Below are 72,089 nucleotides of genomic sequence, written 5' to 3'. Positions count from 1 at the left end.
AGGGCCCCTAGATAAGTATGCAAAGTATGCAAAGACTTCAGAAATAGATTCTTTTCTTTACTGTTTACTAAAATACTGTGCTACCCAACATGTCTCCACATTTCCTTAATGACCATTAAAAAAAAAAATCAAAACTTTATCTCTTCTGTAAAGACGTTCTTCAAGCTTTAAAAGGTCACAACTTTGATATGTTCCTGACTAGTTCCCAATCCAGGATATTAAAGATTAGTCTGAGCATCAATTCTATTTCAGAATATCTCATTTAGATCTTTAAGGAAGCTATTGGGTCATTTCTACATAGATTTACTCCTCCTCCAAAGTAACAATTTTCAGATGGCCCACAAAAGGCTGAATCCTTATGATATCTCATATAATTTAAGCCAATTATCTGTATCTAGAGAAAGACATAGATCCATAGAAACTGTCTCTTTTTCTGGGTAATATAAACTTTGTGTGTGTGTGTGATATATAGAACAGTAGCTTACACCCCTATATCTAAGACTTGTTAGATACTGACCTTCCCCACTGTGCCTTACTACCATCATCACTCTAGTACTTTACCCCCATAAACCCAATCCATCTACATATAAATCTCCATATCCTCTTCATTATTCCACAAAGTATCCAAGTATTGGAATGCTTGTGAAATCCCACTTGTTTGGGGATGGCAGCTATAATATCATTACAACCCAACTCTGCTAACTCACTTTATACCACACACAGACTATCTCCAAATACCTGATGTGGAGTGCAAGGATGATTAAAATATAAATTTTATATGCCCATTTATTTTATTTCTAATTATACTCTCAGTAAATGATGTTAATATTTAATAGGAATGACTTTGCTAGTCAGTACTGCACCCAGTAAAACAGGAGCCCTTAGAATTTTATTGGTACTAAAGCAGTCAGCTGTGACACAGGATAACTCCAAGGGTAAAGGAAATCTGTAGCGTCCCTGAATTGAGGTTCCCCTCCATGATTTGGTGTTCAAAACAAAACAGCAATATCTCAAAGAGAAATAAATGTTTTGTAGTGAAAAGCTATTGAGATTGGGCAGCCCTAAAGGAGTCGGCAAAACAGATTCATCGAATGGGATCACACCAATTAAAAATGAGTTTTAAAAACATAAACCTAATGGAGGTCCAGGTAAATGAAAATACTTCTTCAGATGCTGATTGTGTCAGATATATAGGCACACCCTTTTTTAAGCAAGGCAAATCTGAAGTTATATGAAAAAATTCAGATTTCCACAATAGGCAAGTGAAAGGCTGATTACAAAATAGTTAACAATAGAATTTTTTTTAAAAGCTTGTTGGTATAGTTTAACTTTACTCACTTTACACAAATGTGATTTATGGATATTTTTTCAGTAATTTCGGAAATGAAGTATGCTTGCACAAGTTCCACTACCCCTTTCCCAAAGAAAGCCATATACATGGGTCTATGTATAGCAGTCATCTCAAAATGGTTCTTATAACAGTAAGTATAAGTATAAAGTTAAATAGCATACAATATTCTACAGCCTTTCTCTCTAAGGTTACTTTATACTTCATATAAATAGATACATAGAGATATCTATATTTAAATATTTTGTATATGTCTTGAAATATATATATATATATATATATATATATACACACACACACACATAAAATATGTACCTATTCATTTGTATATTGTCTTTCTCACATAACTGACTGTAAGCTCCCTGAGAGCAAAATATTTCTGCTTTTCTTTTGAATCTTTATGTCAGGCACATAACAATAATTCTCTTAAATTAGTCCAATTAATATTTTTATTTTTCCCCAGTTATATTCAAAACAGTTTTTAACATTTGTTTTTAAATTTTTGAATTTTTTCTTCTCTCTCTTATCCCTATCCCCAAGCCCCATTAAGAAAATACATGTGAAATTATGCAAAACATTTTCATAAGACATATATTTTCCTATGTGAAAGCAAACATAAATCTCTACTCCTACGCCCAAGAAAAAACCCTCAAGGGGGGAGGGGAGAGGCAGAGAGAAAGAGAGAGAGACAGAGACAAGAGACGGAGACAGAAAGAGGAGAGGAGATGAGAGCAGAGGAAAGGAGAAGAGAGCAGAGGAAAGGAGAAGAGAGCAGAGGAAAGGAGAAGAGAGCAGAGGAAAGGAGAAGAGAGCAGAGGAAAGGAGAAGAGAGCAGAGGAAAGGAGAAGAGAGCAGAGGAAAGGAGAGGAGAGCAGAGGAAAGGAGAGGAGAGCAGAGGAAAGGAGAGGAGAGGAGAGAATATGCTTCAATCTATATTCAGACACAATCAGTTCTTTCTCTGGGTATGGATAGCATTTTTCATCATAAGTCCTTCAGAGTAGTCGTGAATCAATATATTGCTGAGAATAGCAAAGTCATTCACAGCTCATCATCCTAGAACATTGCTATTACTTTGTGCACAGTACATTTAACTTTGCTTCAGTTTATGTAGTCACATAGCACAATTTGTTCAACCATTTCCCAACTGCTGGTCATCCCCTCAGTTTCCAATTTTTTGCCCTGAGAAGAGATCTAATATAAATTTTCTGAAAATATGGGACTTTTTCCTTTTTAAAAAATAACTTTTGAGATTCATACTTTGGGGCAGCTAATTGGTACAGTGGATAGAGCACCAGCCCTGAAGTCAGAAGTTCAAATCTAGCCTCAGACACTTAACACCTCCTAGATGTGTGACCTTGGGCAAGTCATTTAACCCCAACTGCCTCAGCCAAAAAAAAAAAATCTTTTGAGATTCATGCTTAGTAGTAGTATTGTTACATCAAAGGATATACAATATATAGTTTCCATTTAGTTAATTTTAATCTTTAGGGAATTATTTTTCTCAGTGAGGTTTTGTACTTCCTTTCTATTTGGCCAATTTTGCTTTTTAAAGACCTTCTCCTCATTAGCTTTTTTGTATTTTCTTTTGTATCACTCCCAATTCTCTTCCTAATTTTTCCTTTTGAGCGCTTCCATAGTTTGAAACCAATTCCTATTTTTCTTGGAAGCTTTGGATGGAGAATCTTTGAGTTTGTTATCTTCTTCTTCTGGATGTATGTTTTGATCTTCCTTCTCACTATAGTAACTTTCTATGGTCAGAAAATTTTTTCTGTTGTCTGCTCATTTTTCTAGCCTATTACTTGGCTTTTAATTCTTTATTAAAATAGTGCTCTGTTTCCAGGATGGAAGACTCATTGTCCCAATCTTTAAGGGTTTGATGCAGCTTCTTTCAGAAATCCTTCTAGGGACTGGACCACCAGCCTTCTTTTCAGTCCTGGAACTGTTAAGAATGTCGCCACCCCACTGTAGCTGTAAGATCTAGTATATTAAAGCAACAGAATATTTCTTCAATGTTAATAAAGAGACCTCCTGTGAGCTGAGGATTCAGGAAGCTGCCACCACCACCACTGCTCATGCCCACTCTTGGTTTCCTGATTTCACAAGGCCCTCTCACCTTCCTGACAAATCTTTCATGCAGATCTTCCAAGTTGTCTTTGGTGTTTCTGGGTTGAGAGGTCTAGAAACCTCCAGTGTTTCTACTGATTCAGAAGTCAGTAGGCTTATTTATGCTTTGCTGATATTGGGGCTAGAACTGAATCTGAGGCTGTGGGGATGCTGCCTGCCCTGGGACTACAGGCTAGACTACCACACTGGTGCCACAGACCTTTTCCATTGACCCTATAAGTTATCTTCATCTCGAAAATTGTTCTACTCTGTCTTTTTGTGAGTTCTGATGTTCTACAATTTGTTTTTGAGTCATTATTTAAAAGAAATTGGAGCAGTTTGGGGGAAAGGTTGGTGAGTTCCTGCCTTTACTCTTTAATTATTTAATGAATATTAATTGGTTGGTAGGCTGATTCATACTATATTTAGAAAATGCCAGAATCTTTAGACAAAATGAAAAATGCAATTTGATATTTAGCACTAAAAAGTATACATTAGAAATAGAAATAGCATTAAAATTAGAAATATAAATTATAAACAGAAACAAAAATAGCATTAAAATAAATTTAAATAAATATGTAGTAAGCATATAATAGATCATTTCTCTTATTAAAATGATAGTTATGTGTAAACTACTTGAATATAAGGTAGGAGCTGAATGTGGATCAAAACAGTATTTTCATTTTTTTGTTGTTTGCTTGAATTTTGTTTTCTTTCTCATTTTTTCCCTTTTTGATCTGATTTTTCTTGTATATCATGATAATTGTAGAAATATGTATGGAAGAATTGCATATGTTTAACATATATTGAATTACTTACCATCTGGGAAGGAGGTAGAGGAAATGGAGGAAGAAAAAAAGTTGGAACACCAGGTTTTGCAAGTGTGAATGTTGAAAACTCTTTATGCATATGTTTTGAAAATAAAAAGCTTTAAAAAAAAAAAAAGAAAAAGAAAAGGGGTCTCAAGTAGAAGAAGTTTAAGAAGCCCTGCTCTCCTCATAGTAGCATCTCTTTCCCAAGTAACTTTAAATTGTTTGATAGATGACAGATAGATACTATTAATTTATCTGTAGACATTTTCCCTCACTTTAGAATGTAAGCATTTTAGGGAAAGGACTATTTTCATTTTATCTTTGTATCACCAGAACCTACTACAATGGTCAGAAACATAGATGTTGTAATATGGGAACTACCTGACAGTGATTTCTGGAGATCCAATCCAGACCTGCAGAGTAGATCTCCTCATGTGAGAAGATGATACAAGGAGACTGAGAGGTAGTTGCTGTTCTCTAACCTCTCTGAGAAGTGTTGTCTGACCTCTCCCCTCTTCCCTCTGCCTCCAATTTATTTCATTCCCAGTCCACAAAAACCACCTGTATCATTAAAGGCTGCTTTGTAACGCCTTCAGATGTTCACAGCTGTAGAAGCTTTGGAGAAATGACCTGCCTCTTACAATGCACTTAGGCATGATCCTTAACACATAAATGATAATTAATAAATGCTGGTTGAATTGTATTTAATTGAACTTAACTGAACTGGCCTCCATTTCTTTATCTATAAATTTTTTACAGGGAACCTTATCCAATCTCTCTTCATTACAGTGTCTTCTTTCTGTTAATTATTTCCTATTTATCCTGCATATAGCTTGTTTTTCATTTTCTTTTGTTTATATCTTATCTCTCCTGTTACATCGTAAACCATTTGAGAGCCTGGACTGTCTTTTGCCCTTTTTTTTGTATTTCAGGTGCTTGACATATGCCTAGAACCTGGTAGGTACTTAACAAATGTCTATTGCTTAAATAACTAAACTATAAGAACTGAGATCAAACTCCCAGATACTTGTACTCTAAGCCAGGTAGACATCGATACTACAACATCTTAGATAATTATAAAAAGACTTTCAAAGATTCCTTAGACCTTTCTACATGGAAAAGTACCAATCCAAATCCAAAATACACATCTCAATTTAGGCAAATAATAGTAGGAATGACAAAATTGTCTTCCTTTTCCTCCAAACTCTGACTCATTCACCACATCTTCCTTCTTTTTCATCCATCCCAACTGAAAGAGAGCTTTTTACTCAACATACTTATAACCCTCTAGGCAAATACACTAGATGGCTTTTAAAATCTCTAATTCTATATCAATTTTAAAAATTTCCTGGACCTGTCTTTCACACTTATCTTCCCTTTCTTCAGTCATTTGTGAACATATATTGGCTCCCTTATTACAAAATAATCTTAAATCCATGCACATCCACGTATAATGCGTTATAGAAAAAAGATACCTAATATAAGTTTATTGAATTTAAATGTTGATTTTCCTTTTCAAATTTCAATTAATTGACCAATTAATAAATTAAGCAATGTGTCAATGGAGATTGTAGTAAATTAAGAAATGTAAATATAGTTAGCTATTGTTTATATATAAATATATGTAAACATGTAAATATGCATACACAATCTGTATGTTTGTATAAAGAGAATACCACACTTGAAGATTTGCAAAATACATACATCAGCTCATTTGATCCTCACAACAACATTATAAGGTAGGTTTTGTTTTTACAACTATTATGCAGATGGAGAACAAGGATTGACAGAGATTAAATGACTTGAATGTCTGTGAAGAGATTAGAATCCAGGTCTTCCCAACTTCTAGTCTAGAATACTATCTCCTATGGCATATTGCCCACTCTGTAATGAAGAATTTCATCTATTTAATGTATATATATATATATATATATTCTTGAGTTTATAGACTAATGGTAATTTAATGTTTTATTGTTAATATTTTAAAATCATATTTACATTGGCTAATATTAATTGGATTTCTTCTGTACCATTGCATCTTAGTAGGGAGATTTCTAGATTACTTCATATTTTAAAAATCATAGTCAAGAAAGTTTTGGGGTGTAATTAACTTAATAAACTCTCTTTTTTTTCCTATTTACCTCCTGCATCATAAAAAAGGTTTTTAAATAAAATGGAATCTTAAAACATCTCAAATCTTGTGTCCTGAAAGAGGAGAGTCATGTGTATCTTGAACTAATATATTAGAGTAAAAGAGAGGCGCTTCCCACCCTCCCTCTCCCCCTTCTTTATATTCAAATTTGTCCCTGCTTGACTTAGTGTTAGCATGAGAGGCACTAGGGAGAGTCACTGGAACAGAGCCCATGTTGCCCAGGTCTAACCCATACATGCGCAGCAGCTGTCCATGGTGACAAGTTTTTATTCCCTTGTATTATCAATCTAATACTTGCCACCAGCACTAAAACCACACATCGCTTTATGAAATGCCATAGAGTCCAAGCCAAATGGAGTACAGAATGGGAATGGAAAAGCCTTCAAAGACATTTTTATGAGTTTGGGATTCCAAAAACCTTCTGTTTTAGCAAGCCAGATCTCTTCCCTATGTTATTACCATTCCCCATGGATTTCTATTGTCCTCAGTAATGAAGACCTTAGTGCCTGATCACTAACACCAATTAGCTCCAGAGTCACATCAAACTTTCAAACGGAAAAGAGGACAAATGAAATCACTTTTTTTTCGTAGCAGTCTTTTTTTTTTTTTTTTTTAAGCATTGGTTAAAATGTAAAACTCCCTCCAAAATTAGCTTACACACTGATATAAATTGGTTTTCTTTGTGGTCTAAAATTGACTTGCAGTTCACTAGTTAGTCAGAAAATAGCTGGTGAAAAGCCCTGGCCTCAGAGCTTTTGGATTGTGAATTCCTTTCATCATGTAAACAAACGCATAAGATTTAAAGCTTTCCCATAATTGTTATGCTAACCTTGGAGCAAAACCTCTCCATTTGCATTTGAAGGAGCTAAATATTAGGCAGGAAAGAAAGTGCTCTTTTTAAAAGCATGAGAAAATGTTCCTTCTTTTAGGTCTTCTACCATCTGGGCAAGCTCTATTCTCGTGTTCTCTCTCTCTCTCTCTCTCTCTCTCTCTCTCTCTCTCTCTCTCTCTCTCTCTCTCTCTCTCTCTCTCCTCTCTCTCTCTCTCTCTCTCTCTCTCTCTCTCTCTCACACACACACACACCCCTCCCTCCCTCTGTGTGTCTCTCTCACCTCCCTCTTATTCCTTTCCCTCTCTTTCTAGAATTTCCCTCTTCTTCTGCATTTCTGACCCCTTCTCCTTCTTACTTCCCTCCTCTATATCTTTCCTTCTCAACCTCCCATCCCTCTCTAATTTTCTTGCTTCTCGGTCTACAGCCAAATTAAAAGAGAGAGAGAGAGAGAGAGAGAGAGAGAGAGAGAGAGAGAGAGAGAGAATAACTGTAATCTTACTGAGAAAGAATTTAAAAAATTTCTTCAAAACATGAATGGAGGGGGTTAAGAAGCAATGGAAAGATGTAGTGGGGGAAGGGGGTAATAAAGGGAATGAAGGGGAAAACGATAGCAAGGACACCAATAAAGATGTGGAGTAGTTTAATAACATAAAATGCATTTATGGTTTTCTTTTGATTTCCAAGAACAGATTCCAAAGCTAGGTTTCTTTACAGGCTCCACAAACTCCATGAATGATGAGGAGTTGATATATCCTCCTCGGTAATTTCTGAAGTTAAAAGGAAGGAGATGGGAGAGGGGAATAGGAATAAAAGGATCACAAACTTGTAGATTAAAAACTAGAACTGACTTAGAGGTCATCCTAATCCAATTCCTCATTTTATAGATAAGGAAACTGAGATTTAGAGAAGTCAAATGATTGCTTCAAGGTCATATAGGCTGTAGATATCAGACCCAAAATTCAAGCCTAGATCTTATGATGATAAACCCAGAGCTTTTTCCATTTTAAAATGAAAGGAAAGAAAGAGAAGAGAGGTGTGGATATGGAAGAAAGACAAGAGGGTGGGAAGGAAAAGAGGGAGGGAAAGAAAGCAGAAAGAAGAGGTAAGAAGAAAAAAGAACAGAAGAAAAGGAATGAAAGTCAGAGAGAAGGGAAAATTCAGGAAGGAGAGAGATAGAAGTGCTGTGAGACGGAGGGAGAGGGAGAGATGAAAAATGAATGTTTTATATTTTATCATAGGGTTAGCTGAACTGTGACTGGATCTTAATTCTAAGCCATTATGTATATACTCCTTCACATTGATCTTGGAACAATTAAAAAATAAAAATATGATGCTTGTGGCTTTGTGAAAGGAAAGGGAATCTTAAAGTTCCTATCAGTCTGTTCTGAGTGAATAAAGAAAACCTCTGCATCACTCTACCATCCCATTCAACCTGAACACAAAGAAATGACTACAGTGAGTTACAAGGAAATAATTCCAGGGAGAATTTCTAGGGCGTCATAAACCAAGAGAGCAGAACTGGAGTGGATTAAGATGCTGCTGAATTTGAGGAATATAATTATTTTCTTTCAACACTTCTCATTTCAATCTTATTTTTAATATGATTCCAAGGTTCTTTGATTTAAAATGATTTTACTTTTATTAAAATTAGTACTTTTTCATTAGTCCTAGGAGACATTCCTGAGGCAAAGAGCATTTTTTATTTTCCAATTTTTTTCTTCTGTTTTACAAAAGCTTCTCATGCATCAGTGCTCAGTATTACAAAGTTGGAGGATTTCCCCCCCCCCCCCCACCTTCTCAAAGGAAGCTCATTGAAGCTGCAAGCAGCCCTGGTAGCTGCTAGGAGATGGAATTCATTGGGCTAAAACTTCTTATTGCTGGGATGACTGGCAAAGGGAAGAGTGCTGGACAGCACCAGAGTCTACCAGAGAGACAAGGCTGGCTCCAAGGAGAGCCCAAATAATATCTCAACCCCCAAAAAGAAAACAAGATTAAGTTTCATTATTTTTCCCCTCAGCTTACTCAGCTTTTAGCTGATACAAAATATGTGTGTGTGTGTGTGTGTGTGTGTGTTTTGATATTGTTGAGGTCAGGAACCGAATGTTGAGGTCTACATTTGGGATACCTAAATGAAATTAGGGTTTAGTTAGGTCTAGTGGCAGGTTTGGGGTACAGGGAGTCAAACAGAGTTCCCCTGCAACCCCCTTAGATTCGGCGCAAGGATACGTCGGTACATGAGGTCTAGAAGCAGCGCGGATTCCCAATAAAATCATTTATTAGCCCAGAGAGCTAGATTAATAAAAGAGGTTTATTATTGAGTTTAGAAGTAGGAGATAGGTGAAGGTAGAGATAAAGAGGGCACTGGACAGAGGGTCCAGTGGACAGAGTGTCCTCACATGGCGACCATGTTTGGAATCTCTGCAAAGAGGGGTTCCCAGTGTGGTCCTTTTAAGTCGGAGACTTAGCTCGAGGGGTTTTGGGGTGTAGCCCCAAAGTTGGCTCAGATCCGGGTGGGGCTGGGATAGGTCCCGACCTTCTATTCAAAGGGACCAGGATTTGTGAGTCAAAAGGTAATTTACATTAGCTAGGGGGGTTGGGAATCAAAGATTGCAATCTTTCCCGCATCAATATGAGTCCATGGCTCAAATCATAAAGGTTGAGTGCTAACATGGTTTTCAGTGTCTGAATGCACTACATGTGATAGAGAAAAAATATAGTCATGAGTGTTGGTGCTAAAAGAGACATGACAGCTCATCTCTTCACCCCTAACCCAAGACAAAGATCCCTGAACAAAGACCCAAATCTTCTAAATTATAGAGCATATTTTTCATTGAACCACACCATCCCATAGCCCTTGCTTAAGCAGTGTCTATGGGAGGCAAAGACTTTCAAATTTTACTGTTTGTTTGGCCTGAAATAGAGGCTTTGTGGTATAAAGAAGAGAGCTGGTAGTCATCCTGCATTCAAATCCTGTAACATAGACTTACAAACAATGTGGAAGGGAAAGAGGGAAAAGAGGAAGGAATGGAGGAAGGTAGGAAGTAAAGAAGAGAGGAAGGGAGGAAATGAGGGAATAAGGGAGAAGGGAGGTAGGGAGAGAAGGAAGGAAGAAGGAGGAAGGGAAGGAAGTGGTAGGGAAAGACCAAGGAAAGACAAGCATAAACATACACAAACTACTATAGGAGAGAGAAATACATTTCAGAAAGTAGTCTAGAAAAGGATAATGAGATTTCACAAGTGTGATTACAGTCACACAAAAATTCAAATAATTCTTCGTGGATAAATTTTCACTGGAGTTAAACTCTGAAGAAAGGGGTGAAATTTTAGAGGGCAGGGAAATTGGGAATTCACTATTTCTGGGTGCACAACATAAGCAAAAACATGAAGATGGAAAAGTGCGAGAAAGGGGGAATGGAGAGTAGTCCAATAAAGCTTATTAAAAGAAAAGGTATGAAATGAAGTTGGAAAAGTAGATTAAACCTAGTTTGTAGGGGAACTTGAATGTTTGAATCATGATTGTATTAAGTATGGTAGGAATAAGATTTTGAGTTAAAGGATGCGATAATCATGGGCACCTAGGTGGCACAGTGGACAGAGTTCCAGGCCTGAAGTCAGGAAGACTCAACTTCCAAAATTCAAATTCAGTCTCAGACATTTACTAGCTTTGTGGCCCTGGATAAATTGCTTAACAATGTTTGCTTCAGTTTCCTCATCTGCAAAATGAGTGGCAAACCACTCTATCTTTGTCAAGAAAATCCTAAATAAAGTAACAAAGAATTGGACATGACCAAAATAACTAAGCCACAACATTCACCTACATTAGAATATTTGTTTTGATTAGATTTTTTAGTAGTAGTCTTGGACATACTTCTTTTCACCCAACTTTTTTTGTAGTTAAAAAAATATTAATATTTGCTAGACTACTTGCTAAAGCTAGAATCCTTCTTGAGAACAAATTTGTATTATATAGCTATAGATATACAAATATATCGATGTATATATTTGTATATAAATGTATTTATATTGTTGTACCTTTATTATTCAGTTCAGTGCCTGGAATATAGAACATATTTAATAAATATTTATTAAATGACTAATGGCTGAGGTCCAGTCTTTCTATTTATATATCATCTAATCTATGTATTTAGTCTACTCTAATGTACTTCTAGATTCCCACCCTTCAGTCCTACCCTTCACCTTTAGTTGATTAATTAGAATCCTTCTAGTTAGGAATCAGAATGGCCTGGGGAAGGGATACTCTGCCTAGAGTCATGAAAAACAAATTTAAATCCTGACTCTGATATTAATTACTCCTATTTCCTTGGGCAATTCACATATTCCCTCTGACCCTCAGTTTCCTCATGAGTAAAAATGTTATTATCATTCTAATAATGCTGGAAATAATTTACCTCTCAGGGTTGTTGTAAGTAAAATATTTGGCTAAATTTATAGTATTATATTAACGTAATATAATATTCTTCCTATATTTAAATATATTATGTATCTTATCTTATTTGATGACTCCCTTCCTTTCGAATTCCATCCCTCATTTGGAGAAAAAGTAGAAAATAGAATATTGGAGATGAGGGAGTCACTTCAGGTAATACTTATAGTCCCTAAAGACATACATATTTTTAAAGGGCAAGTTCTTCACCACTCTTTTATGGTTGTATTATTCTTTCTCTTTGTCCCTTTGTCCTTTTGTCAAAAGTGAAGAGCCTACAAATTATATCCTCAGTCATGTGGAGTACATTATCATATTAGTACAACTTACAGTAGAGGTAGCCTTAAAATCAGATTACATCTTGCCTCATAGCTTTAAGAAACATTGCTGCTGTCAGGTGTTTTTACAACCAGATGGCCATATTTTCTTGAGCCAGGATGGTACAATCCAATGAGAAGATGCTGACGACAATCAAAATCACAAAAAATATGAACTTTAAGCTTTCTAGTTGCTGATGTTTCCTTTGGCACACATAGTACCCCTGAAGGACCCAGGGTCCTGGATAGTAGTTTTTCCATTCATGTGCAGAAATTAGAGAAACATCCAGAAATACAGAAATACGAAATGGTTAAAATGCAAATTCCATACAACCCGCCTTGAAAGCAGAACTTGCATTTTGAGTATACTGTACCCATCAAGCTGTAAGCATTCAACTAATGTATGATTATAATGGCTATAATTAGAAGTGCTATAATATTGGTCAAATCTTTAATCACAAGCAAAATATCAGGCACTGAAGGCACTGAAGGAATGTGTGTGTGTTTGTGTGTGTATGTGTATTTGTGAGAAAGAAAAAAAGAGGCAGACAGAGAAAGAGATGATAGATACTTATCAAGTTCAAGGCCTTCTAACTCTCTAAAGTATGTTATGATATGCAGATTATGTTTCTGAATTATCTACAAATTTTTTATCTCTTTTATTCCCTTGTCCCAAGTAATCAATTTTTTTCAACATAACTTTTCCTCTCCAATGCTCTTTTTGTTATGGAAGTAACACCTTAATATTTAGGTGTCTGTTTACTTCCTGATCTATTTGTTTATGCTAATTATGAGCACTGGGTGAGATGACACAAAAGATTCCAAAATACTTTCTTGTTGCCCATGAGGGGACATGATACCACTGATTATGCTCATTCCTTTCTTTATCCCTCTGAGCACAATTGTGAGTCCACCCACTATTTAGTTACAATTTCTATACGATTCCAATTTCACTGAAATCAAGAACATTCAGGAGAATGTGCTTCCATTCCTTCAGTGCCTGATATTTTGCTTGTGATTAAAGATTTGACCAATATTATAGCACTTCTAATTATAGCCATTATAATCATACATTAGTTGAATGCTTGCTTACAGCTTGATAGGTACAGTATATTCAAAATGCAAGTTCTGCCTTCAAGGTACTTGAGTTGTACAGAATACAGAGTAGGGAAAGGTTGTGTTCAGTTCTGCTATTAACTCAGTGTACAGCCCTAATCAATTATAACAATTTTTCACAACTCATAGAAGAAACAGTTTGGAATAGCAGGCAAAGGGTTCTTCTGGCCTCAGAGTTTCAAAGGCTTGGGTTAAAGGTCTACCTCTAACACCTGAGTAGGTGACCTTGGATAAGTCCCTTCCAATCAATCAATCCATAAACATTTATTAAACACCTATTATGTTCCAGGCACTGTACTGAGAGTTGAAGATTTAAAAAAATAAATAAATAAAGGCAAAAGACAGTCCCTGCCTTCATAATTTAATGGGTGAGACAAACTGCAAACACACACACACATATGTATATATACATATATATGATAAATAGGAGATAATTAATAAATGGAAGGCTAGAATTAGGAGGGATTGGGAAAGACTTCTATTAAAAGATCGAATTTTAGTTGGACCTTAAAGAGAACCAGGGAAATCAGAATAAAGGAGAAAGAGCAGTCTAGACAAGAAAGGAGCAAGAAGTGCTGAGAGGGGGAAATGCCTTGATCATATAATAGCCAGAAACCCAGTGCCACTGGACTGAAAAGTCCATAGCAGGGAATAAGTTTTGAAGACTGGGAAGACAGTGAGGGGAAACGAGGGGCAGGGATGATGTGGTCAGATTTGAGCTTTAGGAAAATCACTTGAGGCCGAAAGACCAACTTAATCTGTCGGTGTTTCAGATAATTCTATAAAATTGCAAATTGTAGAGAAGATGTTGACTTGCATTTGTAAGAAAGAGTTTCTTATCTGAATGTTTCTAATATCAATGAATTCACAGATCCAGTTGCTAGCTTGTCCCCTTTCAAATTTTTGGAAGGGCAGCACAGAGTGATGGACACACACCTTGCTTGTGATATATACTGGCTATGAGACCTTGGTCAAGTCATTAAATCTCTCAATGTCTCAGTGACACAAACTGCAAAATAGGCAATAGAGTTTGGGGTCAAAACGCCATAGACCATAATCATACTTTATCTGTATGCTCTAGGTCACTGTGCTTTAATATATAGTACCAACAAATGCTCCATGAAACCTCCCAGGGCCCAGACCTGGGCAGAAATACTGATTAGTTCTTGCAATAGTAAATCATGATTGCAGGAAAGATCTTTAAGATTCATTGCAACTGTTGGAGACCTTTATGGAGCCCTCATTACTTCCCACCTGCTAGGACAAAAGGATTGTTCTGAGAGGGAGACACTGATTTCTGCTGCAGCATAGCCAAAGAAGCTACCTGCTGATTTTGTTTATTCCTTTAGCCATGTCTTCAAATCAGGTGCTTAATTCTAAATTAAAGTCCTTCTCCTACAATATCTGTAGTCTTCCCTTCCTCTTCCCCTAATATATGTGCTCTATATTTTAAAATATTGAATTTTGCTATTTAAAAAATATAAAACACAGTGCAACCAGAATTGCATCTCAATTAGTGTCATTATAGAATCCCCCTTGTGAAATATAGATCCCTTTACTCTGGGGAAGTGACCAATCATAGTCACAATATGATGTCTAGGTATTGAAGAGAGGGAGAAGCTCTGAGTGGCTTCTTAATACACTAGCAGAACACATGGAAATGCCCATTTAAGAAAAGGATCCCCAGGATATCTTGCATGATTCTTTCTGTAGCTTTTCCCATGCACTAAAGATTTACTTGGGTCAGTTCTTCTCTTTCCATTAATGAGCAAAATTTTTCCAAAGGCAAGTTTTAAATTTAAATATAAAATAAATATTAAAAAGAAAATGAAAGAACATTAATAGGCAGTGAGGAAGCAAAACTATCACTTTTTGCAGACAATATGATGGCATACTTAGAGAATCAACACAAAAGCTAATGAAAACACCTTAAGCAAAGTTGCAGGATATAAAATAAACTCACATAAAACATCAGCATTTCTGTATATTACCAACAAAACCTGACAAGAAGAGAGAGAGAGAGAAATTTCACTTAAAATCATTAGAAATACTTCAGAGTCAAGTCGTCAAGGCAAACACAGTAACTATGTGAACACATTACAAAACACATCTCACACAAATAGTTTTAAACAATTGGAGAAATATTAATTGCTGATGCATAAATCATTAATATAATAAAAATGACAATTCTGCTAAAATTAATTTACATATTCAGTGCCATACCAATCAAACTACCAAAGAATTAGTTTATAGAGCTAGAAAAATAATAAAACTCACCCAGAAAAACAAAAGGTCAAGAGTATTGAGAAAATCAATGAGAAAAAATGTGAAGGTAGGCAGCCTGGGAGTACCAGATTTCAAACTATATTACAAAGCAGTAATCATCAAAATAATCTGATACTGGCTAAGAAATAGAATGCTAAATCAGTGAAATAGATTAGGTTCACAATATACAGTAGTAATTGGCCATAGTAATTTGATGTTTGATCCAAGATTTGGGGACAAGAATTTAACATCTGACAAAAAATTTTTGGGAAATCTGGAAAGTGGTTTAGCATAAATTTAACATAGACCATTATCTCCATGGATACCAAAATAAAGTTAAAATGAGTAAATGATTTAGAAATGAAAGGTAATGTCATAAGTAAATTAGGGGGATGCTGAAATTTTTACTTGTCAGATCTAAGTGAAGAGTTCATGACCAAATAAGAGATAGAGAGTATCATGAAAAGTAAAAATGGATAACTTTGACTTTATGAAATTTAAAAAATTTTGCCCAAACAAAACTGATACAGCCAAAATTAGAAGGAAAGAAAACTGAGGGATGGAGTGGAAGGGAAATTTGTAACAAGTTTTTTTTAAGCCTAATTTCTCAAATATATAGAGAACTGAGTGAAATTTATACAAATAAGAGCCATTCTTCAATTGATAAATGATGAAATGATATGAACAAATAGTTTTCAGAAGAATCAAAGCTATCAATAGTCACATGAAAAAATCTATAGCATTATTGATTAAAGAAAAGCAAACTAAAACAATTGAGACACCACTTCTCATAGATCAGATTAGCTAATGTGTCAGAAAAAGAAAATGACAAATGTTGGAGGGAATGTGGAAAAATTGGGACACTAATGCATTCTTGTAGAGTTGTGAACTGATCCAAACATTCTGGAAACCAATTTGGAACCCTGCCCAAAAAACTATAAAATTGTTTATACCCTTTGATCCATCAATATTATTACTAGGCTTGAATCCCAAAGAGATTTTTAAAACTGAGGGGAAGGGCAAGAACCTATTTGTACAAAAATATTTCTAGTGGCTCTCTTTATGGTGGCTGAGGAAATGTTTATCATTTGGGGAGAGACTGAACAAGTTGTGGTATGTGATTGTGATACTATAAAAAGTGATGAGCGAATTGTTTCATAAAAATTTGGGAAGACAAATATGAACTGATGCAAAGCTGAGTGAGCAGACCCAGAAGAACATTATATACATTAACAGCAATATTTTAACATTAGCTATTCTCATAAAAGTAATGATTCAAAATAATTCCTGAAGGATGCATACTGAAAAATGTTATCCTTCTCTGGAGAAAGAACTATTGAACTCTGAGTATAGATTGAAGTAGTTTTTCATTTTATTATTTTTTGCATGTGTTTTCTTTTTTAATATAACTAATAAATTAATGTTTTACATGATTCACATATGTAACCGATATATTTATTGCTTTTTCAATGGGTGAAGAAAGAATTGGAAAGGGAAAGAATATGGAACTCAAATTTTTCAAAACTTCATGTTAAAAATTTTAAAACATAATTGAGAAATATATGATGAAATAAGTAAAGATACATATATTTTTAAAAGACATAACCCCAGAATATGGAGGAGTAAAGCTGAAAGCTTGTGATCTATACAAGTGAAGGTGAGATTCCAACTCCATTGAAGTAAAAAAGAAACAATATTGACAGTTATATATTTCATAGCCTTCTTGCTGTCTCATTTCTAACAATGAATTGTTTTCTCCAGTCATTCTTACAACAACCAAACACTGAAGACACATCAGTAGTTTGAGCATCATTCAATTTAGAATCTGGCAGATAAAGTCAAATGCTTCCAAAAGGTCATTGTGCAACACTCATCTTTTTCCTTTGCTTCTCCTGTAAATGCCATGTAGTGAAGATTTTTGTAAACCATCCCACGTCAAGATCTGTAGCCATACTATAATTCCAAAAGTATACAATTGATCTTGCTAGCAGTGGAACTTAGCAATGATTGAGAACTCTCAGATTTCATGATAGTAGCGATAGACAATTTTCTCACCACTTCTCTTAAAGATATTGATAATAGTACATTAGGGTTCCTGGGAAGTTTTCCTTAGCAACGTTATACTTACAGAAAAAAGTCTCTTTTAATGTAGACTTTTTCCTCATTTAAAAAATCACTGGGTTTGCAATCAGGCATGATGAGGGGGATGATTTGCCTCTATCACAACTTGTGACAATCATAGTCAAGCCTTCTAAAGTCATAGTCACTTGAGAAATGTGGAAAGATGTTTAGAAGAATTGTACATGTTTACCTATATTGGATTATTTGCTATCTAGGGAAGAGGGTTGAGAGGAGAAAATTTTGAAACAAAGTTTTTGAAGGCTGAATGTTGAAAACTCTCTGGATGTATTTTGAAAATAAAAAGCTGTCACTAAAAAAAGCCATAGCCACACTTATGTTTTCAGATTACAGGGAATTCATTACCTATCAAAGTGCTCTCACCTTTGAACTTTATTGTAGGCAATTATAGCTACATACCGAGGGAATTGTTGGGATTTGGTGTTGCCCTACAGTATCAAAGAAAAGGAAAGATGGGCATTAGCCAGAATAGTTGGAAAAGAATTCATGGAAAAGGCAGCTCATAAAAAATAGGTGAATATATATGTTGTTTACTCTGCTCCCACTTCACTCTTATTGCCTATTCCACCTTCCCAGCAAGGGATAGAATCAATCAATCAATAAACATCAAAAGCCTTTTTTTCCCAGTCTTTTCAGTCAGGTCCAGTGCTTCATGATCCATTTGGAACTTTCTTGGCAAAGATACTGGAGTAGTTTGCCATTTCCTTTTCCAGCTCATTTTACAGATGAAGAAACTGAGGCAAACAGTGAAGTGACTTACCCAGGGTAACACAGCCAGTAAGTTTCTGAAGCCAGATTTGAACTCAGTAAGATAATTCTTTCTGCCTCCAGGTGTTATACTCTATCTATTACACTATCTAACTGTCGACTATGAGCTAAATACTAATCATACCATAAAGGAAGCAATTCTTGCCTTCAAGAAGCTTGCATTCTAATGGAAAAAACAATATAGCATATGTGTAAGCACATGTAAATACAAAGGTACTTTGTTGGTACTGGGAGGCAGTACCAATCTGGGGGATGCACGATGAACATCATATAGAAGGTGGTCCTGAGGTGAGTTTAGAAGGAAATATAGCATCTTCCAAGGAGAAGATATGCCCCTGACCAGCTGACATTATATGCCATTCACATTAACTCTGGCATATGTAAGTAGCTTAACAAACTGGCTGGTACATAGTAGGCTCTAATAAATAGATAAATATTTATTAACTGACTGACTGACTTTAAGATGAGAATGCCTTTAAAGTAAAGATTCTTTTAGGGAGAAGTAATAAACTTTTAATACACAAAAACACATATGATATAGTGTTCACGTTTATAGATTTCTATGATCTAGGAGGTTCTCTCACATAGTACATTGCATTCTAATCTCAGAAGGACTGAGTTCATCCTTAGGATGAGACCTGTCCCCAAATAGAGGGGTCAGACTTACTTTGATATTTTATAAACTATAAAGCACACTAATAAATGGGAGGTGTCATTATTATCATTATTATTTCTACTATTAAGGATTCTGCATACAAAGCATCAATACATATAAATATATGATTCTCTGCAACCTCACAGAAACCTCTGCTAGATTTCCTTCCACATTTCCATGGATATGGTTGTGTGTATGTGTATTATGCATTTATAGGTGAGAATGCAAGTACATGTATATGTGTGTGAATCTATATCGACCTTTTCCCCAAAATCCTGTACATAAATATTTAAATAAAGGCTCCTTGAATTGTCAGAAGTATCTTCCCACTCTGAGGAACTTGTTAAGACACAGTCACAGAGCTCTTGGCTTATGTCTTCCTTTTTCATAGCCTCATAGAAATCCTCATGCCTTTCAAGATTCAACTCAAGTACCATCTTGGAATTCTAAGTACAATATGCTATTTAAGATTCTTTTAGGGAGAAGTAATAAACTTTTAATACACAAAAATCCTAAAAAAATTTTTTTTACTTATTCATATAGCCATGTATGTTTTTTTCATTCATATAGCTATGTATGTGTGTATATATATATTCAATAGCAAGCATTATTGGTTCCTCAGAGTGAAGAAAGACAGCACTTGCAGTTAGAGGATTCTAAAAAAAAACAAAAAACAAAAAAAAACAAATAAGCTTGTGTAGATAATTGACAGGGATATAGAACCAAAGAGATGAGATAGCATGAATAGCATTACAGACATTAAAGTTTTGTTGGCCCTGTCACAGAACACTGGAACCAAACCAATGAGCTTTCCCATAAGACAATTTCCCTATATAGTCACTGCTCGTTTTTTTGTTGTTGTTTCTCCTAGAGGGTGTAGCCATGAAAGCCTGAAGTGTGTGAACTGAGTCCCTCTCTGTCCCAGATGAGGCAATTAATTGCTAGCAGCTGAGCTCTTATTCTATTCTTGACTGACTAGAAGGAAGAGAGGAAAAGTCTGAGAGAGCTTTCTCTTATTCACTCCCAGGGAAGTATATCAACTACCTCCCAGTTAAGAAACCTTTTTAAAAAGGTTTAAGGAACATTTAAGAAAAAAAAGAAGTTATTTTCTCAGAGTCTAAGAGAGTATAAACTACCACATCATCCTTCAAGTTCAAAGATGCAAAGCCATTTCCCAGACCAAGTTTTCCATTGGCAGACTTGTTTGTGACAAAGAACTGGAGCAGTACCACGCTGTGGAAACAAGGAGTGTTTGCAAAAATAGTCATTATCTGCATCATTGTCACAACAGCACAACAGTACATAAATATTCAGTCCCATAAGAATCACTAGAGTGGCTCATTCTACCTTCAGTATATTGATGCTTCAAAGAATCTGGGTTATCACTGCTGTGGGTACTTTTTCTACTGGTGGAGAACACAATCCACCGTGTAAAGTGATTCTTCTTTATTAGAAGCATATGGAGTTAAGATCAACCTTAAGATAAAGGGAAATCCACCTTCAGTTGGTTTAGGTGTCCTACCACATCTGCATCTAATTCTGGGTGCCATAATTTCAGAGAGATGATGGAAAGCTAAGTGGTATTCAGGAGAAACTGATCAAGATGTGAGAAGAGGAAGAGATTTAGATTGGATGGGATAGCTACATGCAAATGGTGAAATGAATTACCATTACACTTATTTTTTAAAAATATTTTATTTTTCCAACTACATGTAAACATTTTTAAACATTATTTTTTTTAAATTTTGAGTATCAAATTCTTTCCTTCTCTCCCTTTGACTCCTGTCTCCTCATTGAGAAGGCAAGCAAATTTATAAAAGTTATATGTGCCACAGTTATACAAAACATATTTCTATATGTCATGTTGTTCAAGAAAACATAGATCAAAACTGAACAAAACCAAATCCCCACAAATAAAAAAGTTTTTTTTTTAAGAAAAAAGCTTCAATCTTCATTCAAAGTTTATTTCTTCTTTTTGTGGAGGTTGTTAGCATTTTTTTACAAGTCCTTTATAATTGTTTTGGTTCATCATACTTCTGAGAATAGCTAAATTTGCAGTTAATTACATATAATATTGCTGTTAACATGTACAATGTTTTCCTGGTTCTGTTCTCTTCACTTTGCATGAGTTCATGTAAATATTTTCAAATTTTTCTGAAAGCATTTTGCTTTCATTTTTATAGCACAATAGTGTTTTAGCATAGTTATTTTTTTAAGTGTACTAATTTAAGTTGCTCTAAAGCTGCAGTTCTTAGTATTTTGCGTCATGAACCTCTTTAATTACTAGTGAAATTTATGAATAGCTTTTCTAAATGATATTTATTGCCTATTTCATTTAGAGATAAAAACTGCTGATATCTACCCATGGATCCTTTGAAGATAAGTGGACTCAATGGTCTACTGGTAAATGTTTAATAATCAGCTGTTCAAAAAATGTATTCATGAAACACATTGAAGTTTAATTTGCCTTATTAATATTTTGCATCACTTTTTTGTCCTCACAATCAATAAAACAACAAATCAAATGCTAACTTGAAACATTTACTGATTTTCAAGGTGTAAATGCTCACAATGAAATTTTTAACAATGCTCCCAGGTTCCAGTTCAAGCTATTCCAGCACACGCCTATAGGGACCACAGGTTGAGAACTCTCTGACCTAGAGAGTGGAACTAGGACCAGTGCTTATAGATTAAAGGGAGAAAAAAATTAACTCAATGTAAGGAAGAACATAAAAAAAATTATATATAGAACATATACTACAACAATGAAACATAAAATTTTCAAAGGAATAGGCTCCTATTATTGAAAATATAGAAGAGAATGAATGGTTAGCTAACTAGTATATTATAAAATAATTAATCATTCTTGTCTTCAGAACGAGAAGTTAAGTTAGGTAATTTCTAAAAATCTAATAGTTTTACTAACTACTTTGTTTTTATGGAAAATTCTATAACTATGGAACTTCCATTATTTGAAATTTCATTCCTTACAAAGTATCTTGATTCCTCTCTCCCATAATCCCAAAGCTTCAAATGCTTTTCTACCTACATAGAAAATCACATACAATTACAGGGGGTGGGGGGTGCTCTACAGTATCAAACAAAAGGGAAGATGGGCATTAGCCAGAATAGTTGGAAAAGAATTCATGGAAAAGGCAGCTCATAAAAAATAGGTGAATATATATGTTGTTTACTCTGCTCCCACTTCACTCTTACTGCCTATTCCACCTTCCCAGCAAGGGATAGAATCAATCAATCAATAAGCATCAAAAGCCTTTTTTCCCAGTCTTTTCAGTCAGGTCCGGTGTTTCATGATCCATTTGGGATTTTCTTGGCAAAGATACTGGAGTATCTTCAAAAATTCAAATTGTGAGTCTTATACCAGTGACATAGTTAATTACATAATTATAAATTCAAAATTTAACCCAATGATTTTTATGCTAATCTTTGTTCATTAGAGGGAAAAATTAAGGAGTATGCTTGCAAAGTAGTCTTTTGAAATGTCACTAAGACACACATATGCATATGCAAATGTATATATATGTATATATATGTATATATATATAATACAATTGTTTTTAAATTGTTTTTGTATTCTAAAACTCCAAATCTTTCTTTCCTTAGGGAGAGGGAAAGGAGTCCTAAATAAGGAAAAAGGCATATTACTTGATAGAATATAAGGTTGGCAAAATAATCATGAAAATTTGGTCACATTGAAAACTTGGATTTGTCCATGTGAACTTAATCATACATTAGAAACATGATAACTCTTTTCCTTTTGAGAAAACTTATTCATTTTCCCAGAAAATTGGTCTTTCCACCTCTATTCTTCCTGACATAGAAAAGTTAGTAATGGTATATACTATGTATTAAAATAACCATACAGTCCCTTCTGATATTCTAAGTTTCAAGGTGAGGGAAAGATTGTTATAGGCTTTATAAATGAATCTTAGGGAAAATGATTAGAGAGACAGCATCCTGATTCCCAATGCTTGTAAAAGGGACTCTATATCCCTTTGCTACTGTAGGAATTGGCCATTATTCAACTCATTTTATCTATGAGAAATCCAAGGTACCATATTTCTTCACAAGGAAGGAACGCCCAGAATTCCCCTGATAAGTATTATTTGTAACCCTTACCCAGGTGAATTTGGGGCTGTGCTTCCCAGAAAACTGATTATAAATTTAATTTAAAATTAACTACCCCAACCCATATGGGACTAGAGACTTTCAGTAATTAAATGTTAATTTAATAGTAAAAGTTGTTCATAACAAATATAGAAATAGAAGGATTATACATGTTTAACCTGTATTGGATTACTTGCTGTCTCCCCTTGAAGGAGGGGGCAGTGGGGAGAGAGAGAAAAAAATTTGGAACACAAAATCTTTCAGACATGTATGTTGAAAACTATCTTTATATGTATTGGGAAAAATAAAATACTATTGAGAAAAAAATAGGGGGAAGAATGTCCAAGAACCTTAAAAATACATAGATTTGTTAAAGATAAAATATTGATTTGAAGAAAAAAGCTAACTGAACTAAATTTTCAAGATGAAGCAAAAGATCTTGTTCAACATGTTTGAAATATCTAACATGTTTCTCAACTTCCCTAGCCATATTGCCAGGTTAATAAAATCAATCATCCACTTGTGCAATACTCCTGAAGTAATTTTAATGTCCTTTGAGCTCAGTTCTTTTCAGTCCTGCTGTGGGAAAGACACTGTAATATAAAGAGATCTTAGTGTTTATGCACAGTGAAGTTATTTTATCCAGTGGATATTCATAACCCTTACCTGGCCAAAATTTGTTCAAATGCCACAGAACATCCATTAAGGTAAAATCTAAATCACACTGCCTTTGAATTTGTAACTTGAGTCTACATTCAGTACATCTTTCAGAGAAAATACTGGGTACACAAAGTTGAAAAATAACAAAATATCTGCCCTTAAAGAGCTTACAGTTCAGTAGGGAGAATAAATATATGCAAATCAGTTATAATGATTCAAATTTTAAATTATTAAGTACATAAGAAACATAAAACAGAATAGTGAGAAAACTAAGTAAGAGTTACTTCTGACTTGGGGAGGAGATAAAGAAGGAAAAGTCACTCATGGTAAATAAAGTAAAAATTAACATGAAGAGCCAATCAATCTGCAAAAACTTTTATTTTTTATATATTTCAAAAAATCTTTTAAAAATTAATTAATTGATTGATTTTTTTTATTTTTAAAGCATATGTGTGTATATATTTTCCAACATTGAGCCTAGGAAAACCTTTTGTTCCAAATTTTCCCTTCCTTCCCCCCACCCCCTCCCCTAGCTGGCAGGTAGTTAGAGATGTTAACATATTTAACAACATGCTAAATATGTTGAAATACATGTTAAATCCAATATATGTATACATATTAGTTTCAGAAAAATCACTTTCCTCTTTAATGAATGGGCCATAAAAAAGTTACCTCATTTACATTTACTAAAGGGTTGTTACAGTGATCATTCATGGTAATGTACAGATGTGGTTTATTATAGACTTTGACAAAACATCTCATGCTATCATTGCAAACAAGGTGAAATGATATGTTATACAAAGTCACAGTTAAATAGATTCAAACTGATTTATTGATCAAATCCAAGGAATTGTCACTGATGATATGGTGCCCATTTGGAAGCAAGTTTCCTCTGGAGTGCCACGAGATATCCCTTCTACTACTGCCTAATATTTTAGCCTTGATAGATAAAAGCAAACATGGCAGTCATTTCCAACTTGCAGACAGCACAAAGCTAGTAGGGATAACTTACAGGTCAATAAAACTGGTCTGGTTCTCTAGTTAGATACGGGTTGGGCACAGATAGAGCAGTGAGTTGTCCTGGATCACACAACTAGTAGGGATTTGAGGGCAGAGTTTAATTTAGGTCTTTCATGGTCTATCCACTCACTATACTACCCTGCTCTCTCATTCTTGTAAAATGAAGGGATTGTACTACATGACTGTTAAAGTTCCTTCTACCTTAAGACTATAGAAAATTTTGAAAGATCCAGTAAACTGCTATAAGAACAATGAAATAATCATTCTTGGATGAATGGGGCAGTGTACAATAAACAGTATACTACTGGCAATTAATCAACCCAAAAGGACTTAGGAAGCTCCTACCATGTTACAGGTTAGATGCTGGGTATACAAAGACAAACATTATACATTGCCTACCATTAAGGACCAAAAGTACAAAAATTACTTCTATTAATTTCCCACAAGGCTGGAATAAAAAGGATAACCTATTTTGCATTGGTCTTGTATCCATCTTGGTACCCAAACCAAGAAATCTCAATAGGGTAAAAGAACGAACCAACTCTAATGAAATGAAATACAATCACAATAAATGTAAAGTCTAGAACTTGAAATCAAAACATCAACCTCTCAGACACAAAATAGAAAGCATAAAGTAAAGGCTATGAAGATTTTAGTAGAAAAGGATAATTTTCAGATTTTCAGTGAATGGAAACTCAATATGAATCAACAAAGTAACGTGGCAATCAAAAACCAAACAAAACCAAACCAGATGTGATGTTTGTCCACATAAAGAGAATTATAGCATTCTTTAGATAATAAGTCTATTTTATTCTTTCTTGATCAGGTCACTTTTAGAATGTAGGGTTTCATTCTAGATTCTATATTTTGGTAAAGACAAATATACAAAGGAGGATAATTAGGATGGTAATAGGTATAAATACATGTCATTTTAATTAAGAATTGGTTGAAGGAAATGAGAAAAACTTTGAAGAGAGAAGACTTGAAGCTGACATAATAACAGTCTCCGAGTATTCTCAGTATATAAACTAAGCAATATATAAACATTCTAGGACAGAATATTTAGGATTTATGTCAGAAAAACCTTTCAACAATTAGATTAATCTAAAATGGGCTAGGCTGGCTCAAACTGGGATGCGCCTCACTTGGAGTCCTGAAGTGAAAACAGGATGACCTCTTGCAAGGGATATTGTGAAGAGAATTGTCTGATCAGATATGGACTGTGCTAAATGATCTCTAGGTCTTAGAGTGTCTGTCTTTTGTTTATTTTGTCCTTAAATAATATTTTTCGTTTTGTCTTTATATAGTATTTTGCACAAGAAGGTGCCTATTTATTTTGTCATTTTGTTTTTATATAGCACAAGTAGGTGCTTAATAAATGTTTATTGGAAATGCAGTAAGCAATCCTCAAAATGCTTATTACATGTGTGGGGTTTGAATCCTGACTTTTCTATTTGCTATGTGTATGACCTTGGTTGTTCTGACTTTCTGAGTCTTGGGTTCCTTATCTATAATAACAATAGAAATAAAAAATCATAATTTCTAATTCCTAATTAGTAATAGAGGAAAAGAGAGCACTTAGTGATTTAATATGTACAAAGTGATTTATAATTTCATTTTATCATCATAAGCCTAGTAGGTGTTATTATTTACATTATATATATATGTATATATGTGTGTGTATATACACACACATATAAACATTGAGATGTAATAGTGACTTGTCCTGTATCACACAGCTAGTAGGGATATGAGGCAGAGTTGAACTTAGGCTTTTCTTGGTCTGTCTATTCAATATACACCCTACTCTTTCATATTTGTAAAATGAAGAGATTGTGTACTACATGACTGCTAAAGTTCCTTCTACTTGAAAACTGTGGGAAAGCCATGAAAGATCCAACAAATTACTATAAGAAAAATTAAATAATCATTCCCATATGAATGGAATATAGTACAATAAGCAACAAACCATTGGCAACTAATCAACCCAAAAGGACTCATGAAGTACCACATACCAGATTAGATACTGGATATATAAAGACAAAATTAAACAGTCCCTACCATTAAGGACCAAAAGAACAAGGATTGTTTCCGTTATTTTCCCACAAAATTGGTTTAGAAATGATGCTCTACTTTGCATTAGTCTTATACCCATTTTAAGGCATTTCAAAGTCTTTTTTTTCTAATTAATCCTCATTACACTTTAGGGAAGTAGGGAATGGCATTGACCCAATTTGCCAGATTAGAAAACTGAGACCAGGAAAACATGTGTCTTATCCAAGTTAATCACAGAGTTAAAATGAAGCCCAAGACCTATTTTAACTTATCTAGTCTTAGACAAGTTTCTTACATCTATAAATTGATTTGAATCAAACCATAACAAATTAGAAGTTTCTGCTACTCATCCACCTCCCATGCAACAAAAGCTGATATTCAGTGTCCTCATTTTTATGATCATTGTCACATTATAGTTTGAGTTTATGGGAATGGCCATCCAGAAAGTATTTTATGACCTCATTTTTTTTAAAGGCAACATTATTATGCCTCTAGAGAGAAAGGAATGTTGGTCTAAACCATTGATGTCAAATCCAAATAGAAAGGGAGACCACTAAACCAGACACAAGGATACTTATGGACTATATATTTCCTTAGAAAACCACATATTTATTTTATCTATTTTTATTATATTTTATTTATTTTGTTAAATATTTCCTAATTTTAATTTTATTTTTTTATTTTAACATTTTAATCTGGTTCAGACCACACTTGGCAATGTTATAGGTTGCATGTGTTTGACACTTCCTGAGATGAATTTGTGGTCTTTTTAAAGTGAAAGATTTAATAATCAATACAGAGTATGCTTGTCCTTGAATTACTTATGTTGAAAAAGCATTAATCAATATAAACATTTTATTTGGAGAAGAAGCACAGCATAACTATAAGAGTGGTGGACTGATTGGTTTATATCACTGTAGATTTTGGAATCAAAAAATATGTGTTCACACCTAGGCTCTGAGACTTCCTTCTCAAAAAAAAAAAAAAATGGCAGTTAGAAAGCCTACTTCTGGCTTGGATTGAGAGTCAAATAAGAGGAAGCATATGAAGTCCCTTTGTAAACTTTCCAGTGCTATATAAATGTTAGGAATTATATCAACTAAGTTCACAGAAAACATCCAATTCTCTTGTGTGCAAATCAATGGGTATTAAATAATGAAAATCACCAGAGTGCCTCAGTTCAAGAAGCTTATAGTATGAAAGGGAAATGACATTTGTGTACAATCATGTATAATAATAGAAATTTACAGTGATTGAAGCATATTATTGTTATTTAGTCATTTTTCAGTCATGTCTGACACTTTATGACCTCATTTAGAATTTTCTTGCCAAAGATACTGGAGCAGTTTTCCATTTCCTTCTTCAGCTCATTTAACAGATGAAGAAACTGAGGCAAATATAGTTAAGTGACTTGCCCAGGGTCACACACCAATAAATATTTGAGGCAAGATTTGAACCCAGTCTTCCTGACTCTAGGCCCAACATTCTTTCCAGTGCAGCACCTACCCACCCAATTGAAGCATATAATAAAGAATAAACAAAGAAAATTATCTTGATCAATTTCCTCATTTTATAATAAAGGAAACTCAGATCCAGAAATGACCTGTAATCTTCTTGTATCTCAAACTGTCTCAAAATCCAAAATACTCTATTAATTATTTCCTATTTGTTCTTCCATAATTTGCTTTTATATATATATATATATTAGCATGAAATATCTCCCAATTGAAAAAGATCTCCTTGAGGAAAGCTCAAGGGAGAGTCTTTGGTCTCTTTTTGTATGCCTGGTGCTTTGCACAATGACTGACATATCTTCTTATCATCATCATCATCAATAATAATAATAAATGCTGATTTATTGATGAATGGATTGATTATCTTACTCAGTCATACAGCTAGCAAATGGCAGAACTAGGCCATTTGAAATAGGACACAAACCTGCATTCTCTGTGGCTAAATTTAATGTCCTTTTTTTCTACTTATGTTTCAGGTCATGAAAGCTAGATTTTTCTGAAATATATCTAGCCCCTTTGTCTTGGAAAGAACACATGGGAGGTTAACTTCTTTTGGTATGAAGACAAAGGGCCTGGATTTGCTGCTTTCTTCTTGGGCAAGTCTCTTAACTTTACTATAAAATGAAGCCATTGGGAACAGCTAAACAAATTGTGGTAGTATATGAATAAAATAAAATATGATTTTTGTAAAAAAAATAAATATGATGAATGCAGAGAAGCATTCTCTAATAGCAAGGATAATAGGCCACTACAACTTTCTATAGCACTTATTTTTTACCTTAGAAATCATCTTGTTCAGCTACTTAATTTTTATAAATAAGTTTTTACTGGCTTCATTTTTATATCAGCATAATGCCTCACAGAATTGCTTCCCTTCACTTCCTCTCCCAAAGAACTATGATTTCTACCATATAAATGGAATGACTAACCACACACACAAACACATATATCAATAGTAAATATTGTAAAATTAGAAAGAACAATTTCAGCTTGAAAGAAGGGGTATGAGAAGCCATCCAACTCCATCCTCTCTTACAGAAGTAGGAGTTCCAAGACTTGAGTGGAGCATTGCAGATATTTGTGGACTTCTTTGATGTATTAATAAATTATATTCATTTTTTTCTTCTTTTTTTCTTTAAAAAATATTATTTGTTATATGAGGTGACCTGGAAGGTGAGGGGAAAGATACTGTGAAGAATTTTAGTGATGTTAAAAAATAAATGACATCAATAGAAATTTATTTTTTTAAATGATGTCTCAGACAAGATGATTTCTAGGGTTAAGAGTGACACACAGCCAGATGTGATGGCACATACCAGTCATCCCTGATACCAAAGTGGCTGAGGCTAATGGATGGCTCATGTTTGGGAATTCTGACCTATAGTGTGATAAACCAACTAGATGTCAGCACTAAGTCCAACCTTGTATGTTGCTCCCTCAGGAGCAAGGGACCAACAAGTTCCCTTAGGAAGAGTCAACTTAAAGAGCATTTCTAAGCATCCATGCTGATCAATCATGGGATCAGGCCCATGTATTAGTCCCTGCATATCCAACCTAGGGAAGGCAGAGAGACCTAGTATTTTATTTTATTTTTTAAGTAGGATTTCATTATAGAAATCAGTGCTGAATTTGCAGCAGAAAAACTTGGATTCAAATTTTTGCTTTGCCCCTTCAGAGCTATGTGATACTGATGTCAGGAATTTTCTTATTTTTATATTCATATTCTAAAAACCTAGCAAGGTGCCTGGAACATAAATAAGTGTTTAATAAATTCATGTTGATTGATTGATTGATTTAACCTCTCTGCACTTTGGTTTCTTCATCTGTTAAATTAGGAGTTTGGACTGAGTGACCTCTAAGGTCCCTTGCAGCTCTAAATCTATGCTGTTAAATTGCAAAGGTCCCTTCCAGCTCTAAATCTATGATCCAATAATATGATCCTAATGGAAGATCAAGGGGACAAATTACTATTCCCACCCTAGTGACAAATGGACAGCAAGAAATTGGCTGAAACAATATTTTTCACTGGCTGAGTTTTTTCTTTAGTTGATATATGGATGCAAAATAAAATAAAAACAGCTCCCAAGGACTGTTTTTAGGACTGAATAGGACAGGAGACAATCTCTCACATGCTATGTTTTTCCCATTCTGGATTAATAAAAGAAGTAATTATCTAATAAAAAATGGCTGTTAATTACTACTGTTAGTTCAGTTAAGTACTATTAGGACTGAAGAGATTTATTTCGCCTTGTACTGCCTGAAAATTTGACATCATTCTTGGCTTCAGCTTTACCCCCCAATTATAACCCACTGGAAATGGGAAAGGGACAAGAGCTATTGAATATGTCACAACACAGAATGAAGGGAAGAAGTGCTGGAAGTAGAGGCTTTTCAAAGAAAGCAGAGGAAATAATGCTACACAATAACTGCAGAATATGTTTTTTTTTCCTTTCCTCCCTCCCCCCCCCCATCTTTGTGTGTGTTGTTTTGTTTTGTTTTGTTTTGTTTTTTATGGGCAAAGAGTGAGCCCAAAAGGGTGTGTTCTTTCAGGTTTATAGCCCTAACTAATGGAATTGCTCTAAATAACATTTTGATCTTGTAAGGTCACACAGAGTGCTATACCTTTCCTTTCATGATTCAGGTCTGGACCAAGCATTTCCCAGAATTGAGATGGTAATGAAGTCATTAGTTTCTTCCTCCTTGAAGCCCTGGTTAGAAAGGGGAATTCTATGGGCAAAGTCTGAGTGGGCCTTTTTCATCAATCTCACACCCAGCTGAGCTGGAACACCTGTTACATTTTCCCAGGAGCTGAAGCTATAAGGCCATTTCCAATCTATTTGCTCTTCTTCTTCTCCAGCTCCCTGACAAAGGCAGGGGTCCGTGTTTTCTAAGGCACTACTAATTGAAAATCTCTGACTGGTGCAAATGTTAACTCAAGCCCGAAAGAGTCCCAAATAAGGCCCCCATGATTGTTTCCTCTTTTTTATTTAATTGCTTCTTGTAATACAGGTTATAAAAGATTAATTTGTTTGAAGGGGAAAATGGACTTCCTTGCCCCAAAAAACTTTTATTTTTCACTTATAGTATATATGTATATGTGTATCTTTATGTCTATATGCATATTGATAAACACACCCATGTATTTCAATCAAAAACCCCAGCAACTCCCTCAAGAACTGGTGTTTAAGGATTTTCTATGGTTTAAGTTTTTTGTTTGAGGTTTATTGTTTGGGGCTTCAAAGTTTGTTTTTGTTTTGTTGTTTATTAGGGGAAGCTGCTATCATAATTTCTTTTAATAAACTTACATCCTGAAATAGTGAACATACAGTTCCAAGTCATATGACAGAGCAAATTTAAGATAATTGCAGTAGCATTAATAGTTTAAAAAGAAAGTTCTATTTCTGGAAATTCAGTAATTAAAAGAAGCTAAAGTTTCCAACAATAATCTTAATAGAAGCTGAATATATCTACAAATAGAAAAGAAGGGGTATTCCTTGCTTTAATAACAATCCGTGGGAAAAAGGATAAAGGACAAGGACAGGCTTAGAGGATATAGCTCTCCAATCACCAGCTAGCTCTGGCAGACAAAAAAAAAAAAAAGGAAAGAAAGAAAGAAACTGGATGCAAACACATTCCCAATCACCCTCTTCTTTGGGTCTCAGAGCTCCCCAGGACCTCATACTTAAAGTCAAAACTTAATGGACTAGAGCTTACAACTCAAAACACAGTCAATAACATGGCTAGCTCCCTATCATCACCTCAAATGTACATTTCAGCAAAAGTCCTAAGAAATGATTTGCCTTTGAATTTAGGACTATATTTAGATGGAGGAGAATTAGAGGAGGGTCAGGTGTCTTTGGCATCCTTCCTTTTTAAAAGAACTGCATTCATTAGTAATACTGGGAGGATCCTGGGTTTTGAACAATTGTTGGCATCTGAATAAAAGAGCAGAGGCTGAACCAGGATTTCAACTGTCTAAAATGGGGATGAAGATATTTATTTTGTATCAAAGGAAGAAAAATAAATTATACATTGCTAATTAACAGATTAATTAAATGCCCAATTTGGTTGTGTACCTGCCATTAGTGGTATAGTATTCCAGAGTCCACACATATTTCTGACATCATAGGTGTAGGACTCCTGGACACCAGCTCTTCCAGGAAACTTTTGTTCCCAATAAGAGAAAACTAGGTGGTTTAGTGAAAAGAATATTAGGCCTGGAGTTAGGAAGCCCTAAATTCAAATTAATCCCCAGACACTTACTAAGCAATTTGATCCTGAGCAAGTTGACCTCTGTCTGCCTCAGTTTCCTCAAATGTAAGGGAGAATAATAGCAGGGTATGTTGTGAGGTTCAAAAGAGACAATATTTGTTTTGCTTTGTTTTGTTTTTAATTTCCCATTCATCCATGTTTTCCCCCCTCAATGATATTTGTTTTTTTGCAAATAATTGTAAAGATAGTTTTCAACATTCATTTTTATAGCATTTCCCCCCCCTTCCTTCTTTACCTAGCCACCTCTCTCAGATAGCAAGCAATTTGTAGAGGTTATACATATCCAATTCTTTTTTAAAATATTTCCATATTTGAAGAGACAATATTTGTAAAAAAAAAAAAAAAAAAAAAAAAAAAAAAAAAAAAAGATTTAGCTTAGTGCCTGGCATATAATAAGTATTCAATAAGCATTGATTTCTTTCCCTTCCCCTATTTCATGATGATATGCCTTATTTGAAGAAAAACCCGTATAGGGAAATCCAACCTTCCAAAGTAGATTGTTCACATTACCAAAAGATTAATCTCTTTAAAACAGATCCTGAAGAGACAAATATTTATACTAATTACTTGACAATGAGGGCTGTAAGCAAATGAAAAAAAATAAGGTAAGCTAAAATCAGGCAAGCAGTGAATAAAGAATATCTACCCTGTGCCAGGTACTCTGCTAAATTCTGGAGATACAAAGAAAGGCAAAAGATAATTCCTGCCTTTGAGGAGCTCAAAATCTAACAGGGAAGAGAATGTGCAGACAAACATATACAATCAGGATAAATTTGAAATAATCAGGGGAGGGAAGGCTCTAGGATTCCTACAAAAAGTGGAATTTTAGCCAGGACTTAAAGGATATTGCTGTTAATTAGAATTAAGGCTGAGTCTTGGATTTAAGTCATAGAACTGACCTTAAATCTGGCTGACCTTGACTCACCTGGGCTGGGCTTTATTTTCTTTATCTAGAAAATTAGTAGGCTAGATTCCATGACCTCTAAAGTCTTCTCCAGCTCTAAACTTATGATCCCATGATATTCCATAAAGAAAACATTCTTAGAGCACAGATTTAGAGGTAGGTATGATCTTCAGGATCATATTATCCTCTTCCCCCAAAAGACTGACTTGAAAATTTCAGGGAAGAGAGAAATCAGTTAACTGGTTAAGGATAGCACCCAGTCATGTGCTTTGCATATTCCTGAAAAAACTGAGAACAACATTATTCCTTCCAAAAGCACTCCAATTCTGGGATCTCTCCTCTGACATCAGCTCTTGCCACCTTTCCTTTAACCATAGGAATTTCTCTCTATTTAGGGATCATTTAATTCTGTTCACTAGGGCTAAAACTTGGCCTCCCTCTTTCTCCTTTAAATTACACTGTAGTATTATCATATTATGATAACCTAACTTCAAAGGTATGATGCTCCAGGGCTGACTATTTCTTAAATCTAAGGAACCATTTAAACAAGGATGACATTCTCTGTTTTCTATGTATCAGTGAAGGATTTCTATAGTGTTTAGTCTTTGGAATCTCAAAGCACAGTAGAGAAGTCATTGTGAAATAATTCAGTTAAGTCGGGTTTTTTAGAAGTTAAATTGTTGTTTGTATTTTATTTTCTTTCTTTCTTTTTTGTTGTTCATTTTCAGAGGACCAATGATATCTCCAAGAGTAATGCTTTGACTTGTGAGTGAATAGAATTTAAGTGAGGCAAAGTTATACAAAATTGTCAGGCTCGCTCTGTCTTCCAGAGTCATCCCAGTTAAGAAATTAAAACTATGCTATTGAAAGAAATTTCCTGAATTTCATTGTGAGCCTGGAGTATTTATTTTATTTTTGTATAGACTTGTGGTTTCATTGCTTTAGAAAACTTCTAGCTAGTAGATGGAGCAGTGGACTTAGAGTCAGGAAGAAACGGGTTTGAGTTCTGCTTCAAATTACAAATGTGGTTTTGAGCAAATAATTTAACATCTCTGAGCCTCAGTTTCCTAATCTGTAAGATAAGAGGATCAGATTCAATGAACTCTAAATTTCTTTTAGCTCTAAATCTATATGTTCCTTCTGAGAGTCTCTTGGCTCTCTAGTTAATTATCTTTCACCAATTTACATCTCCTCTACTGTTTCTTTATCCTTTCCAATTTCTTTTTAAGGCCAAGGTTAAATAAAGTCAACAGGATTTAGTGAGTGCCTATCATATGGAGCAAAACTTTTTAAACTTTAGGTCACAACACCATAAAGGATCATGTGACTGAGTGTGGGGGTCATGAAATTATGATTTAGTATCAGTAAATGTTTGATTTGTATATCTATTTTACATACCAATATATCCAAGTCATGTAAAAAGGGGCAGTGAGTGGGAAAAGATTAAGAATTTCTAATACAGTATAGCTGGTCAAATCACTTAAGTTTTCTGTGCTTCAGTTTCTTCGATTGTTAAATGGTATTAATAATATCTTCACTAATTGCCATAAGGTCATTGTGAGGAAAGCACCTTGTTAACTTTAAGGTGCTATAGGAATCTGAGTTATTATTATGCAAATATAATTTATCATCAGGTGCTAGGTAGTAACAATAATAAATATAACCTGCCTTCAAAACACTTAAGAGTTTAGTAGGTGAAGACAGGATACAAATGAGGATATGAAAAGTATAAACAAAGTGCCCAGAGACTTTAAAGGAGAAAAAAAAAGTCATTTCTGGTTGGGGAGAATTAGACAGGAGAGGCTTCTTGGTGACAATAAAACTTGAGCTGGGCCTTGAAGGTTGAGTAGCCTTTCAATTAGAAAAGATAGTGGGATAGAGAGAGAGAAGAGAAGGAAAGAAATGCCTGTCACTAATATCAACTAAAGCAGATTTATTCGATCTTGTTTGATCTCTGCTCACCACCCCTTCTGGAACAACTCCACTCTGAGGGGCAGAGATTTTCCTTGTGTCATTGGTCTTCCTTCCCAATACTTATCTAGTGCTCAGCAGCATACAAAACTGCTTGAAAGTTGTTGGCTCACTGAAAACAAGACTCCCTGTTTCCCTAGATACTTACTTACTGAGACCAAGACCATTTTTCCTAACAAATTATCCCACAGTCTTTTTCTTGAGCTAAAATTCACCATCATAGATCTCTGCCCTACAGATTTCATGTCATTTCCAGAAATCACTCAAGCAAGCTTTAATTGTACTCTCCGTTTCCCTTACAACCTAAGTTGTTCTGCAGAAGATAGAAAAGGAAGATTGATAACTGACAATATACAGATTCAAAGCTGGACAAAAAGCCCCTATCTCACCTCTGGATAAGGAAAAGAAAAATGAAGGCTAAGTTTGAAGTAAGACTGGGGAGAATGCATCCTCCCTAGGGAAAAAAAAAAAAAAAGCCTTTTATATGTTGGTACAGTGCCCCCAGGAAAAGCCTTTTACGCACTGGCCTGCTTTTTACAAGCTCTTCCCCTTCTCTACACAGCCCTTTTAATACAAGTTTAAAAAAAAATTCCAAATTCCTCATTTGTTTAGCCCGAAAATCCCCTGCACATTCCCACAAACTACTTCCTTTTCTCTCTTTTTAGCAAGACTCCCCTCTCTCTCTTTAATGAAGAGAAGTTCAGAGGGTTTTTCCCATGAATAGATGGCAGGCACCTGGGAGTTATGAATTTTAAAGTGATCATTTTCTTTCAGCCATGCTGGACAATGGGGATCTCCTTTTGACTCACTTTCACAGCTTTGAGAGGCTCTCAGATCAGCCACATTCCAATCAGACTGGAGTCAGATCAGAGCTGTGCTGTGCTGCATCAAGGTCTCTCACAGAAAGACAAGGAGCAGATGGCCAACACTGAGCTCTCCTCCCCTTTTCAGAATGCAATGGAAGGCAATGTGGGAAAGCGTTCCCCCAGCATTGCCTATTGATCCCTGAATAGAACCACCACATGCCACCAGCCTGTAGGTATGAACCTCTGTTAACAGATGGTGAGATCATTATGAGCAATTAATTCCTTTAATGTATCAGTGGGAACATGTTGGAAAGGATGATGCAAGCACAGAAGTGAATAGTGAACTTCTCACTCCTGGGGGAGAGAGCAGTAGCTACATTGGTGGCGGGTGGGAATATTCTTTCCAAGCTGGCTGCCTTATGGACTCAGGAACAGGAGCGCGAAACTTGGTCCATGGGACTGAAGCATGGTTTTCATTAACTAATTGTCCCTCATCCCCTTCTATCTGTGATTAAGACCAGATTTCTTTCTGGGCCACTTTTAGAAACATAAACAGTCCAAAAAAAAAGGAACATTGAAAACAATATTCCGTCAACAAATCCAACCATGTTCACAAAAATTAAAAGAGGATGGAGTCTGAGAGATCTTTTGCTAAATACAGCTTTACTTGCACAGTTATAAATCTAAATTGAAAGACCTTTTCAACAAGGATTTAGAAAGTTACAAATAGGAGATGTTTATGCCACTGCTAGAGGATTCAAGATTCTACATGTGAGCCTTTGCAAATGGGAGTCCATTTAAGAAAGGTACATGAAAATGTCAAATGTGTTTATGTGTATAATGCATATAAGTACCAGGGCTATTCTAATAGCTTTATTTCCACTGAAAAAATAGAGCTAGATTCCATTTTAGCAGCAATATTACTGGGATTCTCAAGAGGCAAATGGTGAAAAATTTGCACTCCCAACCTATCTTGGGTCATTTTTCAGATATTACTTTCACAAGAAGATAGATTACTACAAAAACTATGACATCCTAACCTCTTTTCTCCTCCTTTATATATGACATGAATAGTGGGCTGTTTTATTTCTTTCATAGAAGAAGAAAAAGCTTAGGGTCCAATATGGATGGCTGGGTTAGCCCTTGGGCTTTAAGGAGATAGAAAAATGTGAACAGGAAATACAGGCAACTATTCACTTATTCATATTTAAATGACACGTTTTGCTTGTAATTAAGACACTCCAGTAGTGTCTCTGTTCACGAAATTTACATAACTGTACAATAGCTTGCCTAAGTGAACAGCAAATGGGAGTTAACCTTGAAGTGTATTATCTTAATTGAATAAATCTGGCTTTAATTCAATAAATTAAAAACATAGAAATAATATCTCCAAAGCCTTTAAAAAAAATAATGGATTTACCATCCCCTATAAATGCAGCTCAGTACTGTTTTTGGTAGTGTTGGAATGCTCAGACATTTTCCAATATAATTTTAGAACTCAAAAAAATATTCTGATGTACATTTGCTATTTTCTCCTCATTATTCCCAAAGTAAATCAATGTCACTTTCTGGAAATCATTGATAAGACTATCTGGACACTGAATCAAAACATATTAACATGCTTATTGGAGATGTTCCCTACCTTACTCTTCCACTAACCCCATCTCTGATGGGCATTAGATCCTCCCTTCCCCCACTTCTTTACTAGCTGAGTGCCCCACCACTTCACAGTGAGGAAGGTAGGTGGGAGAATATGAATTTTTGCATAGGCTAAAACGGAGAAGCTACATTCCACCACTTTTCCATTTAAATCAGATTTACATGGAGTGTAAATCCCCTCAGAATAGAGTTACAAAAGGCCTCTGAATGCTCCCCTCCTAAAGTTTGTTGCATTAATCAGAATCTCGTTTCAGTGATTATATAGTTAAGGAGAAGAAATCATGCAATATGTTTTTATTTGCATGAAATAAGTTAATGAGGCACCACCTGTGTCTTGTATCAGTTTGCAGAAGAAAACAGGAGAGCACAGGTGCTCCAACAACATAACTGTAGCTTTTGTACATTAATTTATAAATGCTGAAAGCCCCACATCTCTGTATCTGAACTCAGCAGCGCGTGTTTCTAAAGCATCCCATGTACATACACATAACTCGTATGTAAAATTCATTGTGAGAAAATTCCTAATTTCTGGGCTGGTTTTTAAAAAAAGCGATAATTCACGCTTCTTCGTTCTCACAGCGTTCGCTATTGTAGCATCTGTGAGATACAATGTACACGCTCAGCCATAACCCGTATGGCTGGAAAAGAAGCATTCACACTGTGAATTACCATTTTTCCCAGCATCTAGAGCTAGTCAAAGACAGCACAATAATAAACTAGAAGCCCCTTTGTCTGTTAAACATTGTTCTTCATTACTACAAGAAAAGCAAATTGTCTTTGTATAGAGGAAGAGTGGCAGACAACAGCCCTGGGAGTTGGGGGAGGGGGATTGGATCACTTACTGACCACCTCGCAGACACAGATGCCAGTCATCAATCTTTTTTTCCTGGGGAGCCCACCCAACTATGCTTTCAAAATCATTTCATCTACAGATGCGTCGGGGATCTAGCCCTTGTTTGATGGAGTGGGATACTGGATTACGGACTCACAGGACGCCTTGCTTTCATGTGGGAGAGACAGAGTCCTGGAGCTTGTGTCCAGAGATATTATTTGAACTCGCTGTATTTCCTCGTTTACTGTTTAGGTGAAGTGAAGCTTACCAGAGATGGCTGTTTTCTCGGGACCAATATATTCAGCATGGTCTGTCCAACGAGTCATTGTGGTAGAGAGTTTGGGTCCTTGTTGGGCAAAACAAGTCGGGGAAAGGAATATGAACCCAGCAGCGGATGTGACATGATCCATTGTAGAAATAATGAGATTATCAAGAGCTGACCTGGAAGTTTTGTTGTTGTTTTTTTTAAAAAATGTGTATTTGAATGGGAGTCTCTATCTGTTAGGGAAAGGTGCTGATGTTATTTATAAAGAATTAGTGAATTTCTGGGATGTGGCTTTGTATCCTTGCATTGTAATAAAATGCCAACAAAGCTTGCCCATACAATAAACCCGCCTTTGCACAAACCTGCCAAAATAAAAGATCATGAATATCTTTTCATATTGAGGTCAATGGTCAAACCAAGTTCTTATTTCAAATCTTAGAGAAAATTACCTTTTAGTGACATGTGATGTGACCTCCTATGGATCATTTCTATAGGATGTCACCAGAGAGGCCTGTTTAAAAGCCTGCTCTTGTTAACCTCAAGGAAAGGTTGAAGGGGACTGCTGAGCATGAAGTGAACAGCTAATGTTGCTCCGGTCATACCAATTACATTGGGAAGAGATGAACTTGATTCAATAAATAGCCTAAATCTAAAGTTCAGAAGCAGTTCAGATAATTTGTTTTCTGATCAAAAAATTAAATTCTCAAAAATTCTGAACTTTGTTAGTAGCATAACACAGAAAAATTAACTGTAAATAACATGAGTTTCAAATTGCTATAATGAGTAGTGCTATTTTGTGATTACTAGCTTCAGAGGTTCATTTCTATGTTGTTATTGCTTAAACTCACTGGTACTGGAAGGAAGAATATATTCTCTTGCTCATCTTTATAATTTTTTCTTCATAAAACAAATTATAACAACAGAATGTAAGCTTCTTGAGAACAGGAACTATTGCTTTTGTTTTTTCTTTCCTTTTTTAAAAAACATGTATCCTCAGCACCTTGGGCAGTGCCTTTCACATAGAAGGAATTTTATGAATGTTTGTTGAATTGTATGTTAATATATAAATCTGGGGAAAAGTATTTGAGAAATAACTAAATATTAACCAAGTATGTGAGAGTATCCATATCTCACCATATCATTCCAATAAATAAAGCAAAGTTTTTGCCTGGAAATCTTACCCTGATTTGCTTCATATGTATTCTAAAATGAAACCAGCACTGATTTTTTTCACTGAGAGTTCACATAGGCAAAAGCAAGCACATCAACCAAAAAAGAAGTCATCAAAATCACTGAGAAAGAGTTAGAAAATGAACTCTTGTCAGTGTCTCTGGCACTTTAAAATAATCATATGAATCAAATCCTGAATATCTATCTTTAACTCTAAGTTACTCTCTTTCTGGGCAAAGGGGCAACAAAGATTACATGATCTAGTCTCAAATAAAAACTATTTTCTTGTTTCACATGATTCTATTTATCTGTCAAAGGGGAGAATTGAGGACTAATGCTTTCACTTCTAAAGAAAATACTACTTTGCCCTTTTGAAACTTTCTCTATTTTCCAAATGGTCAAAGCTAACATACTTTTTTTAATTTTCAGCTTGAATGTCCTGTTTTTTATTCAGAATGACATTTGTTGTTAAATTCAATGCACAATGGCATTTATTACAGCTCTAGCTTCTTTTTCTCATTTTGAGAAAAACATGTTCATCTTCCTAACTTCTAACATACTCTGTTACCACACACAGGTTTTCCTCCACATTATTTTTCACAGTTCTACTCTTTGCAGGCCTTTTTTCTGTGTCTTCAAACTTGTCCACTGGTATCCTTTATCTTACAAAAACCTTTCCTGGCCCTGATGTCTCCTCCAATAATACCATCAACTTTCCCTATTTAAGGCAAAATTTCTAGTATAAGTGTTCTATATCCTCTGCTATAGCTTTCTTCTTACCCATTCCCCTTCCAAATATATTTCAATCTAGTTTCAGTCTACACTACTCTTTACAGCAGCATCCTCAAATATAGACAATACATAGTCTTTCTTGTCAAATGTAGAGGTGTTTTTTCTCTTCATATGCCTTGAACCTCTGTAGATTTTACATGAGTGAACACTTCCTACTTCTTTAAAATCTGTTCTTCCTTCATTATTCTGAAGAATGTCAGTTCTTCCATCTCTCCAATCATTCCTTTTTATCACTTATATTTCATCCTCTCATCCTCTAACAATAAGTATTCTCCCCATCAATTTATTTTCTTTGAATACTTTCCCCTCCAGTATCTCCTTTATTTTCATCATGTCAGCTATCAAATTTATGCCATAGATTCCCAGAAAAGTCTTACTTTCCCATCTGAGTTCTAGTTAGCATCTTTGTCTACAGAACCTTTCTACTTAAATCTCCCACAACCACTTCCAAAGCAAACCCATCTCTAGTTTCTTGTTTCTTTTTTTCTAATTATGTGACATATCCACACTTAACCTTCTGAATTATATGCATCCTTCAATGCCCAGATCAGTCTTATTTCCTCCATTACACTTTCCTCAACCAAGAAATTTTAGATGATATTCTTTTCCTCCTCTGGGCAAGTAATCAAACTGTTGTCTGTATTACTCTCTTAAGCATTTATTAACAGAATGTTTTGTAATATTATTTAAATGTTTAACATGTGTTTGTTTTTCTTACCAAAATTTTAAGTCCTATAAGAGAAAAGATTAAGCCTTATACCTCTGTTGTGCTCCTCAATGTGCTAGGCATAGAAAAGGAATAAATAAGCCTTCAATGTGGTATTTGTTTATGCTGTACAATTACACAGTGTTATTACCTAAAAGTGTTATTCTACTCAATCTAGGACTTTAAATAAAGCACTAAGAGGAAATCAAAAGGAATAAAACCAGCAAAATTCCACCACAGAACTCCCAATAAATATGTGTTGATTATAGGGTTTTATCTCTAAAAGCCCATCTAGTTCTAAATCCCATGGTCTGAGGATTGCTGTTAAAGGATTGTCATGTTGCTTGCCTGCTCATTCTATGTTACTGACAAATAATAAAAGAGTTTATTTGGAGCATTAAGAATAAAGGACATTTAACAAAGAGGTGATGGACTGAAGGTATAGAATGAGACATGGTATTTTTGGATGGTCATCAAGGGAATATATCTGCTTGATTATGCCTATTTATTACAAGCATTTTGTTTATTCATTTTTTCTGATAGAAAATGGAAATTTTTCCAATGGAAAATGACTTGCCCTTCACAGAAGTGGGTCGCAGAGAAAATACATTTATGTTCACTAAAAATAAATTTTAAAAATAGAAAGTTTAAAATGATCAAGTTTTTAAAAAAAACTTTATAAATAAAATATGCAGATAACTGAGAGAGAAACCAGTTTTGGAATGATTAATCCAAATAATTCCCAGTTTTCTATTTAGCTTTTGACATAGAGATGTATTATCAGAATAAAACAGAAAAGGTAGAAAATGCTGAGGAAAGAGGATGAGAATGATTGTGGAGTGAACTGGGAAGGACGATGGTGCACAAATCATTTTCCTCTCTTTTTAGTGAGCTGGCAAGAAGCTGTTCGACTTTGGAGCTCCTATTTAAAGTCATTATCTCTGTTTTTACATTAATCAGCATCATGATTTACAGGGAATTGAAGTGATGGTGGGGTGGTAACTTTGGTATTATACTTTGGTAAATCCTATTTCTATCACAGTGTATCCTGGATGTAACTAACAATCAGGGTTTTTATGATCAGAGATAGGATAATCAGTCCCATGGCAATAAGAGGCATTTCTATTGCCCAGGTGTGATTCTGCATATTCTTCATTCAGAAAGAAAAAAATTGAGACCAGTTGGAAGTCAATGATAGGATAAAATCAAGCAAAAGGAATTTGTTTGGGATTTTCAGGGGAAAACTATTATAACAATAACAATCCACATCATATATATTAAAATTTACAAAGATTTTTCTTCAAAACGATCACATGAGGAAGGCAATGTAGATATTACTATTCTTATGTTACAAAGGAGGAAACTGAGACCCAAAAAAATTAAATGTCATATTCAATATCAAGTACCTAGGAAGCAACAGGGCAGCCACTAGAACTCAGATTTTTATGGTGATAGGATAGAGTTGGGAGGAAGTTCAGAAATTCATATTTTTATAGATGGTAAAATGTTTGATGGAAGAGGTGAACACAGGCTTCAAGGTAAGATCCCCTGACTAGATCTAGGACCCTGCTCACTATCCTATACCAGTTCTCATGTAGCTCATGCCTCTTGTCATATTGTGGCTTTTTCCAATTACAGTGGAATTTGGGAACTGGCATGTTTGACACAGGTTCTGTGTTACTTTAAAATGCAGTACATAGAGACTAAGTTTTGTAAATTAGCAAAAAATCAACTTGCTCAATAGATCTTCCCCATCTTAGCTTTTAGTTCTTTTAAGACTGACTGTCATGTCTTCAGTAGAGAATCTTTAGTAGAGCCCAAACCACTTCTGAGGTAGGAATAATATTAGAGTTTGGTATATCTAGTGATTTCAATCTTGTTTCTGCTTGTCTTCAGGCATAGTAGCATAAATACATGAAGTCCTAATCCCTGTGGTATCTGATAGTCCCCTAACAGCATTATTACATTAACCCTTAAAACTTTTAGGGAATTATTATTTTATAATGAAAAAAATGGTTTAATGAGAGAGAATTTAACTTTTCAGCTTTTCATAAATTGATGTTTGTTGCATAACGAATCCAGGCCTATTTCAATCTTTTCATCCTTGCTCAGGCATCTACGTAGCATTACAATCAGCTGAGCCATCATCAAATGCAAAGGTCACATAATGTACTAATCAAAAAGTAATTTATGTATATTTTCAATGCTATTTCGTAAATTGGATGTAGCTGTGCTTGAAAGAACCATTCAAATGTAGAGCTCTCTTGTGTATTTTTTTTTATTTTAAAAATGCTCCATTTGCTAAGCCAAAATTTTTCAATAAAACAAATTAAGGTAAATGTGATCTTCTTGGTGACTTTGCTAAAGTCAATGACCCAGTGCAATAGTAATTAAAGCGCATTTAAAATTAACTAAATCTCAAGGAGCTCCAAAATTTCACACACTGGGAAAAATTTACTCATGTTAGAATTTCTCCTGCTGACAAATCAACTGACCTCAGATCACGATCACCAGAAGGGAAAAGTAGCAGAGAGGAGAATGGTGTAGTTTGTGAGGTTACACATTCTCTAAAGGATAGTAGAATGTTCATATAGAATGATGAACCGAAATCTTGCCTTCCTATAATTGTTGGTTCTGTACAACAGAGGAACTCCAGGAAAGTCCTTCCACATTTAAAGCATTTTAGTAATTAAATGCACCTATTAGATGTACCCTTACCCTAATCTATTTCCTTTCCCCTAAGTTTAACATCTTTATTTCACTAGTGACATAGTTTTCAGATATTTTTACAATTGTGTTGTCTCTTCAGTTTGTCGATGCCCATATGAACATGTGACATTCCGGACTGAACACAATAGTCCAGAAGTAATCAGGCTGCTCCATTGTTGGCTGAATTGGACTGAATTGAATGAACACTGAGAACAATGAGATGCATTACTTCCTTTGATGTGGGTGCTATACCTCTGTTAAATATTGCTGAGATAGCATTAACTATTTCAGTTGGTACATCAACATGTGTGCCATAGAAATCACAGACAACAAAGAAAAAGAGAGAGACAGAGGGAGAAAAACAGAGACAGAGCTACAAAGAGACAGAGACAGAAGAGAATATATATTGTATGTGTATATATAATATGTATGCATAACTGGCTCAGTATTTTCTGGCCCATTCACGCAGATGTTGGAATCAAATAAACTCAGCAAGAAGAAAAAAAGACAAATCAGATGAGAATTCATCAGTTAAGTAGGCTGAAGTATGATATTCCTTAGGGAAACAAGATACCAACTTGGCATCTGGTTTGATGATCCGCACAACTGGGAAGCAGTTTAATTCTTATAACTCCAAATACTATCTTCTTGGCATATTTTTGAAGCAGATACATAAATATTAGTGAAGGTCATTTTAGTTATTAGGGTCTTTTTACATATCTGAATAGATAGAAAAAAAATCTAAGTATCAAAAATTCTAAGTCAGATTGAAAAGGAAAAGGAAAACTATCCACCGTTCAATGTTATAATAATGATGATAATAAAAACTAATTTATTTAATGTTCTAATGTTTTTGAAGTGCTTTGCAAATATTATCTTTTTATCTTCACAATAACCCTGAATGACTCCATTTTACAGATAAGGAAACTGAGGCACAGAGAGGTTAAGTGATTTGTTCAAGATTCTATGGCTAGTAAGTGTCTGAGTTCAAATTTGAGTTGCTTAACATATATTGTCAAGATCTCCCTGCTATCCTTATAGATAAAATAAAGATGTGGGTAGTTAAATAGACTAAGAAGTAATTGAATTGCTCAAAGTTGTGGTGGGTTAGCAATGCAACCAGAAGAATACAAGAGGGATCTGATATTACTTGTATGCTATTCAACATTTCAATTAATGTTGATAGGAATGTCAGAAAACTGGGACGCTCATGCATTATTAGTAGAATTGTGAACTGATCCAGCCATTGTGGAGAGCAATTTGGAATTATGCCCAATGGCTGTAAAACTGTATATACCCTTTGACTGGGCAGTAGTGACACTATTGGATCTGATTCCCAAAAAGATCATAAAAGAGGGAAAAGGATCCATATATGCAAAAATATTTGTAGCAGCTTTTTTTTGTAATGGCAAAGAATTGGAAATTGAGTGGGAGACAGGCAACTGTGGAATGACTCAATAAGTTATGGTATATGAATATAATGGAATATTATCATTCTATAAGAAATAATGAGTAGGTTGATTTCAGAAAAGCTTGCAAAGACTTACATGAACTGATTGATCCTGAGGGAAGGATCACTGTACAGTAACAGCAAGATTATACAACTAAGATAGATTAGTTCTTCTCAGCAGTACAATGATCCAAGATAATTCCAATAGATTTGGGATGGAAAACGCCATTTACATCAAAGAGGGAACTTTGGAGATTGAATTGTTTTTGTTTGCTTTTAATTTCTCAAGGTTTTTCCCTTTTGTTCTGATTTTTCTTTCACAACATGACAAATATGGAAATATGTTTAAAATGATTGTAGAAGTATAACCTATATCATATTGTTTGCTGTCTTGGTGATGGAAAAATTTTGGAACTCAAAATCTAACAAAAATGAATGTTGAAGTTTATCTTTACATGTAATTAAAAATAAAATAGTATTGAGGTCTTTAAAAAATTTAATTAATGATTTCTATGGAAAGAAAAAAATAAGTCTTCATATGTAGACACTGAAGAATAATTGAAACAAAGATACTAACAACAAGGTGTTAGCTCAGTGGAATTTATGAGATGATGGTTCTTTCGTATACATATACTTAGTACTTAGTATGGTGATGTAATGGTTCTCATACATATTTAGTATGCTGTAATGATGTAATTGTAATAGGGCATGTAAGGGCTGAGAGGACTGGAAATGAGACATTCCATCTTTGACCATCCTCCTGGTGGTTCTCCTGCCTCCTGCACTCCTCTGCTAAGATCAAGACTGGTTCAAACTATGACAGAAACAGACTATAAAGTAGACATACTGTGAGAATAAAGACTTTAGACTCTATTCCTGACTATCCTCATAGTGACTATCCTGCTGAGATCAAGGTCCATCCCAAGGACCTCCAGAAAGCTAGCCCGGACATTACATTCATATATTAAAGTTTATAAGGAAAAAAGGAAATTAGACTTGTTTTTTTTTGGTTTAGGAAAGTGGTACCAATTTAAGAATTGGTGAGAATCTCAGTGACCAATTGGTCCAATTCAGGCATTTCAGCATCCCCTACACCTGGTCATCCAACATCTGTTTGGAAACTTCCAAGGAAGGGGGACTCAGTACATTTCAAAGCAATTCACTTCACTTTGGTATAACTCTAATTTTTAGAATGGTTTTTTCCCTGAAATCCAGGGCAAATCTGCCTCTTTTCAACTTCTGTCTATTGCTCCTGATTCTGACTTCTAGGAGCACACAGAAGAAGTGTAATAAATAACTCCTCTCCTTGACAATCCTTCAAATCCTAAAAATTGGATAGCATGTCTTCCCTGAACTATCTCTTTTTAAGCTAAATATACCTAGTTTCTTCAATCAGTCTCATATCACAATAATTTATCAATATCTTTCTTAAACTGCATTACCTAAAATGGATCATAATACTGCTGATGACTGGGGAAAAGTACTGAAGGCCTATGCCCCTCCCTATTCCTGGAAACTATGCCCCTCTTAATGACTATAGCCATCATATCACACTACTGTCTTATGTTGAACCTGCAGTCTAAAACCCCCAAATATGTTTCAGAACAACTTCTGTCTAACCATCATTTCCCCATTTTTTACTTGTGAAGCTTTTTGGTTTTGAGGGGGATTTTTGATACCCAAGACAAGACTACTCATTCCTATAAATCCTGTTAAATTATTCCAAGGTTAACTAAGATAATAATGATTTTTAAACCTAGCTCTATGTCATTCACAGACTTAAACCATCATTTATGCCACTATCCAAGTCATTGCTTAATATGTTAAATAGTAACATGCAATAGTAAATTGCAGAGAGGTAGATTTTGTCCTACATCAATAAGGACAATTTCCTGACCATCAAATATGTCCAAAAGTAGAACAGGCTTCCTCAGGAGGTATGCAGTTATCCCTCACTATAGGTTTTCAAATGGAAGGTGAATAACTACTCAGTGGAGCTATCATAGAAGACATTCTAAATTAGTTAATTCAGATTTTATTTGTGAAACCTCTGAGTTCAATAATCGAGCTTCTACCAAGAACATAGATTCACAGAGGAGAAATAAACATTCCAGAGCCACATGGGGAATAAGTGGCGAAGCCTGAATTTGAACCCAGATCTATCAGCTACCAATCTGTCCCTCTTTCCACTGCACCCAAACTCTCTCTTAAAAAGTACTATATTTATATCTTTTAGGAATCAAAGAAACAGTGGGGAAAAACTCCAGATAAAGAAATCAAGAGACGTGTTCTAGAATCAGCACTGACCCCTACTAATTGTATGACCTCAGGATAATAACATTTATAACACCTTTCCTTCACACAGTTCCTTAAATTCTTTCACTGCTGTGAATTTCACTTTCATTATTTTTCAGCTATTCACTACAAAAGTCACAACTTAGACTTCATCATTCCTTTGATTACTCAGCTTCCGAGACCTTGAATTCTGAAAGTCTATGATCATAATCTCCTTTCTTCCTGCCTTGGCCAGTCTTCTGCTCCTATACTTGCCATTTGCCCTTGTGACCATTTGTACCTTGGTATTTCCCTATCCTCCCTCCTCTGAACCCACTTTTCTATCTATCTAATAATTCCACTTTCTCTACTCTTTATATGCTTGCCCTCTTCACCTTCTGCCAAAACTGACCTACTATCCCCTTCTTCCTTGTAATCTAAAGATGCTCAATACTATTGAACCAAATCTTAAAGTAGCAATAAAAATAAAAATGATAACAAGCTTATAATACATATTTAGGGCTTGCAAAACATTTTCTTCAAAATATTGTTCTCTTCAAAACATATAGCTATTGAACAGACAATTTTCAGATGAAGAAATTGAAACTATTTCTAGTCATATGAAAAGATGTTCCAAATCACTATTGATCAGAGAAATACAAATTCAGACTACTCTGAGGTACCACTACACACATGTCAGATTGGCTAAGATGACAGGAAAAGATAATGATGAATGTTAAAGGGGATGTGGAAAAACTGGGATACTGATACATTGTTGGTGGAGTTGTGAGTGAACCAACCATTCTGGAGAGCAATTTAAAACTATGCCCATACAGCCCTTTTTGTAGTGGCTAAAAACTGGAAACTGAATGGATGTCCATCAGTTGGAGAATGGCTGAATAAATTGTGGTATATGAAAATTATGGAATATTACTGTTCTGTAAGAAATGACCAACAGGATGATTTCAGAAAGGCCTGGAGAGACTTACACGAACTGATGCTGAGTGAAATGAGCAGGACCAGGAGATCATTATATACTTCAACAACAATACTAGATGATGACCAGTTCTGATGGATCAGGCCATCCTCAGCAACGAGATCAACCAAATCATTTCTAATGGAGCAGTAATGAACTGAACTAGCTATGCCCAGAAAAAGAACTCTGGGAGATGACTAAAAACCATTACATTGAATTCCCAATCCCTATATTTATGCACACCTGCATTTTTGATTTCCTTCACAAGCTAATTGTACAATAATTCAGAGTCTGATTCTTTTTGTACAGCAAAATAATGTTTTGGTCATGTATACTTATTGTGTATCTAAGTTATATTTTAATATATTTAACATCTACTGGTCATCCTGCCATCTAGGGGAGGGGGTGGGGGGGTAAGAGGTTGAAAAATTGGAACAAGAGGTTTGGCAATTGTTAATGCTGTAAAGTTACCCATGTATATATCCTGTAAATAAAAGGCTATTAAATAAAAAAAAAAACAACTATGCCCATAGAGTTATCAAACTGTGCAAAGCCTTTGATCCAGCAGTGTTACTACTGGGCTTATATTAACCAAAGAGATCTTAAAAGGAGGGAAAGGGACCCACATGTGCAAAAATATTTGTGGCAGAGCCCTCTTTGTAGTGGCTAGAAACTGGAAAAATGAGTGAATACCCATAAGTTGGAGAACGGCTGAATAAGTTGTGGTATATGAACATTATGGAATATTATTGTTCTATAAGAAATGACCAGCAGAATGATTTCAGAGAGACCTGGAGAGACTTACATGAACTGATGCTGAGTGAAATAAACAGAACCAAGACATCACTGAACACAGCAACAACAAGACTATGCAATGATCAATTCTGATGGACGTGGCTCTCTTCAACAATGACATCATTCAAACCAGTTCCAATTGCTCAGTAATGAAGAGAAAGAACTATGAGAACTGAGTGTGGACCGCAGCATAGTATTCTCACTCTGTTATTGTTTGCTTGAATTTTTGTTATCCTTCTCAGTTGTTTTCTTTCTCAATCCAATTTTTCTTGTGCAGCAAGATAAGTATATAAATATGCATACATATATTGGATTTAACATATACTTTAACATATTTAACATGTATTGGACTACCTGTCACCTAGGGGAAGGGGTGTGGGAAAGCAGGAGAAAAGTTGGAACAGAAGGTTTTGCAAGGGTCAGTATTGAAAAATTACCCATGCATATGTTTTATAAATAAAAAGCTATAATTAAAAATTAAAAAAACCAAAAAAAAAACATACAAATACTATTGCCTTATTTTTTAAATGAAGAAACTGAGTGACTTGCCTATGATCACACAGATAGTAAGAATTTGAGGTAGAATGTAAACCCAAGCCTCATGGCTCCAATTGCTGAGATCTGGCAGATTTGCCACATCATTCAAAATGCTCAGTGGGCCCACTACAAATGTATATTAACATTAACTGGACCTTTTTAATCATCCTCTATTACAGGGATATCAAACAACCAGGTTGCCACACAACTGAAAAAAATTAAATGTAATTGGGAAATATTTAACCAAAAAAATAAAAATAAGATAGAACATATAGAATGTTAATATGTGGTTTTCCAAGTCAGTACACTAGTTTCAGAGATCATTAAGTGGTTTAATGTCTCCTATTTCACTGAGTTTGACATCACTGCTTTATTGTTTCTATCACCTTACTTTCTTCCCCCCAACAGTTATTACAAACTTTTCCTTTTTTCCTCTTGCACCCAACTCCACCTTCTTACCTTTCACTCTCCTAAAACAGAGGACACACTTACTCTCTATTAAGACAGACTGAATTTCTTTCAAATTGAATTTCTCTAACTAATATCTACTCCTCTAAATCTCTGAACTCTCCCTTTTTTTCCTATGATCCTTATATTCTCAGACAAAGAAATAATTTCTGCACTTATGCCCTTGATCTCATACTCTCATGTATCTAGTGTGACCATGTTTCCTCACTGCCATTTGGTTTTATTTTCTTCCTCTATAATGATTCCTTCCACCTTCAGGCATCCTCTTCCTTTAAAAATACAAACCATGGGGCAGCTAGATGGTACAGTGGGTAAAATACCAAGCCTAAAGTCAGGAGGACCTGAGTTCAAATCCCAACTCAGACACTTAATACTTGCTAGCTATGTGAACCTGGCCAAGTCACTTAACCCCAATTGCCTCAAGGAAACAAATAAACAAACTGGCAAACCATCTCTTCAAACCAGCAGGTCCAAACAATTCTCTTCCCTTTAGTTTCCCATCTTTCTGTATGTGTGTGTATGTATAGACATACATATACATAAGTATAATCCACATGTAGATAGGATATACAGACAAATACACATAAATGATATCTGATCCATAGCTACAACTCTAAATATAGATATAATTTATACACACACACACACACACACACACACACACAGAGATTCATATAGATAGGTAGATAGGCAGACAAAAATCTATCTGCCATTTTTCCACCTGTGCCAGGTCCAGTTCCATGGAGACTCCTAAAAAGCAATTTTTTCTCCATATGATGCACTCTAAAATTTTTATAAATAGAAACCCTTCACACCTGAAGTCTAATCTGACCCAGACTCACTCATAAAAACTGAATCCAGCCTTTCTACTCACTACTTCCTATCTTGCTTGAAAAACCATGTGAGTAGCAGCAACTTCTGAATATTAATTTCCCTTGCTGTTGCCTGTAGTTCCTGCATTGAAGTTATACAAACTCAGTCTTCACCCATCCCTACCACTACTCTTTTTCACATTAAATAAGATATTCACCTGACAGTGGCACAGGGAATGTGACAAAGGCCTCTGTGAATGTTGGCTGGATTAGCCCTGCTCTGGGTATTGACACACAGAGAGCTTGCCAGTGCACCTGGCCCAAAGGTGAAACAGCTGCATGAGAATCGGTTTCTTTCCCGTGATCTCTGCCACAAAAAGGACTGCTCAAGCGCTTTTGCAAATCAAAACCTTTTCATCCTGAATTTGGTGATTCACCCTGAATAGCATCTTATTGGAAACTCTGTAATGTGCCATTGTGCATGATGGGTGAAATTGGTCTCTCTTATTGACAACCATCTTCTTGTGGGTAGAGTTGGGGTGGGGAGGTGAGAGAGTTAAGAAAAAGGTTCTTTACAAACTTCCTCCATCTCAGGCCTCTGAGGCATGTCAATACTCCCTTGTGGATTGGTTTTGCCTTTGGTGCTAGTGCAGGGCTGTGAATAACATGCCCTATGGGTGAGAATTAGGTTTCAGGAGGTATAGAGGCTGCCTTGTCTTTGAACAAATCCAACATTACAAAGCTTCATGCTGGAAAAGTGTGGGGGAGGAACCTGTTTATAGATTGGACCAGAACTGACTTTCCCCAAAGCTAAGAGAGACAAAGGAGACTTCAGTCTTACCTTCAGGCCGCAAAAAGCATGTGTTAATGTTCAAGATTCACATTAAAGAGATTTTCCCCTTTATCACAGTTCTGTGGGTTCTGCTGCTATTCTGGTCAAACACACACACACACACACACACACACACACACACACACACATACCTTTTTCAGAGCTCTAGCTTCATTTAATTTTGTGTCCTGTGTCTGACTCTTATGACATTTAATGTCAATGGAGTATAGATTTTTAGAGCTTGAAGATTATGCTATGTATTGTAGCAGTGTAAACTTGAGCCACTTCCACCCATAAGCTTCCTATCTAGAATGAAATCTCTTTGAAAGGAGGGGAATATAGAGGTACATAGTGCAAAATCATTACACAAAAATACCACACATGGTTAGAAAGGAAAATGGAAGGAGTGGACCCAAGATCTGGAGAACTAACTCAAGTAAGCAAGCATTGGGAGACAAATTCAAGAAAGGGAAAAAATAAATAAGTGTGTCAATAGAATTGGGCATAAAAAGGCACTTATAACTTCTTCCAAGTTTCTTAGGCTCAAAAATTTTTTCACTTGGTCTTTTTTACTAGTTCTGTTGTTCCATAATTTGGAAGCACTATTTTATAGTTGTTTAGATGTGAATATGGGAGAGTTGCGGCAATTTATTGCTTATTCCACCATCTTGACTCCTGGAAGTCTGAATAACAATTTCTCATTTTGTCTTTGTTTTTCCCCTTGCTTAATGTGGTACCTTGCTTGGGCAACCAAAAATTTACCCTCACAGTTATAAGTCAATTACACCAATCCAAGAGAAGTAAGATCATAACTACATTCAAGTTCTACAAAAGCTGAATTTAAAAGAAAGGTGTGATCTCTATTCAGAATAATATTATATATAAAATGAAATAAAACTGAATTAAATTACATAATATTTCAACTAAGTCATGCTATCCAGCGTTGCTATTCAAAGACAGCCATTTGTCTTAGTAAATAATGCTGCTGGTAATGATGGGAATTCTGGAAGATGAGGGGAGGAGGAACAGAAAAATAGTCATGGTTGCAAAAATTTAACCCTCCATATTAGGTGCTTATTAAATGCTTTCACCTGAGAAACTGATTCCTAGATGGAATCCCTCTACTTATTTCTCTGTTAGATCCAGGTAGTGACTACTGCTTCTAATCTGGATATCATCCTTTGCCTATGGCCTCTCAGCTTCAACCCACCCTATTTCCCATTTTGATTTCAGCTCTCTACAATCAATTTACTATTTCCAGTTTCTCCCTAAATAGGAATCCTCCAACAATGATTGTTCTTTAATCTGAGGAATTGGGAGTAAGGAGGGCAGGGTTATCAGTCTGCCTTCCCCCTAGTGATGGTAATGATATGACATCTTCTGCTCTGGCAGGGAAAAAAAAGTCCCGAACATTACACAAGGGTACTACAATGCTAAAATTACAATACTTTTAAAGGTATATTAAAATTCCACTATGCATTAATGACAAGCTAGAGAATACCCCCCCAAAGGCAACCAGAATGATGGAAGCTTACTGAAACTGTAAGAAAATTAGATGAAGTCATTATGGATACTTGAACTGGAAATGAAAAGACATAAAAGGAATATGGCTATTGTCTTTATGTCTAGAAGAGCTACCATGGAGAAGATGTTTTAAGTTTTTTTCTGTGTAGCATGGAATGATCTATAGAAATTGATGCAGAGAGAGGAATGAACCAGGAAAATAATATACATAACAGCTGTGACAGTGGAAGGAGAAAAAGAAAGAAAAAATGTGTGATTGTAATGATTTAGCTTGATCCTGGACAAAAGTTGAGAAACTGTTCTCTTTGTACAGGTCTGAGTATGTGCTATGGAATCATGGGTACACTGTCAGATTCACTTGATGTGTTGGTCAGTTTTGCTGAATTGTAATTCTTTATCTTTTTCAAAACCCTTTATTTAGTGGGATGGATGACTGAAAAAGGGAAAGGCCAAGGATAGGAAAAGAGAGGGATACATTCAGAAGTGAGAGTGATCTCTAACAAAACTTATCAATAAAACATAAGATTTATGTGCTCATTTTTAATGTATTCTGCTTGGTTTGAAAGGATAGATCTAGGAAGAATGGCAGTATGGTACCATGGGGAAAGCGATAGAACTGGAATCAGAAGAGGGAGGTTTGAATCTACTTTCTTCCTGTGTGACCCTGAAGTTGGCCTTTTATCATTTGTAGCAAAGAGATTTAAACTAAATTGCTTCTAAGGTCTTTCCATCTCAGCATCTGATCTAAGGTTGCCGAGAAGCAGAATTAAGCTCAATATAAGGAAAAGCTTTCTGTAAAGACAGCAATCTGAAAGTAGAATAGTTGGCTTTATGTTTCCCTCCCACTCACTTGAAATTGTAGAATAAAGTCTAGCTGGAGAGATGTTGGAGATGTGGAAAGATTTTATAGTCAAATACAAGTGAGACCAAGTGACTTATCAAGTCACTTCCAACTCCAAGGTTCCATAATTCTATGCCTGACTTTGCTTCTGGACATGCTACTACAGGAAAACAATTTCAATTACATTATGAAGTTCTTTCCTCTCTTCCCTCTTCTGAAAGGAAGAAAAACCTTCCTGTTCAATCACCTAAAGTTTAAAATGCCAAAATTAAATGTTGATGCTTTTAGTTTGAAGATTTTGTTCCTTATAAAAATGCAAAAGCCTGGGAGAGGGCTAAAGGATCCCAATGGAAATGAATGAATTCTTTAATTCTAAGGATTTCTCCCTTAGGGAAGGGTGAAGGAACCATGAGGGTGCTGGGGCCCTTCGGGAGATAGTGTTAGAACACCTGTAGGATTCTACTGGGGGGAGGAGGAATCTGAGGCTCATAAAGGGGAAGCCAAGGGTGCTGAAGCAAACTGGCTGCTGGCTTCTTTTCCCTGGAGCCAGACCAGCAGGCATTTATTTGAAGGCACTTGTATGAGGACCACCTGTGTTTGCCCTGAACTTTTTGTTTACCATCTTGCTAGAACAAAAGACCACTTTTTACATTTGGTTTCCGTCCCTTGCCTAATAATATGCCTCATGATATTCTGATGAAATCTGGACAACAATCACCTTCTTGTTTTAACGAGTTGTTGATAGGTGGGAGGGGAGGGGTCTTTTTCTACAGCTGAATTTCCCATGTTGGCAATGTAACTGACTAAGAAAAACAGTGTCTCTGCCAGTTTGTCTAATGGTCGGCCCTAATTAGAAGAGGAGTTGCCAGTCCTTTAAAAAATGGTTGCCTTGGCTTCCTAAGCATCCCTGGGTGTTGTATTTCTTGCCTTCTCAATGGGCAGGGGAATGATGGAACAAAGGAGGGAATTTGAAACTGAAAAATTATATTAAAAATAAGTAACTTTAAAATGGTTAGCTATTAGGAAATGAAAACACTGCAGGGTTGCAATTATCCCTTCATATTCCTAACTTGGTATCTTTTGGACTATGAGGCTTATATTCCAAGGATGGAGAGATCTGGCAGAATAAGGGAAAGACGTCATGATTTAGTGTCCACTGCAGTGGGAGGTAAAGCCAGAGGACATAGGTTTGAATCTTCTCTGCTACACTTTAGTAATTGCCATGTTCTCCCTCATACTGCATGACCCTGGGCAAACCACTTCACCTGTATGAACCTCAGTTTCCATATCTGTAAAATGAAAAAAATTGGACTAGATGATCTCTAAGGACTTTACAAATTTCTTATCTTATAAAATAAAATTTGGGATAGCTTTTCTGAATTGTAGACCCGATTTATGGCTACTAGCCCAATTTAAATCAGCCACCTTCCTATACTATATCTGTACTTACAAAATATCCTGGAAGATAATGCATTCTTTTGCAATCATACCTACGGAGCTCCTTCTTCCACCTTCATTCTTTTTCATTTCCCTAATTACTTAGCATACATTTCTATTTCTAATTCTATCTGTAATTATTAATATTTGCAGGCATAGTCTACCTGACATTATCAAGGAAATTTTTCCATCCAAGAAAACACAATTCTAGGTAAGACCATATTATAAAGATATTTAGTCCCCATAGAAACATGTAATCAGCATACTGTTGCTATAGCAGGGGTTTCAAAGCTCTCTAGTGGGGGGTTGGTAAAAATATATTAGCTGTCATTTTTAAAACTACTCTGGGCAGAGCAACCTGGTATGAGATCCGTCTGCTGACATACACGTCTATGTTCATAGAAGTTGTTTCATGTTTGTGATGTCTACCCAATTAAGTCTAATGGGATGAGAACTTCTCCCTCCATTGCAGCTTTCCTCATAGTAACAAATACACAGCTCTTTCAGTATTCCCATTAGACACTGATGGTTGGAGAAATTAGCATCCTCATCTCAGTCTCAAAAGACCTAGCTTACTGGAGTGATATTAGGGTCAAATGAGGATATGTATATAAAAGGTTCTGTAGAACTTAAAGTGTTATAGAAATATGAGTAGCAGAATCCTCATTACCATCATCATCATCATCTCTTTAAGTTTTAGCTCTGAAAGCACTCTTTTTTCTCTACCTGTTAACTTCTTCTCCCTCCTCAATTAATGTTGTATATGCATATATTTTCATAGGATCATAGATTTAGAGGAAGAAAGGAATTTCAAGGTTATATAGTTCAACTCTCTAATTTTACATATGAGAGCACTAAGGCTTTGGTCATTAATTTAGCCAAGGTCATAAAAGTAGTAATTGGAAAAATCAGATTTTGCACCCAAGACTTCTGGTTCCAAATCCAATGCTCTTTCCACAATAATATGCTGTTTCCTCTTCACTACCACCACCACTCCATCACCTCCACTTCAATATATAAGGTCCATGATGGCAGGTGCAATTTGCCATTTTCTCTAGGACCTAGTGCAATGTCTGACTTATTAGTATTCAGTTGTGCCCTACTCTTTGTGACCCCATTTGGCAAAAATACTGGAGTTGTTTGCTATTTTCTTCTCCAACTCATTTTACAGACAAGGAATTGAGGCAGAGTTAAGTGACTTGTCCAGAGTAACACAGTCAGTCAGGATCTGAAGCCACATTTGAATTAAGGAAGATGAGTCTTCCTGATTGCAAGCCCAGTGCCTCTTTACGGCACTAGACACTTAATAAACACTTGTTGAATTGAATAGCAAACTACAATTTCCAGAAGGACTAAATACCTTCAAGTCAGCAGCATTTTCAGACATTGCCAGATTCAACTGTCTGACTTTAACTTGGAATTGCAATTTGGAATCAATCAGGCATTTTCCAAAACATCATAGCCACCTGATTCAGTCTTCTTTTTCTCTACATACAGCATTAACATTTCCTCCAGAAATTCGAATTAATGATTTTTCTTCACTAAATTGATTTTATGTAGTGGCTGGATTTAATATTTACAACTTGCTCTCAGTTCACAGGCTGCAGGTACTGCACGGATTTTGTTTTTCATGTAAATAAGCACTTGATGTTCTCACCAAAAGTTATATTTTCTGTGAATACCACCTTTCAAACAAGAAATGCAATTACTAAAATTGCATCTGATATTTGTAATTACTTAGACCTATGCCTTCCGTGAATTGGTTTCACACTGGAGGAAATGCAAATTGCTTTAAATCCAGGTGGAGGAGTATTCTCAGGGGTGTTTAAAGAAACTCCTCAGCACAACAAACCCAGTAGCTCAGAGAATTAGTTAAGAGCTGGAGGTTTTTCCAACATTATGGCACCAGCTCAGATTGAAGATACTGTTTTTATCTTCTTATGAATACGCCCTGACTTCTCACCACTGAATTATAATCTAGCAAGGATATAAACTAGTTCTTTTTCATATGCCCAATACCTAACACAGTATCCTACACAAAGTAAGTTCCAAAAATGATGTGAGACTAGAGTTTAGAAGAAAGATGGGGGCTGGATATGTGGATATGAAAGTTACCTACATTGAGATTATTAGAAGTTGCATAACTTCTATTTGGAAGTGGAGAGATCACTAAGGAAAGTATAAGAAAGGAAGAAAAAAGAGGTCAAGAAAGAACCTTGGAGTATACATAGACAGCATGGAAACAGAACAGGAGAGATGGATGCCATGGACATTCTAGGAAGACAGGGGATCTAGAAGGAAGGAGTGATGAACAGTGACAAAAGCTGTAGAATGATAAGGATTAAGATATGTTCATTACACTTGGAAATTTCTAATACATCACCAGAAAGCTCAAAGAATCCAATTTCAGTTGACAGATGAGATTAGAAGTTAAATTGCAATGATTTGAGCATTATGAAATGAAAAAAAAAATGAGTATACACAGTTTTTCTAGAAGTTTGGTTATGAGAGGAGAGATATACGGCAGTAAATTAAAAATGAGAAGATCTCAACATTTTGTTGTTCTTTTTTTTAAAGGAGAATTCTAATTCATGATAAAACTCAAAATTAATAGGATAAAAAAAGTATTGAAAATTAAAGGGGTGAGAGAGAAGATACAGTGATCAGAAAACAACTTCTTGGAAAAAGCCTGGAGGGACTGTGGACAGATGGGATAAAAGAGTTGAACACTATACAGTAATGACAATATTATTTGAAGAATGACCTTAAGTGAATGTTATTTTTCCTATTATAAATGTTCAAATTAATTATACAGGACATTTGAAGAAAGATGCTATCTGAATCCAGAGAAAAATGATAATCAAAAGAATATATAAAATAATTTTATGTATATATATATGTGTGTGCATGTATGTGTATGTGTGTGTATGAATCTATCTCTAGGGCAGGAGAAGGAAGAAAAAGAAATTTACATGATAATTTGTTGTACATTTGAAATAAATGGCAAGTTGTGCATAGTAGATTTGTATTTTTGTGTTAATCATCTTTTTATTATACTATGTTATGGAAATGCTGGTTTTATTCTACAAATATTAAAAATAAAATTCAATTTGCAAGGACACTGAAATACAAAATCTGAGACAAATATAACATCAAAGAATTTGAGTACTGAAAGGGACCTCAGCAGCCTGCAAACATATGCTAACAAACATATTCTTCAAAATTATATGCTGCATTCCAAATGTTCTCTACAAAGAAAGATGTACAATTAGACCTATTACAGAAAATGTTTCCTTTAAATTGGTAATAGGAAATGTTATGGATAGGATATTTTCATATTTGATAAGATTGTCCATAGCACCATGCAAAAGCATGCACTCAAAACAAGAAATTTACTTTTTTCTAGAGCTGACAAGATCTTGGACAAAGTCTTTCTGAGCCAGTTACAACCAAAATTGTCAGTTGTACACTGAAAGGGTAAAGTGTAACCTTAGCGCCCATTTAATAAAACCAATATAATTGTTGCTCCGGAATAGGCATTGAAGAAATTCAAAGAATAATTAACAAGCCTTTAATGAATATTGAGCTTGCAATTCATTCTTTAATTCATTAAAGCATATTTTTCAGTGTTTTTCATAGCACTATGACAAGTAATGCTAAATTTACAAAGAATTAATGCTCATGAAATCTCTGGCTTCAAGTAACTTGCAATCTAGTTAGGCAGACAAATAAAAAGCAGAGTAAAACAATAAAATCACCAAATATTTGGAAAATAACTTTCCTAAGAATATATAGCATTAGGATTTGTTATTCAGTCATTTCAGTAATGCTTGATTCTTCATAACCCCATTTGAGGTTTTTTTTCTCAAAAATACTATTTTACTTGTCGAGTTCATTTTATGCACATGGAACTGAGGCAAACAGGGTTAAATGATTTGCCTAGGACCAAAGAGCTAATAAATTTCTGAGGCTAAATTTGATTTCAGGTCTTCCTGACTCTTGGCCTCCATCTACTGTATCACTTAGCTGCCCAGTTTTAGGCTATGTACAACTATAAAATTATAATGACGGAAATAAAGAAAAACTGAAATAACTAAATAGTCAATGTTCATTGATTGTCAAATTAATAAAAAAAGATAATATTCCTTATATTGGTTTATATATTTCATTCAATAGAAATCAAAGTAGCCAGCAATTTCTCTTCAAAAATGAATAAAATAAGAATATTAAGGATTATTACAGGTTGGGTATGGGATATTGAACAGGTAGTTAATGAAGGTGATCTAATAATAACCAGACTTTGAAATCTACTATAAATGGGTTATCACCAAAACTATCTGATACTTTGCACAAAATAAACAATTAGATTGATAGAACAAATACATTATATGCCAAATTATATAAGAACATAAACATTACAGAACTTGAGAAAAATTTGTTAAATAACAAATCCTATTTGAGAAAATTTCTTTGCAATTTGTTGGGAAATTGGATTAGACCAACATTTCATACTATATACCTCAGTGAATTCCAGCTGGATGGCAAATCTAAACATTTACTATTTTATATTTGAAAAGAATATATTTGTTTTCATTTTTTCCATTTAGTAAAAATGAGAAATTATTATGGATAAGTTTGATAAGTCTAAATGTATTTATGTGTTATGTGTGATATAATTGTACAAAATAACTAAGCCTAAAATATTTGAAAAAATACTTCTGCTAATTATGGCAGATTTTAAATATATAAGGAAATGTAAAAAAACATTTACAACTATAATATCCAATCCACAATAAATAATGAATAATTTCCTTAAAAATGAAATACAAATTGCTAAATATATGAAAATATTCAATCTCACTAATAAAAGTGATACAAATGAAAAGTTAAAATGTCAAACTAAAATAACAGAGACAGTGTATCATAACGGGGACAACTTACCTTGAAGTCAAGAAGGCCTGAGTTGAGGTCCTATCTCTGATAGCTGCTGGCTAGTTGACTCTGGGCAAGTTACTTAATTATTGAATGTTCTAGGCACTTTTCTACAACTATAAGTTGCAAAAATCATGCTGATCTGCATTAGTAATGGGAGTTCTCTAAACTAATGAAATCACAGGTCCAGTTCCTATCCCAATGGTGTAACTACCTTACCCATATCAAGTTGGCAAAAATAAAGCAAAAAAAACTCAATGCTAGTGGGTTGTGGAAATTGCACATACACTTGCTACGCGCTCATTAATGGAAGAATTGAAAACTTTTAGGTTTTTTTCTTCCTTTATATAGCAATCTAGTTATATGCAGCAAAAATATTTAAATAATTTTATTTTTGTTTGGTTTTTTTGTGCTCACATAGGAATAAAATGGCATCATGGCATCATGATCAATGTATAGTGTGTCCAGTTGTGGTTGGTTACACCAATATGAGTCAGGAGGCTCTATCACAGGTAGGACACAAATAGTCCATGTGACCATTTGAGAGGAAGATTTTTCTAAATTTATTCATCTTTTTAGCTACCAAAATTGAGTGTTTTCCCCCCCTGAGGCAATTGGGGCTAAGTGATAAGTGACTTGCCCAGGGTCACACAGCCCGAAAGTGTCTGGGATCAGATTTGAACCCAGGTCCTCCTGACTTCAGGGCTGATGCTCTACCCATTGATCCACTTGAGTTTTAATCCCAGAGCACAGCATCTTCTTTGATACAGGCACACCATGATGAACAGTCCTGTGCCAGCATCTCCCACGTCTCACAATCAGAGAGACTTTGAGAATGTCTTTGTCACTTCTGACTTCTGTGTGAATTCTCTGTGAAATAGCCTTTTAGGTAAGCATAAATTTGATATTCAAACAACATGGCCAGTTCATTAGAGTTGTGCTCTTTGCAGTAGAGTTTAATGCTTGACAATTCAGCTTGAGAAAAGACCTCAGTGTCTGGTACCTTATCTTGCCAGGAGATCTTCAGAATCTTCCTAAGACAATTCAAATGGAAGCAATTGGGTTTCCTGGTGTGGTGCTGGTATGCTGCCCAAGTTTCACAGACCTAAAACAATGTTGTCAGCACAATGGCTGTGTGAAGGTATACCTTCAATTTGGTAGGCAGCCTAATACCGCTTTTCTCCCACGCATTCTTTCACAGCCTCCCAAATGCTGAGCTAGCTCTGACAATGCATGTGTCAACCTCATCATCTGTGTGTACATCCATGGAAACGATACTGCCTAAGTAAGTGAACTTCTTTACAACATTCAATATTGCTCCATTTGCTGTAATCAAGGGTTCCATCTATGGTGCAGTGCTGGCTGTTTCCTTAGTGTTAATTATAAGGCTAAATTTTATTACTAAATATACCTTGAAAGTGTTTTCAAAAACAATGACAAGGAAAAAAAAATAAAAACTCTCTATTCACTTATTTCCATAAGCAGCATCATTTGTTATAGCAATAAACTAGAAATGATATATATCCAAAAATTGGAAAATGATTTTTAAAATGATGGTACATTAAAGTATTGTCATACTACATTGTAATTAGAACTAACAAATAAAAAATATTTAAAAATCTGGTAAAATCTTTAGAGAATAATGAAAATAAAAACCAAACAGAATCTGAAGAGGAGAATAAATGCTAAATAGGACCATATAAAAGAACAAATGGACAAAGAATTGTGATAGAGACTTAGAGGAAGTGATTGAAAAGCTATAACATTATGTGCATTGAAATTAATTTATATGTACTTATAAACAAGTTTCATTATGTTTCATTGTCATTCATTAAGATAATCATAAATAAATTTTTAAAACAACAATACAAAAATTAGAATATATACGAAAGATGCCCCTAAGGTATATCATCAACAAGCATTTATTAAGTGGCTACTATACAGCATGCTAACAATACAAATATAAAGAATAGAACAATCCCTACTAACAAGGAATTTACATTATAAGGGGAATGTATAGGAATAAGTGAAAAATAAAGACAAAATGACAAAATTAGAATAGATAATATTTCCTATGAGAGTTCTAAACAAAGAAGTTAAGAGTAGTCAGAGGATGCTTATTAGGATAATGTGGGACTTAAGAAGGGCCTTTAAGAATGGTTAGGATACATCTGTTCCTTTGTTTGTTCTAGAAATTCCAATTAATACTTGTGCCCAAGCTGTGTTTTAATTTGAAGCTTTACCTGTAAATATTTTATCTCCCGCTTATAAAGTTGTTGTGAGGAATAAATGAGACAATATTTGTATGATGATTTGCAAAATTTAAAGCATTCTATAGATTGTCATTATTAGCATGAAATTAGCTTTGAGACAGATAGATTTTAAGGGACTAGTTAGACATCCAGAGGTAGATTATAAGTAAGTAGCAGAAATGTAATATTCAAATTCTGGAACAAGGTCGGGAAAAGCAAGGAACCAAAATTTGGGAGTGATTTGTATAGAAGTGACTGCTGAAGAAATGGAAATGATGAGAGTACCAAGATAGAAAATATAAAGAGAAAAGACAGATCTTGGGGTACACAGAAATATATAGGAAGTGGAAGGAGATTGACAAAAAAGAAATTATCTGAGAGGTAGGAGAATAATGTGAATATAATGTCACAAAAGCCAAAGAATAATAAGATATTGCAAAATAGGTTGTCTGTAGTGTCAAGTTCTTCAGAACTTAAATGAGTATTCCCTTTAGTAATATAAATATAACAGAGAGATAGAGTAAGATAAAGAGACAGAAAGAGACAGAGACACCAAAAATGAAGAGTGACTCCAAAAAGGCATTAGTTTTAGTGATAAGCAGATAATTAATGACATTAGAGATTGCTGTTTAAGAAGAGTGGTAGGGATGGTAGCCAGAATGCAGAAGATATGGGGTAAGGGTTGAGGAGAGAATTCCTGGTGAGGCCATGGAAATAGCGAATGTAGAATGCCTTTTCTAGAAGTTTGGCAATGAACTGGAAGAAAGACATAAGACAGTAGGTTGAGGAAGTGAAAAAGTCAAGGAGAGGTAGTTTGTAATTAGATTATTTTTAGGATAAGAGATACCTGATCAGATTGAAGGCTGAGAGAAAGGAATCAGTAAAAAGGGAGAGATTTAAAATAATTGGTGGAACAAGATGCAAGAGGACATAAGAAAAAAACAAATCTAGGGATCAGGGAATAGAATATGTTTTAAGGAGCAATAAGCTCTGATGACAAGGTGGGTCACCTCATTCTCTTAGATTAAAGGGAAGGGGCAGAGACTAGATAAAAATACTGCAGGAGAGAGTTTGAATAAGCTCAATATTTTGTATAAAATAACATTAGTTCTGCTGTGTAGAGTGAGGAAGGGTTTTAGGTTGGAGTTGGTAAAGGAGTTGTCTTGATTGAAGTCAGTGGAACTCAGAAGCAGAGATGAGAAACAAAATATTCTAGGTATGGGAAGGAGAATAGAAATGGGAGATGGAATATCATATTTAAGGAACAATAACTAGACACCGATTCATGAAATGTGTGGAGGAAAGTAGAATATAAGAAAACTTTTAAAAAGTGAGAGAAGATTATGAAGAGCTTTAAATATCTAATAGATGATTTTATATTTGATCCTCGAGTTAATAAAAATCCCTGGAGTTCATTAAGCAGGAAAATGGATAAGTGAAATGGTTATAATGGAATCATTTTGAATGCTGAATGGAGAGTAGACTGGAGTGAGGAAACACTTAAGGGAAGCTATCAGAAGAATCCTGGTGAAAGATAATAAATCTTGAAACTAGAGTGATAACTTAATAAATGAAGAGAATACAATGTAGAGGAGAAATGTGAAAATAGAAACAATGATTTTTGACAATCGATTGCACATGTGAAGTGAATGCAGGTAACAAGTTGAGGATGACACCAAAGTTGACAATTTGAGAGACAGGGAGGATGTTGATGCTCCAGATGTAATAAGGAAATTGGGGAAAGAAGAGGAAATGACACAAAAGATAATATTTTGGAACTGTTGAATTTGAAATGTCTATAGGATAGCCAGCCTTCCAGTACCAGATGTATAAAAGGCAGTTGGTCATAGGTGACTAGAGCATTGGATAGAAACTAGGTTTAAATATATAGCTCTAGAAATCATTTACAGAGAAATAATCCTTGAACCCATGGGAAATGATGAGATCATCAAACAGATAATAAAGAATTCTATCTCCATTCCTTCTAATTTGATGTTAATTTCATATTTGCTTTAATTACTTCATGATCAGATTATAGATGAGAGGCTGATTTGGAATCTACCTCTCATGTTAATAATCAGTCCTTTTTTTGTTAAGTCAATCCAAATTTTTGTGATATTATTTGGTTCTTATGCCGCCAGTATCTTCATTCTTTCTTTTTGAAGAAAATATTCTTGATACATAAGTGTGAAGAATTTCCCAATTTTTTTCTTAAAGAAAGTATTCATGATATATGGTCATGAGGCTCCTGTACAGAGGCCTGTACAAGCTTTAGACCTCTCGTTTTTTTAAACTTGAGCCATATTTTCCAACCTATTTCTCACTGTCTTCCTTTCCTTTTTTTCATCATTTGGACATGCCCTTGGAAACCTGGACTGAACACTAACAGACCATTTAATTTTTTTTCTTGTTAGTGGACTGGCACCTACAAGATCTTGAACCTGACTCATTTTAAACTAACAGATGGTGTTTTCTTTGGTGGAAATACAACTAGAGAATTATGTTTGGGTTCTCAGACACAACTCAACATTAAGAAGAAAAAAAATCCTAGCTCTAATCTAAAGGGACATTACCTAAACTCACAAGGTTGGTCAGACAAATCTAAGGCAAATGAGATTCTTCCTTAATCTATCATCAGAAGCAAATGCAATCTTATCAGTATTTAAGATCTGCATTCAATTCTTAAAAATGTCTATTAATTTCCTGGTTTCCTTAACCAAGGGATACAAATGAATGGAGGTCTATGTCTGATTCTCTATAGGGGATGGTGAAAATTATTTACAATACAATCAGTAACAAAACAAAAATAATAATGATATTTATATAGCAGTTTAAAGTTTATAAAGCCCTATGGGTGATCTGGGTAGGAACTATAGGTATCATTATGTAATTTTAAGGTAGTAAAACTGAGATTCAGAGAAAATAAATGAGTTGTCTGTGGTCATATAGCCAGTAAGAATCTAAAGTCTTTCTGAACTTTTTTGAACCCAAGTCTTTCTGATTTCAAGTTGCTAAAGGGATTGGAAAATAGAATCTATTAAAGAAATTAAGATTATTTAGCCAAGAGAAATAAAGGAGAATATAAACAGCTAATCTTAAGAACATGAAAGTTTTAGAACTCTGTCATAGAAGCATAGATTTAGAGCTAGAAGAGACTTCAGAGATCAACCCCCTAACTTAACAAATGAAAAAGCTGAGGCTCAAAGAGGTGGCTAACTTTCCCTCACTCTCATATTGGTAAATTATCAACTATAGACTTGGAGCCCAAGTCTAGCCATATGCTATGTTGCCCCTTTGCATGGTTCCACTAGGTTTTCTTTAATGTCAATGAAAGCAGACACAATGAAAGGAAACAGACTCAAAATAGTGATGGAGAGATTAAGGCAAAGAAGAATCTCCTTACTATAAGCATTGTCAAATATTTATTGAGATTGTGTGAAAAGAACTTTAATGTGTAACCTTGAGGTAATAGTGGCTATAGAAGGTGGGCTCTACCCAGAATTCCGTGGTGAAGAAAAGAATTTGAAAGTTAATGGGTATTTGTCAATGAGATTGCTAAAAAGCAAAGGTAGGCAATGTACTTTGAATTTATCAGCATGATGTTCACAGAATTAAAGTATAAAATGATTTCAAACTAGAAATAGTCTTAGAGGTTATTTATTCATACATTTCAATCATCTCACTTTACCAATGAGAAAACTGCTTCCTGAATAAAGAGCATACCTTGTCCAGTGTCACATAGAGCTGAGATTTGAATCTACCATCCTGAACCATCACCAGATGCATTTGATTGTGGGGAATTCTTGGAATTTTGAAGTAAAATCATCTACTAGTAAATACTCTTCTGTCTCTAAGATTAGCTCTATATAATACAGAAGGAAATCAATTACCAGGATTGGTTTTGCTGGATTATCATATTTATTGAAATGGTCTCTTCCCCTTTTTTTCAATATAGAAGAGGAGACAAGTTGGAGAAAAAAAATTTTTTTCATATGTCTTTTATAAATGAATTAATTACCAGAGTAATTTAGAAGGAAAAATATAACAGACTCTATCACCATAATTCAAGCAATTCAAGTGAAAGTAGAATGTCTGTTTTTATGCTTGAATTGTCAAGATATTATAAGTATGTAGATCTCAGTGGACTGAAACTATGATTTCAAAATCCCGAGGTCCTAAAAGCTATGTCACCAGGTTTTAGACAACATCCTAGTTCCATGTATATCTTCAGTATCAGAATGGAATCTCAACAATCTTAATAGACCTTTGGCTACAGAAACTAATGTAAACTGGTAACTTTTGAAATTCCTGGTGGACTACTGGAGATAATTCATGTATAGTAAATAGAATGGAAGTCTCAGAGTCAAAAAGACGTGGTTCAAATCTATATTCTGGTGTTTACCACCTGTATAACTGTGGATTAGTCAATTTACTTTCCTGAGCTTCAGCTTCCTAATATATAACATGCAGATAAAAATACTTATACTATTTACCTCCCAAAGATTGTGAGGATCTAATGAAATAAAATATGTGTGCAAATATTTTGTGTGTATATATATATATATATATACACACATACATATAAATCACACATATATAAATATATATACATACAAAACATAAAGTACTATATAAATGTGAATTATCATAATAGTTGTTATTAAATGTGAATCAATAGGTACTTAAGAACTTCAAGTCATCTAATTTGTTCTTCAGTAAATTTAACATAAGCAACCCTAAAGGACAAGTTACATTAAAGCTGTCATAGTCTCAAAATTATGATGTAGTCACAAGATCAATGACTGGAATCAGAGGAACTGAATTCTGATTTTGCCATTACTTTCTCGTTTTTTCAGTTGTTTCAGTCATATCCAACTCTTCATGATCCCATTTGGGCTGTCTTTGGCAAAGATATTGGAAAGTTTTGCCATTTTTTGTCCCCATTATTTAACATATAAGAAAATTGAGGCAACCTTAAATGACTTCTCCAGAGTTATATAGTTAATAAGTGTCTCAGGTCAGATTTGAATTAAGGAAGATGATACTTCCTGACTTCAGATTCCAGCACTCTATCCATATGTGCACTCAGCTACTCCCACTTTTTTGTAATGTGACCCACGTATCTCTGAATTTCAAATTTCTTATAAAAAAATGAAAGCATTATATTAGATGATCTTTGAGATATCTGCCAGCTTTGAGTCTACAACCCTACATGAAACTTCTAGCAATATTATGCCTAAAACTTTGCAAAGAAACTGAAAATGATATTTTTTCTAACTTGCTACTCTCACTCTATATAGAAAAAACAACAACATGGAACCTGAAAAGGAACTCTCCAGATATTCTGGAGGAGTTTTACATACCTTGCCTTTGATGCCCAAATGTGTTTATTTTATCATCGAATTTGCCATTCAAAAGGAACAAGAGAGATTAATTTCATTCATGAATCAATCAACAAGAATTTATTAAATTCTTACTGTGTGTCAAGCACTGAGATAAGCTTTAACAATTAAAAAAAAAAAAGCAAATACAGCCCTTCCCTCAAAGAGATTACATTCTAGGGGAGGCAACATGTCTATAAATAGGTATATAAAAATATTTACTGAAAAGATGGAATGTTTCTGTTCTAAAGTAGATAGCAGACCACATCAGGATATCTTCAGAAAAAACAAAAAGCAAAAGGTATGTTTTCCCAAAAAAAAAAAAAATTCTGCTTGAACCAACCTCTCTGCTCAAGTCAATTTGAGAATTACTTGAGCTGGAGTTGATGCCCTGCCCCTCCCCACCCCCAAAATTCTGTTATTTCAGTATCTTTAAGTGGTGTGTGTGTGTGTGTGTGTGTGTGTGTGTGTGATCATTCACTCACTTTATAACTTTGCATCTGAATGACAATTATTTATCCTACTCTCCTTCAGACATTGCTAAGCTTTAGAACTTGATTTACCTGAACATTATTTTAATAAAATCCGTAGTTTATCAGCAGCTTCTAAAGCTGTTGTTGGAGTAAAAGATGTAAGAGCTGCTGCTACACATCTGGAAAACAAAATGAACACATGGATAGGCAGCCAGGCTACATTTGGCCATGCCCTCAAATGTCATGATTTTGTATGTAATTTTATTCTATGGTATTGAGTCATAAGACCATAAAATCATACATGTAACAGAAAAGAATTACAGCTCACTAACCATCTCATTTTGCCAATGAGAAATATGAGACAGAGAGCTAATGACTTATTCAAGGTCCCATAGTTAGGCAGAACCAGGGTTCAAATCTAGATCTTTTAACCCAGATTCTAAGTTCAATCATATTTCTACTTCATCACTGCCCTGAGAAATGGTTCACAAATACAAAAGATGACTTTCATCCTGTAAGTGAAATCCTCATTTTCCAGAAGTCAGCGGAGCATGATTTGGTTGAAATGACAGCTGAAGAATCTCACTAGCCTAAAAGAGCCTTCAAAAATACAAGATTTACTCTTAGCAAGTTAATTATGTGTTAGGAGATTGAATGCTTACTGAATGAATAAGTTTCTTTGTTTTTTTCCCTCCTTACATAAGTTTCTAACTAATATTGAAAATTATTATGTGTTTAAATAAAAACACAGAAGTTATAAAATATTGAAGTGAATCCAAAACATGTAACTTCTCTATTATTCCCCTGTACCATGAACAGTACTTTTAAGTATTAAATATATATAAGTATGTAATATTAGTACTGAAATTATGTTGAATTGATCTAAAATATTATACATGGTACAGGAGAACAGGCAGAAAAATTAAGTTACAATTTTTGGAATTCCTTGGGTATTTTATAGCTTTTCCTGTATTTTCAACTAAACATATATACATGTTTGTGTATGTGTGTGTGTGTGTATATATGTATAGAACATGTATCAATACACAGATGCATATATTTGAATGTGTTGTTAATTAATCTCAAAGAGTTTAGGACTTTCTGAATATTCTGTACAATTTATTCTTCTGAAAGCTCTATATAGCTGTGAACAGAAAGCATCATAGCTTTACTTTTTTAGCCCAAAGTGTTTTAAACCTTGTACGCTGACATGCAATCTAATGAGTATACCCAATTCTGGTTATTATGACCTCTGTTTAGAAAAATAATGTCTAGAATTAAATTTAAATCTTCCACTTGTCATGTAGGAGTAAGCATACCAAACAACTTTTTTGTCCAATTGAATTTTCTTATTTCTGTACTTGCCACTGGTTCTAGAAGACTTTTTCAAGACAAATTTACACTTCTTGCTCCATGCTGAGAAAAATAGTTAGAGAAATTCAGACATTGTGCAGGCTTTGCTTGGCACTGCTTACAGACTCCTTTGGGGAAAAAAATAGAAATCAGAAATGACATGGGACTGTACTACCCAGTGTCTTCAAGCACTGTGTAAGAACTGATGAAAACAATTTGGTGAAACAGTGATGAAAAATTAAGAAGAAATGGATAGGAAGATAGTATATAAATTTGATTCCTTGCCCTCCTAAACTATATTAAATGAAGAAGGGAAAACAGTGTTTGACAAAGTTTTTGACTCAATGAAAGGGATGCCCTGACAGATATCACACTGTCTCCCAGCCTGTAGAAGCCATTTTACATCTAACCCAGAAAAAGTCAAAGATGTCAATAAACTTGGAAATTTCACTCTTTTCTTTCCTGTCTAGAATCTTTACAACAAATAAAATGAAATAGAAAATTTAATTACATGAATAGAAAAGCCATTACACAAACAATAGGTGTGTATGTGTGTAAAATCATTGACTTACTTTCAAACTTTGTATGTCAATGACAATTCTTTATCCTGCTTTTGCCAAGCTTCAATATTAGCCTTACTTGACTTTTCTCCTAATAAAATCCATAGTTTACCAGCAGATCTTGGAAGTGTAGTGTCATTTGGGGAGCTCCATTTAAATAATAACCTATTATTAATCCTCTCTTTTCAGCTAGGAAAACTCAGTTACAGACTTTAGGTCTGAATGGAAATTCATTTGCACAAAATATATTTAATATTTGTGTGTATGTACATAAAATAGATACATAATCTATATTTACATACACATAGGTAGATATCTCTATAGAAATTATGTGTTGACACAAAGATAGATACCTATCTATATGCATGTGTACATACATGAACCACTAAGTGAATAAGATTAAAAGTCATTACCCAATAGATAAGTCATCAAAGGATATAAACTAACAATTCTCAAAAAAATTACTATTATCAACCACATGAAAGAAGCCAAATGATGAAAATAAAAGAAATAAATCAAAATAACCTTGAGGTTTCACCTACCTCCCAGAAAATTGACAAAGATGATAAAAGATGAAAACAGTCAACTGTGGAAAAGTTGTGAAAAGGTCAGTACATTAATGCACTACTAATAAAGTTGTGAATTAATATAATAATTATGAAAAGCAGTTCAAAATTAGCAAATAAATTGTAAAATGCCTATACTCTTTGACTCTGAGATTCCATTGCTAGACATTTATTCCAGGGACCAAAAAACAGCTCCACAAACACTAAAATAT

This window comes from Sarcophilus harrisii, chromosome 1, assembly GCF_902635505.1.
Source record: "Sarcophilus harrisii chromosome 1, mSarHar1.11, whole genome shotgun sequence".
Taxonomy (NCBI): domain Eukaryota; kingdom Metazoa; phylum Chordata; class Mammalia; order Dasyuromorphia; family Dasyuridae; genus Sarcophilus; species Sarcophilus harrisii.
This window is presented reverse-complemented; position numbering follows the sequence as displayed.